This window comes from Cupressus sempervirens, chromosome 8 (assembly GCF_028749045.1).
Source record: "Cupressus sempervirens isolate cs-2001-9-10 chromosome 8, ASM2874904v1, whole genome shotgun sequence".
Classification (NCBI taxonomy): Eukaryota; Viridiplantae; Streptophyta; class Pinopsida; order Cupressales; family Cupressaceae; genus Cupressus; species Cupressus sempervirens.
Window position 1 is genome coordinate 297,440,662 of NC_143125.1, and position 72,089 is coordinate 297,512,750.

Sequence of the window (72,089 nt, forward strand, 5' to 3'; positions counted from 1 at the left end):
TTAAATTTATAGGTCACTTCACCTTATTTATCATTGGTCAATGCCCTACTTTCCCTTGCTATTCATCCTCAATATAGTGCTACAGTACAAGTTTAATATGTCCTTCTCATTCTACCATTCTTCCATCAACCTTTGCATCTAGCCATATCTTACAGACTTTCATCTTCTTCTTCTAAGTTTGTTGTTGCATCATATCTCTTCTCTTTTCTTGGTTTGCTTCTTGTGACATCTCAACAAATTTTCTTCACTACCTAGTCTTTTGGCATCTAGTTTATCCTCTTCAACCAATAAAAAGAAATACACAAACTTCCAAAAACTTACATTGCTCGAATCTCTAGGGTCTCAAACTTTTTTTCTCAGACCTTTTATTCCTTGATTCAAAAATGATGTAAACGAAGGACTTGTTAGGCTTGAAAAATCAAATGACAAAGGCTTCTTCTATTACAACATAAACTTGACTATTGGGGCTTCCCTCTAAATCCTTGGCTTGGGGCTCACTCTAAGACATTTTAACCTACAAGATTTTTTCAATGACATTGAATATGCCTTCTACTATGGTATAATGGCTAAAGTACAACTTCCAAATAAAGACTTTGAACTATACATCAATACTTAAATTTTGCATCTACTATCTTATTGAGACTTGGAATGACAATTGAAAGGAAACAAGGCCAAAAAAACAAATGGATTCAATCACAACCAATGACTTGAGAACCCTACACATCATATTCAAATGATTTCATGGAACATTTGGTGGTGATATAAAACAAAATGTGACACACAACAAAATGAGTATTAATTGTTCATTGGTTGATTATCATTATCCATCCAATCCATATAGAATAGTCGCAACAAAATGTGTATAGAACCCTTAAAGGTAAATCATGTTTGTATGACTTCTCTCCACGCCCTTTGACCACCTATTCCAAACAATCAAATTAGGCTTTAGTTTATACACTTTGGCCCCTTGTTATCCTAGTAGTTTGATCTTTGCATCATGATCAAGCCTCCAATCACCTCGAAACATGTACAAACCTTATCATTAGGCCTAGAAACTTTGATAACTTTTAAAATATGTTATCACAATCCTCTCCAAAAAAAATTCTGATTTTGTTCTTGGTGGAAAGTAGATTTATACATTTTTCTTTCTCTTTGCTTACCCTATGTAGGGTCCATAGTAGTATTTGAAAAAAAATGCTATAACTTCCTCCAACTTAACAAAAATTCATTAAACCAAATGGAAATGAAAAAAGAAACATAATACTATCTATTCCAAATAATTTTGGATCCATACATGACCATACCAATAATTTTTGCAAGTTATTTACAAGAAGTTAACAAGAAAGTATGCTCAAGTTTGTGCCAAATGATGTTTTCTTCATCCAAAAAGCACCTCAAACCTTGGGATTCAAGTTTGCAAGCCACACATATACATCATCATACATTCCAACTATTTCAATAGATTGCCTAAACTATATAATTAAAGATTATATTATATTTGACAACTTTGACAAAGTTCCTTGACAACTTTTTGGCAATATGACATCATGCAACTTTTGCTACTTTTAACCATTGACCTATAACTTTCCAAAATGAATCAATATGATCCCAAATGGCCTCAAAGGCCCTTATTAGACTCAAAAGCACTTCAACAATTTAGAAACTGAAAAGCGATAATAATTCTTGTGGTGAGGCGCCTAATGGCCTTGCATCAGATGCTTACACACACAATGAGTTGGTTGTTTCTAAGACTCTTTCTAAATAACCCTACATAGGGCAATCCACTCCCTCCATCTTATATGGCATTATCTTCTTAACATAGTGGTGGCCTTTTTGTTTCTAAATAATCTCTTATGTTTTCTTAAGTTTGGTACATAATACCCAATCATCTTTTCCTTTAAATCCTCGTAGTACTATATCTATTAAAAAAAAAAGTATACATAAGGTTATGACCCATTTCTAATGATATATTAATAACAAACTCTATGAAAATTTCATTCCTTCTTCATTTTCCAACACCCCTTAGAATCCTTTTGCAAGAGAGAAAAATGGCTCTCTTGATTACGATGCAAGAATGGACATGAAAGTGTACATAAGAGACACTTATTAAAAGCAAGGTGAGAGGTCAAATTAGACAACATGTTTACATGTGTCTAAAGAGACAACTAAAGTGATTAAATATCAAATGTCCATGTAACTTGAGTAGTTGTCAAAAGATAAAATAAGATAACCAATCAATCTTCTAAAAGGGACACCAAGGACCTTGTACACTTAAGCCTTATCAATGTGTCTTACTAGAAACTAGCAAGGCACACCTTACTAGGTACAAAGCCTTGTTCACACCAATATCCAAATCTTATTTGGTAATAAGAAGTCCCCTCTATCTAATAAACTATAACAATAAGAGAAAAATAACATGAACCTTATTCTTGTCTTAATTTCATTTGATGTAAATCTTCATGATATGTATCTTGTCCAAGTATTTATTATCCATGTATTTTTTCTTAATTACAAGATAAAACAATAATTTATTTAACATTGTCCATCTTGCTAAACAATAGATATGATACTACAATAGCATACACAATCGTTAAGAAAAAAACATTGAAGTCCATAACACGAAAAATCATTAATTTTAAAGTTAAATTTTCATACAAAATACAAATTGCTAGAAACCCATTTCACACATAAAGTAACATTCTAGAGTTGGAGATGGACAATGGAATTACACCCTCATCCCTCTTAAATCATCGGACCTCCATCTCTCAAGTCTATGGTTACTCCTCCACGTCATCACATATGATGCCAAATCAACATGTTTTATTGAAGTGTCATGAAGGGTCCCAAAAGAAAGGTCAACCTTATAGTTGTCCATTAGAATCATATTATAAATAAACCTCTATATGACATAATTTGTTCCTTTGGCAAGATAATTAACACAGTTCATCCAATTGTTGATAAGTCTACTAATATGGCTATACTATTATAAAGATTGATCTTTGATTCCTTCAGTGCCCCTCAAATGAACCCCAAAATAAGCAAACATCAATATCAAAGGAAATCTAACAAATAGAACCAAATGAGCCATGTTGCTTGTAAAGCAACTAAAATAATAAATAAAGAATAATAAATACATGATTAAACGCGGTGAAATCTTACTGTAGACATGTCCATTAGAATTGTTGGAAATTGAAAATCTAGAGGTACATCTCTGGATATCCATTTGGTTAGCGAGTTTTTGGGTGGCTCACAAGCCACAAACTTGTTACTTGCCGAACCTGAATGTCATCTCATATAGTGAGGAACCGACAAGGAGGTTTGACTATCTTGCCTTGCAGAATCATTAATTTGTAAAGATTCCTTCGAATACCTGCAACAGAATTCATACCACTTCTTTGAGACGCATATTAAATCATAGATACCAGTCTTTTGCAAGCCTTCAATTAGTATGACATTGAAATAACTTACCTAGAGAAACAAAAGTTTTGAGCTGATACTGCAGGAGATTGGTCACGGAGAGCATTTCCTTTCAATGTAAATGGTGCAGGTTCACAGTTATTTGTCTGCCAGTTTTAAACCCACAAAACAGACAATAACCGGAAAAGCAGTTAGTTGCCTGTCAGTTTTGAAGCCCTTCATGATGGTTTTTCAAATTTTCTTATTAAATGACCATGTTTTCCATATCAGTTTTCTTTATTCTAGTTCAACATGCTACCCACAGTGAATGAAAAAAAAAAATTAAACCAGAAAACATGCCTTCAAGCTAAATTGAGTTGGCTGAGGAGTAGATATCTCAGAAAGGGGTTTTCTTTTCTTCTCAGAAACATGTGCGCTCTCTCTGCATAATGAATCACAGAAATAAACATTAAAAAATTCTATGACAAGGATGACTGGTAAAAGAAAATTGAGTTGCATTTATAATTTCCATATTTATTAAAAGCAAACTGACCAAACAGAGTTAGAACCCTATTTGAAGCCACACAAATAACATACCTGGAAATTAGAGACATCAATTCAGATTTAATTATTCCTTTTGACAACTTTTTGAGGTCATGTGTTGAGTCTGGGACAATCTGTACAGGTCAGCACCCACATAATTGAACATTGAGCTAGTTCCACATAACACAATAACATAGTTAAAAAAAGATCACATTCTTCAAAAAATGGAACCCATCAAATAGTGATTACTTTTAAGAGGGTCTTTAATGAGGAGATGCAGGATGATAAGTCACATATCTTAAATTTCTATGTTTCTAAAGTTACCAGGACAGGAGTTTGCCAGGACACAGTTTCGGGGACTTAACCAAATTTTAGCGATGAACCAGCTGAATTTGCATTGAAAATCCTCCTCTTTTAGCTTATTAGTTATTAACTTTTTTCCTTGAAAGTTGGGCCCCCTCCTATTTTTATGAACCAAATGTTGCAGGCTATCTAGTTTTAACTTTTGAAAAGAGGGATGTCTCAAATTTAGTGGGATGATAGCAACATTAGGGATATCACCTAACCCACACATTAATGAAGTTGCAATGGATGGTGGGTTTTCTCCCCACTGATCTTGGGTTCAATTCTGGCGGATGGATCTAACCAATGCATGTTGGTTGTGAGGTCCAACTAACACCCCTAGGGGATTAGTCTCGCCCCAGCTCAACCTTCCTGAACCCCAACTTCACAATAAGTGAGACCAAGGCAAGGCAGGTTAAAAACACATTAGGGATAGCGACCAAACTCCAAGAGACTTGTCCTGATGGAACACTGAAATTTTGAGATTTTAGATACCAAAATTCAGTAAGTTGAGAATTATATATTCTAAGCAGGCAAACCACTAAGAGTAATTGACTACAAATATAAGCCTATGTGACCCCAAAGTCAACCTACAATATGGTAAAGGAAATATTTATAGGCATGACTTGAGGAATGTCTCAAACTTGTGCTATATGTAACATATGAAAACATGATTGCTTCTCTTGCTGAACAACAAATGCCTCAGCCCTGTCAGCTTCAGCATGACCACTATCATAATCATCTTCCTTTCCATTACATTCAATGTACCACTAAACAAACCCACATCATCAAGGAAACAACCCAATGTCCTCCATCTGTATCAGCAGTAAGTTCTTTTGGAAAACAATTGGCAACCTTGAATATCAATGCTATGCTAACAAATATCTAAAACTCAATCATCATGCATTCCCTCCAATATCCAATGGTTGGTCTTTTCTCTCTCATCGTATTTTGATTTAGTAATCCATCAAATACAGAAAAAATGAAAATAACTGCCACTAGATAACCCAACTCTTTCCCAATGATGGTGAAAATAAAGATTCTCTTCATGCCTCCTTTGTGAGGGCATCAATGCAATCTTTGGAGGAAAGTTTATCTGATGATCATAATTCATTAATTCCTACAAAAAACTTCAACCAAACCAATCAATGTCAAAGCATTGTGAGGAATTTGGCCTCTATTGCATCCAGAGCTGTGCTCCATTGTACTAATTATTCTCATTTATCATTAGCTCTGTGAGCTTAATAATTAACTTTTACACAATTCTAGTATTTGTTCCATTTTAAACATTATATTATTTATTTACAGATTATCACATAACACAAGGTATAAGGGCGACAAAAATTGACAATGACTCTAACTTCACCCATTATAATTGAGCATTGATTCTCTCCCAGATCTGCTTCAAAACTTTAATTGTCTTGTCCATCTTGGCCACACGTCTATCAAGTTTTGGCTTGGGCCCTCCCACCATAGAATTGTAGGGGAGTAGTACCATATACTTGTGGGTGAGAAACTCCCATACAAATAGTAGGGGCTAGCTAGAGTAACAAGTATAATTGGGGGAATGGAGTTAGTTGCAGGGGTGAGTGGCAATAGGGCCCAGCAGAGTAGGGGGGAATTATAGTTTTAGATTTTGGGGCTATAAATGGTAAAATTATCATGTGTCAACCTATGATGAACCTTCTCAATACATTTAGTTATGAATATAACTAATAGTTTCTTATCTCAAAATACATTGGCATGTCAAATTCAAAAGATTTTTGTTATCAAAATTTTTGATTGCATAAAGAGCATAAGTCTCTTAAGGTAGCAAAGAACTTTCTTGCTTGTATCTAAGTATGGAACTTGGTTTCTGCTCCATCCATAGTTGTGTTCCATCTTTTTCAGCATTTTTTGTTTAACATACAAGTACTCTCATGATTACTTTCATAAGCCTTTTGCCATGTCGGACGAAATAAGACCATAGTGGATAAGTAGCACTGGGATTTCTGAACAAGAAACAATGGATTGATAAATGCCCAGATTTGCTTCAGTTCTCAATCTTGTCCACCAAAATTACCCATTTTCTAGATTTCAAATATAATTCTTTAATCCTGTGGGTATTGATATCATTACAACTTGGAGGTTTATAAAGGAAAGAATGTTGGACAAAAGAACTGATCACCTTAATTCTCTAGGCTCTCATGGGAAGTTATGTACATTTTGCATGAGGCTACACTTTAAAATTCATTTGAATTTCATAGTTATGTAGAACTTTGAAAATTATCTATGACAAACAAACATACACTCAAACACCAACATTACATTACCAACCTTTCAATGTTTTGGTCACTATTTAATGAACGAATTAGTTTGGGCACACATTTTAGGATCAATTGTTTTAACTTCTATAAGTTGTGATGAAGATTGGTTTCTGTGCAACAAAGTTGTTAGTGCTTTGAGTCTCCAAACACTTTACTATTAAAATTTCTTTTGACGGCCAATAAAAATTAAAAGAGGAAAAGTGAAAATAAAATGCTGAAATATAAAAGAACAAAGGCAGAGGAAAGTTTTACATTATGAATTCATAAGAACCACAAAATCAAGCATAATAAATGCATTCCACATTTCAGAATCCTAGTTAATCAGTTTTGGAATATTCCAATTCTCAAGGAAAATATTGAGACAAATGGAAAATTTGAAACATGAACTATTTCAGGTTTTACATTACTAGTTTCTAGGCTGAATTATGTATGATACAATTTGACAGTGATTGCAATTAACAAGATAACCAATGAAAGTATTCCTATGCAAGACAACTTCTGGTAAAGGAGTCTTAACATTTGTATTTCATTAATTTCAGACCATCGTTGAACCATGTCATTTGTGTATCTGCTCCATAGAAGAGTTCTACATGTCTTGAGCACACATTTAAATGGTCTCAAACTTTACATTCATTGAGCATTTTTAAACCTGAAACTAATATATGTCCTCCTTAACTTGTTAAATCTCTTCCAATATTAGGTGTCTTCAATAGTGACAACATTATTATTTTGTGAAAAAAAAATTTGTTGATACCAGCAACTTATAAAATTTTTCTTGATGCTTGTTTAAAAAGAATCTAATCATTGATTTTAGGATTTCAAAATAGTATAGGAATTTTGGCAGCATGATCTGATGATCTCCATGACCAGATTCAGGCCTCACGGTTGCCAATAAACTTATCTGCAAATTCAATTTTTAACTCGTATTATATGCATGTGGAGACTTCCCCCCTGTCCCATAGTCCCCCAGACACACCCAAAGCATAGAACAACATCCACTGTACCCACATGTGTTGCCTGCATTCATGAGCTTCAGAGGCAATTTTGAAGTGACATTCCTAAGACTCGGGAAAGATAAGGAATATCTCAGAAAGGTCACTAACAGTTCACATTTAATTATTTAACATATTCTATCGCAACACTTCTTGTACAATAGGTTCCATTGTTATCAAGATAACATGAAAGTCATGGATCAAACCAACAAATGTTTAAGTTTTATAGATGTACTGACAGTTCCACAATACTGCATATATGTGTGCCATTTATAATATTAGACCTGAATAAACGAATACAGTTAGCCACTTGAATGTGGAACACTTGTGTTTCTGGGTTGAATCCTCTCAGGTATTACTGAAAATGAATCTCAAGAAGTTCATTGGTATTGCTCATGTTTAGGCATCTGACTAGAACCAATAAAAATAGTGAAACCTTTCTATTTTGTCCTTTCAGTATGATGTTTTTTCAACTTATCAATTTTGTATATATCTTACAATATCACTTTTATTCTTTATGACATCTTTCCAACTAATTATTTTTTCCTCCTGGAGGTCTTGTAGTCCTTTTCAGGCCTGATTGCATTGTTTCCAATATTAAAGGACGAAAAAATAAAAAAATGCCAATGCTTCCATTTAAACTGAAAAGATCACATTGGCAAACTTGTAGTAAAATTAACTTTTATTTCTTCTCTCTTCCTATGATTTATTATCTCTGCTGTATGGGTACATGTACCCATACCCCTGGGACAAATACTGAGTACTCAGTGGAGAGCATCATAGCTAAGGACCTTGATTAAAACTTCTGATTTTTGTTTCGGTTTTTTGTTTGTTTATCAGCTTGCTGTTTATCAAGTTTAATTTAATACACAATCAGTTTGGAACTTTGATACAATACAGATTAACAATAAACTTTAGCATTGTTCAAGTCAGAAGTTTATCATTTGCAATATGTCGTTATATGATTTATGACCTCCTTGTTCATGTTGAAAGTTTGCCTTCTTTATTATGCATCTAAACATTTAGCATATATTATTATTACCAACATATCTCAAATCTGAAAATAAAAACAATACATTACATCTGCAAAGTTTATCACTGTTCTTGTTTCGAAAACTCATTGTCATAACTCATATTTTCAGATTTTCTATAAAATATTAAATTAAATTAAAAAAAATGATGTACCCAAGTACCCTAGTCCTCTATTTTTAAAAATAGTCGTACCCATACCCTAAGTTCCCAAGTACCCTTGTTCCCATGCAACCTTGTTTATTTTCTTTTGGAAATTACTTAAAGTCAACCAGCTAAGATAAGATTTAAAATTGTTGATCAAAATATGAACAATCGGCAACATTCAACCAGGAGAAGAAAAATAATTAAAAAGAATTGTAGATAGGGGGCAAACCTGGGGAAAATGGGGGATGTTTTCCTTCAAAATGACATGTTGATCATTTTGCAGACTTGTTGAATCAAGCACATTCTCCACCACTTCATGTGTAAGTTGCCTAGTACTTGGGAGCAAATTCCTGGTAGAAGACTGCAATAATCTGGAGTTTTCTTGTTCTGACCTTCGAAGATGGCTTACTTCCTCGTGTCCAAAATCTGGCATTGACTGGCATTACAACACAACAATAAAGATGAGATAGAATTTAATCATTAAACAGATTTCTAACTCCTAATAAAAGAATGCTTACAAATTTAATTTGTAGTTTCTTCTTGAGTATTCTACAATTTAAACAAAGGCCATTACAATCTTCACCTTCATGTCTGAAGAACATTCCCAAAGTTTGAATCTCTTTTGGGGTTCTTTTGCTTCTTCTATCCTTTCTATTGTTCTATGTCTGAAGCATTATAAGACATTTGAAGTTAGATTGCAAGTTCCACATGTGAGAGAAAAATGCATAGATGTTAAATACTGAAGAAGCTTTAAACATCCAAAACACACAATGTTATTAGTTTGTTTATCATTCATATATGGTAGAAAGTCAATTTCCAAACAAAGACAAAGAAAATTGGATGCTTGGTCTTCGAACTGTAAATAAAAATTAAATAAACACCTAACACCAAATTTGAGGTTAGGGCACACCTTTTCTTGGATTCTTGTTTGACTCTACATAACAGATTTTTAAATATAAAAAGTTCTTACATGATAGTCCAGCCATATGATATGTTCACATGTAGTAGCCTAACAAATGAAATAGATCAGTAGTTGCATCGTGCTTCTAGGAACTAATGTTAGTTGAAAGTGTGATTCAATCAGACTCAAAGAAAGGACAAAATCAAATTATGTTGAACCAAAGTTGGACATTGGATACAATTACCCATGGCAGTGAAGTCAAACTAATCCATTTAGTTTCTACCTTTTGAGAGACATTTGAAACTAGTTTCTAGTGGGCTAAGATAGAGACAATTGCCATTGCCGATAAATTTGGTACTTCCAATCATTTCGGTGGAGATGATGAGGAAGAATCAAAAGAGGTACAACGACGAGTTTGGAGAATCTTGAAGACGAGGGCAATCAAGAATATGAAGAATAGCACAAGCAACTATTTTAAGGAGAGAACATGGTAGAATCAAATAATAAGTATGAGTTAGATAACTTAAAGCTCAAATCCTTCACCTACTTGATACCTCAAGGAACTGGTAATAGTCAAAGTTGAAGAGTCAAAATAAAGGAGGAAACTAAGCACTTTCCATATCACAATAAAAGGAAACAATCATATAAGCATAGCATGGAGCATAAAAAATAATTATTATAGTGTACATGAAATCAAACAAGAAACTACTATGGATATGCTTGGCACAATAAGAGTAGTGATTCAACAGATTATTGGGCCAAAAAAGAACAATTACAATCAGATAGAACATGAGGGAACGTCAACTGTGGAAAAGAGTGAACTTGTAGTAGCATCGAGGAATTATGACATAATCAAGGACCATCACATCTCAAGATTTCAAATGAATGAATTGGTGATCCAAGCATGATGCCAAATGCACTTAGATTTTTGTACATCTTTCTACTTGGCCTCTCCTAATGTTTTTATTGGAAGTGAAACATGTCAAACTAGTGGAGTTTTGGAATGTAAAGGTACTAGATAGTTACACATTAAGAGCTATGCTAATATGATGTATGAGGTTATGGTATAGCTGACTTTTGGTGCACTCCAATGTCCCCTTTCTGAAACATAATTTAATAAAAGATAATCATTAATATAAATATAAATATAAATTAATAAATATGTTTACAAGTTAATTAAGTTTAATGAAATGACAAATGGCATGTAATGAAGAGTTGCGACTCCCTCGACATAAGTTACAAAAGGGAGAAGAGTTCATTTGAAAGGGGTTATCAAGGAAGCAAGGGAATAGGGGAACAAACTCGGGTTGGACTTGGAAAAGGATTCAGAAATAAACCTGAATCACATATAAAAAACAATTGGTGACCTTCCACAAGTGAAGTATATGGTACAAGATTCAAGAATTTGCAGATTAACGGATTTTTGGATAATTGATTGATTAACAGAGGAACAAATGTGTTCCTTATAAAGAATTACAAGGACGTTGTTTCTAAAAGAAACAACATAGGCTGAAGACAAAATTAGAAACAAAACTGAAGACAAGATAGGAAACATTCCTATCTAGACTGAAAGACAAACTATAGACAAGTAGTTGACCATTATAGAAAGTATTTAACGAAGGAGATAATATCTTAATACCCTCCCTTAATGGTCAACGTATGGATGTTGGAACATTCTGGGATAACTAAGACCCTCCCTGGATCTACAAAATGCTGAAACCGAGAAGCTTTGCCAGAAGAGTGCTATGACTCAAAACATATTGCAATTACAAAACTTCGTTTTTGTGGAAAAAACGGTAAAACCCAGAATCTCACGCAACCTTTCCTATTACAGACAACATGAAATGATTTTTAAGAAAAAAATCAACAAACCCAAAAAAAACAAAAAAAGATTCAAAAGGCGAAAAATGCAGCTTTGCCTTGATCAAGAAGCTCAACAACTTGTGCTATTGGTTGGGAAGCATTTTGCCTTGCTTGGGCAGCCAAACGTTTCTGTCACTCGAACTTCATATGGCCAAACTTGTGACAGTAATTACACTGTACATTTTGCTTCATAGAGCCATCTAGGGATTGAGCAGAAGGTTGATACTAGAAAGGCCGAGAAGACTGATGGTTGCCGATGTTCTATTGAAAGGATTTTGCAGCAAATGCCTGCTCTGAGGAGGTTGTTGAAGCACTGTTGCCAAACTGTTGTTTCCAACGATCCTACTGCAGAAATTTGGTGCATAATTCTGGAAACTTCAGATCAACATTAGTTGACGTAATGTTGAGTGTTTCTATGAAGTGCTCATAGGACGATGGTAGACTTTTCAGAGTGATGACTACCATATCCTCTTCCTCCATTTTTCGACCAATAGCTTTGAGTTGATCGCGGATGCCCTTAATCTTTGTCACATGCTCTTGCAAGGATATACGTTCATCCATCATAATGGAGAACAGTTGATTCTTCAGAAAGAATGCTACACTCTTGTCAAATGTTTCATGCAGCTCCTTCAAATATTTTCAGATTTCTGTAGTTGACTTGTCAGAAGGAATCTGCGGTAGCTGATCATCGGTAACAGAGAGCTTAAGAAGCATAACAACCTCTTGATTGTGATCATCAAACTTGTCATGTTCTGCTTGGTTGGAGGTCAGACGAGTCTTTGTGCCTAGAACAAGCTCATCCAAACGACGATACTCGAAGATGGTTAACATGCGCTACTTCCAGTGGTTATAATTGCAGCCAGTGAATTGTAGATTGCCCTCCAACATCAGATTAGTCAAAGATGCCATTTCAAAGAATTCAGGTACAAACTTCAAGACTAAAATTCAACAGGCACAGATTTCAAGGCAAATTCCTAGCTGACCCAGAAAAATCAAAGTGACCCAAAAGAGAGCTTGAAAAACCCAGAAGGAATATGTTGTTTTCTAGATCCGTTGGCTTGAAAATTGAGGCACAAAAATCGAGGCACCCAGAAAAATGAACGACAACCCAGTTGAGCTCTTGAAAAACCCATCAAGAATCTGCAATCAAAAAAAAAAATTTGACCCCAAAAATTAGGGTTTCGAATAGAAAAACTAGTCGGCGGCTTAGGTCGAAGTTGCAGATAAAATGGTAGATTGTTGACAAAAATGGTCGGTTTTTGTTCCAGAAAGAGTCCCTCAACTAGAGGTGATTGTGTAAGAGGGAGTGTGAGCCAAAAAATACACTATTTCATTGTTGCAGGTGCGCGAAAGAGCCAAAACTCGTCTGCAAAAAAATGGCAGTAAAAAAAGCCAAAAAACTCACAACTTCAGGCCCTGTAGACTGCGCATGAGCAGGTGTTTTCTTTTGGTAAAATGCAGAGCCATGAACTGTGAGCCATGAGCCGACCAAAAAAAAAAATAGATGGTCCAGTTGGAGAGTTGCGATTTGTAGAGAAGTTTGGGATTTTCTCTAGGCCGAAAACCCTAGGCAAGTTTGAGAGAAACTCTATGGAAAAAATTTTGAAAAAATTTAAACAAATAATTTCATGAAGAAATAATAAAAAGAATTTCCGAAAAAATTCAAGTATTAGCTCTAATACCATGTTAAAAGATTCAAGAATTGGCAGATTAATGGATTTCCGGATGATTGATTGATTAACAGAGGAACAAATGTGTTCCTTACAAAGAATTACAAGGATAGGCTGAAGACGAAATTAGAAACAAAACTGAAGACAGGATAGGAAACATTCCTATCTAGACTAAAAGATGGACTACAGACAAGTAGTTGACCATTATAGAAAATATTTAACTAAGAAGATAATATCTTAATAGTATAAAGGAGGATTCATTCCAAGCATTGGAAGCAATGTATAAGATCAAACAGAAGAACAATCAGTGAGCAAGGAGCAGTAATCAAAATCAGAAATGTGTAAACAACAGACACATTTTCAGGAGAAGGCTCTCACTAACCTAATTCGGTCCCATTATAATTGGCATCTAGTAATCTGAATCAACATGTATCAATAATTTGTTTGTGAACTTCCATCATTATGAAACGAAGGTGTAAGGAGAAGAGGATTCATGAGGATTGCCATCTAGGTAGGGACCCTGGATGGATGTCCATGTTGCGTGGCATTGGGACCAAGAGGGCCAAAGATCCACTCTTGGGCTTAGATAGGAAAATCAAGGAACCTCCCTCCATTACAATCTTCCCTCCAAAATCTATAATGAAGATTACTACATCGTAGGAGATGTCCATAAGCACTCCACTAGGTAGGGACCTCGGGTGGATGTCCATTTTGCCTGCCACCGAGGCTAAGAGGGATAAAGTTACACTCTTGGGCTTCGTGTGGGATGGCTTCAGGCAGACCTATTGTGCTTCTCTAATGTGTTTGCAATGATGTTATAGATATTCTATAACCTTATGTGTTATGATTGCAAGATTCAAATCCACTACTCCATTACTTGAGGATATATTTTACTTGGTAAGATGCAACCCAAACCCTCATTCTAATTTGTTGCATTTGTGATTTTTAGGGAAAATTTGAGGACAAACTAAGATGGGACATGAAATGCACATAGTTGGATGTGATTTTAAGGTCTAAAATGTAGTTTGTGAATTGTGTTATATCGATTATGGATCGCTTTTATTAAATAGTAAGGATGAGAATGTAGAAATCTTGGGTCTCATAGCAAGAGATTTCAAGGACTCTCAAAATTATTATATAGTGTAACCCCACCTCAACAAATTTTTTTTTTTACTATATTAAAGATAATGGCACAATAACTCAATGTAGAAATAGTATAATTTGCTTTGATTGTACTTCAACATTATCCTAAATAGTAGATATGGTCCTTCGAATCTTTGACATTTTAGTTCAATATTATTGTTGGTGTAATTAAATATTCACTAATTACACTTACTTAAGATAATGCATTGCATAGTAGTTTGTCATTGAGACACTTAGCAGTTTGCACCTCAATTAAGCACATGGTGTAGGAGAATTCCACTCTAGGTGGTCATAGTTGTTATCTCAATCCACCTTTAGTGCACTTATCACATTATCATCCTCATCATCGAACATACTTCATTGCATAATGGAGGATGATCCACCTTTGGTGGACATGTGATTCCCCCTTGTGTAGGTGATAGCTTATCTTCTCCTTATCTTTGTCTCTTATCGCCTTTCCTATATAAGGAAGCTCATAATGTACATTTTTAATCAATCCTTTTGGATTTCAATCAAGTCCATTACCAATAATATCATTCTTGCATCTTCAAGCAATTGTCTTGCCAATCTCTTGTGGAAGTTATCTCGGTCTTTCATTTGATCCTGCGGGTGTTGTAGAGTCACCTAAAACTCTAACAGTTATCAAGGCATTCTCCAATGTCCACATGGGTCATATAACAAGACATAAACAAATGTGTTTATGTTGTATAGATATAGGACAACTAATGAATTATGAGGCTTGTCCTTAAGTAATAGTTGTTCTAAAATGATCCTAGCAAGTTACAAATATGGAGTGTGGGGTATTTAGGAGATATTAAATCTAATTTAGTGCAATAAAACCATACTGCCATTCCTTTTTTGATTCCACTAAAGTAATAGCATGCAACAACATGCCTCATTATTTGTCTTACAAAAAGAGAGAGTGGCATTGAGGATTTAAACCTAACATAAACTAAATTTGTTCACATTTCAACGTATTCTAAGAAATGGATAGCAATAACAAGAGTTGTTTGTGTACACGGCTGATCAATCCCTCACGGACTCTCACATAGACAAGCAAATCCAAGGTAAACTTTGTTTCTATTGATTTAATTTACTTGAAATATTTGGTCTCCAAACAGTGTAAGTCAAGAATTATGTTTTCTTTTATGATATACTTTACAAGTACTTAATCATTTCTAAGGTTGGGGATGTATGTGAGAGGGAATTTGGTGGGACTCACTATAGCCTAAGGTCTAGCATTTTAGTTTTTCGTGGTTTAACTATTTTCTAAGAAGTGAACTTTTTTGAACTTAGACGTGTTGGAGATTTAAATTAAACTGAAAAAAAAAAATGGTATTTTGTCGTTGATTTTCAAATGGATCCCTCTTTTGTTGTTGGATTTTGTGTATGCTCCATTTCACCCAAAGACTTCAAAATTTCCTAGAAGAAAAATAGGGAATTACCATGTTGACATTTGTTCTTTGGTTGCAATCCATGTCTACTTAGCAATCCAAATGGAATATGATGACCCTATCAAAAAACAAGTAATCTCTCTTTGTGGAAGTACTAGGAACACTTAACAGTTTAGGACCTTAGGAGGTTGATATTTGTTCTTTGGTCGCAATCCAGATCTCCTTAGCAGTCACTACATGGCAAGAGAAATTGAGTATGATAACCTTCTCAAAAACAAATAATCTCTCTTAGTATAAGCATCCATTCCTCTACATTCTCATTTTGTATACATTTGAATAGTGACTATTTTCCTTCAAATCTTACCTCTTTTTTTGTTATTACTTTCAATGTAGTAATAAGTTTTTATAGGGTTTCTACCATCTTGCATTTTTATGTTGAATGAAATATTCATATCGAATAGTTTCTTGTTACCAAAAAGATATGTAGAAAGCTCTAGTTAAGATTATAGCTAACATGCATGATAGTTTTGTGTTTCATAGAAGTTATTGCTCAGATGTCTTATATAGTTGGTTCCATAAAAGAAAAATATTCTATGCTGATTTGGAATATAATTTGAAGAAAAATCAAGAGGAATACATAGGGACTAATTGTGGAGATGTGTATTACTTATCAACTTCTTTACTCGTGCTACAGTATTAGGCTATTAGTTATTTCTTCAGTGAAAAATCCACGTACAGATTTTGCTCCAACTTATGTCCCAATCCATAGTGGCTTAAATGGAGAAACAAAAGTGTAAGAAAAATCTAAAGATGCACATCTAACAATCTACATGGTTCCCTAGGCAAGAGACTACAACACAACGGTAAATTGTGAGACTCTTCAATGGGAGGTCTTGGGTTCAAATCTACTCAAACTTAATAAATAATAATAATAATTAATCACAACACACAATAAGAATTAATCTTGGCTAGTTCCCATTTTTAAATCAATCTAAAAGCAACTTTTTTCATTAGATCAAAACAATGATGATAACCACTCTCAAAGCAATTTAATTAATCTTTGTCCCACATCTTACTTCTTTCCACATTCCAGCCCTTTCACAAATTACAATATGCTATGTCCGTAACATTAAAAATGAGAAAACGTACTTGATAGATGTTGGAACATAATGTCCATAGGAAGCATTGAATCTACTGTTTAAAAAGGAGCCACATTTATTTGAAGTAGATACCTGTTGTTCACAAAGAAACATTAATAATATCTAATCAATGCATCCATCAATTGCTTGTTATAGCCACAAAAAATCAAATTCAATGTTCCTTACAAATTTGATCTCAGGTCCAGAGGCATGTTTGACTAATGTATTGGGATGTAGATGTGCGCGTTCTTCAGTTCTCAAGTTGAATTCCTGCCATGCTAAATTTAGTATTGGGGCCTAAATCAAGGGAGGGCAACTAGAGAAACAAAGTGGTTATAGCCACAGGTATATTATTTCACTTGAGTTTATACCTGAAATTCAGGTAGTTGAGGTATACTCCTTGGCAAGGGAGGCAAAGTAGGCGCTTCAAGAATCTGCAAGTCATTAAATTTACATTGAAGTGTTATTGCCATTGATATAAAACAAAAGGGAAAGACATATTTACTGAATAAACTATAAACAGAAGTGATCCTTCAAGATAGGTAACATTTTATTCATCTTGAGATCTAGCCAAGATACCTTCTTGTTCAAAGGCCTTGCTTTAAACTTAGGTATGTTAGCAAGCATTTCTTCTTCAAGTTCGGTGGAACTTTTAACCCTGGTACAATCAAAGTCCTTTAAAACTCAATATGCAAATATCTTGATATAGATTCTATATGTCTCAAACAATTATGTTCAATGGTAATAAGTGAACATAAAACTAACAATATATTACAAAATTAGAAATATCACCAGACCTTGTTGGTCTAGCTCGCTGTGAGGTAACAAGGTCTGGTTCTTTTGGCCTTGTCAGCTTTAGAGGCTAGCAAAATCAAATATATAATTAGATTCATCTAATTTCTACATCTAATAAAAAGGTTTGACCAGATTTTTTATTGCTGATATATTGTCGACATACCATATACTAGTTGAAGGCAATCAAGCTTTACATATATGCAAGTATTGCTTACTTGATTCTCAGTCCGAGTAAGCAACCGATCCGCATCATTAAATTGAAATTTGAACACTCTTTCAGCTATAGGGACATATGGGGAAGCTGGATTTCCACTCTAATAAGATCAATGCAAACATTAATTTTCCCAACAGATTAATGAAACTGATATAGAATAAAGGTATAAATGATAAAACAGAATATAATCATATAACTAATTGTAAGATTTTTCTGAGACTAACATTAACATCACTAGAGCACATAAGAATGGCTTCTATGTGCTTTCTCAGTCAACTGTTTCACCAGGGAAGAGAATCTTCATGTAATCTTATATACAGTCATATCACTTGGCAAGGACCTCAACCCTCTTTGACTGATCAAATACTATATTAACATTACAAGGAAATCAGATGAACATCTGAAAGTCTGAAACTAACAAATTATTCTTTAGTCATTAATATAAAACACCAAAGTGTTCTAAGACCTCATTGAACCCTGACCAAATTCTTGGATAGTGCACATCAATCAAGGCTCCTCTGACCTCTTCTTATTTTGTAACATTTTTCAGAAAAAATCACAATAGCTGATACCACATTATATAAATTGAGTGTTCTCTACGCATTCATCCAAAAACTGGTATGCAGGCAGGAGGTGCAATATCTGATATGGCCATTGAGATTGAGATGAACAAAAGGAAAGGGTATAATATCATTAGATACAGATCAATTGCAATTAAGTAAAAAATAAAGTGTTATGTTTTAGATTACTTTTAGAAAAAGAAATTCCTCTAATCTTGTAGGTGCTGCTAGATATACCACAAGCACTACTGGTTAAATGGCATAGTTTGTGTCTACTATAAAAAAATGAAGCCTTTCTACATGCATTGGTGGCACTTTGAAATCTGATAACTTCACAATTTCAAATGGCAATGCTATTGTTGATATTAGAAAGTCAATGCAATCAAACTCCGGAAAATCTTTATTAACTGTGTGCATTTTGGGGTTAACTCCTAACATTATTCTTCAAATGGATCTTTAAAGTCATTAATTTATATTATGAAATTGTAAAAAGTACCTCCCATTATTTGTGGAAATTTTTTTAGAAGCATTTGGATTGCTTTTTATAAAAAATACTCATGGATCATTGCATGATAATACACTGCAATTCAGAAAACTGGATATCCATTCACAGGGGCTATGTTTGTTCATCATAAATAATATATGAAAACTAGTTAAGACAGCCATGCAAGAAAAGGCTCTTGAAATAAAGTGTCAAAGTAACATGAGAAATAAATTAATAATCAAAGAATGATTTTTTTGATAGTAATGCTATAGCCCATAAAATTGGGCTGCAGAGAGAAACTCTATGATTAAAGACAACAAATCTGTTCACAAAATTGGAAAATACAGTGTTGCCATCCAATATTGCCTCCCTGCCCCCTAACATCCATTGTGGATTATATACATCAAGACATACCGCTGATATGAAAAGTCACATGTTTCTTATAAAGACAGACAAAAGTCTCTCAATGAGAAACAAGCTGGAAGACAGAAACAAGAACACAGAACATGTGTGCAATGTCAGATTCTCTCAATGTGAAACAAGCCAAGAGACAGAAAAAAGAACATAGAACATGTGTACAATGCCAGATTCTTAAAATGTGCTTGACACAGAAATTCAGTCCATGGAAACCGACTCATCTACTCGTTATGTGGATGTTGGATTTTAAAGGGTGAAAAATTAACAGACTTCTTGTAACAGGACAAAATAAATAAATTTTCAATCAGAAACATACTAGGAAATAATACACATATGCATAAAACAGAGATGCAATATGAACTTGACAAAACCTGTTCAAATGCCTGACAATGTGCTCCTCGATGAGTCTGAAAGCGCTCCTCTGTACAAAAATGAAATTTCTGTGGAATTGTCAAAGTGGGGATTGCCTTGGTAGTAGGAATATACTCCCTCAAATTGCATATCTGCCAGACAAACCACAAAATAACCAAAAATTCAAAATGTTAATCAAACAACTAAATAAAGCAGGAGAATAAAAGAAACTCGATACTTGTTTTCAAGTTCCATGTGTCCGAGAATCGTAACATCATTGACAATTCAAATGTAATATTGACTGTAACAAGCAATATCAAAGAAGTTATACAGAAACAGTTTCAGCAAGACACTTGTGTCAATAACGTGAATGAATCACAAATGACTATTTGTATCACTGTCTAAACATTTAGTCACAAAACATTAAGTGTCCTATTGAAGACACGTGCATATAAATAATGCATATGAAATTTTGCCTATTATCCACCTAACAAAAGGCGCCTCTCCACTTCAATCTAATCCAAAAGCACAGATGGCATGCACAATTATTTTCAAAATAATAAGTCAAATTTTGATTATCAATGCAATGAATTAGAATTGTAATAAGTCAGATTTTGATTAAATTTTTTGCATAGCTGCAAACAAGCACTATATGTGCTCACAAGCTTTCATAGTAAACAAAGAATGGCAACAAACAACTGGGGCAGCGCAGGTTCATTACAAACAGTTTGGGCTCTAACTTTAAATTGACTAATCTAAATGAGAATTCAATTTTATCAATAAACTCATATTCCATAATAGCATCCTACACAAATGCAGTTAAAACAATGAATTAGTTTGTTGCAACTCAATACTGAGTGTGGTTTTTCTTGACCTGTCTTGCCTGTCCTCCCTCCAGCTTTTGCCTTTTATTAGCATACTGATTTCCTGCATAGGTTTGGCTCGCACCTGGAATTTTGACCTTAAGTATTTGGCTCCTAAAGTCAAATGCACCCAAAACAAAATAAGAAATTACTTTTCTTCTTGAGGACTTTATTTATTGTTCTTGTACAGAAAACATTAGACAGTTCAACATTCATAGTTTGCCAATAACAAACAGAAATAAAAGAATAACACTTCCACTTCTTCAATTATATTGACCTTGTCAGGGACCGTTTCAACATTTTCTTCTGTGCATGCCTTCTGACATTGGCTTCATGTTTCTCTACCACTTGACAGTCTCGATTTGTATTTGGGTTTCCAACTGCAACTTGCATTTCAAGTGATGCAACAGATTTCTTTGAGTCCTCATAAACGTTGTAGTTATCCTTCTGTTTGCTTTCACAAACAGTTGCTGCAATGAAAAGGATTATCATTACTCATCTCAGAACCTGCATTACATAAAACATTTATGCATGCTAACTAAGGTACAAAACAAATATCTTTGTTCATTTCCCTTTGAAGTGTTTCTCTGGCCTTTTTGTTTTTATATCATCCTTTTTTATCCGGCCAGGAAGTTACTCACATGCATTACTTGTGGTGTCCTTGGCAATCTGAGCAGCATTACTGTGTCCTATCAATCTTCCGACTTCAAAAGAGCTGCAAGAAGATCAATTGTTAAAAATTAATATAGAAATATGTGATTCACACTAAGAACTTAAAACAGTAGTGCCAAGAAATATAACAAGATAGTTCTAAATGTAAAATTTCCCCTTTTTCTCACAACTATTCTCATACAGTGCCGGAAACCTCTCTTTAAAAATAATATTTTTAGTCAGTTGCATGGGCAATTAAGAAATGAAATTCAGATTAAATCTGCCACCACATTCTGTTTCTAAACAGTGTCCTAAAGATATGATATCATATCAATTAACATGTTCAAATGTGTAAATTGTAATTTCTTCTTCATTCCAGTCTCTTTTTGCTCTTTCTTTCCCAAGTTATCATTACAGATTTGTCATTCTAGCAGTATTTTTTTTAGCTACTAGATTACCTTTCTTAGACCCAAAACGGTGGGCAAGGGTATAGGCATGAGTAAGAGTTCAATAAATGAGATCCAAGAATAGTTTTACTTCATTCTAAAACTGTGAAAAACTGAACTTATATAAAGTGAACATATACATGGTACAGCTTGGTTGAAATAGTTATCAAGATGTAAACCATTCTAAGAATATTAAAAAATCCATAAAATAGGTAGAACTCATTGTCATCAATGAGTTTATTAAGTGGTTGACAAAGAATCTGAAAAATTATGCCACTAGCCTACCCAATTAATAGGTATACCTGAGATACTGAAGCCATTGACTAAAGAGCACATGTATGTACTTCCAGATGACCTCACCGCACCAACATTGCCTGCTCATTGGCAACTGATGTATTACCACCCAGATAAATCTAGTCCCTAAGTAGAGAAACAGAATAGAACCTCAAAGGTTGAACGTTTTGTGAGTTACATTACTCGGATTACCAGAGCACCATTCTTATCAACATTTGATGCTCTAAACATGTTAACACTAGCGAAATACAGTTTTAACCCTTATTAGCAGGAAAAAGGGACTGAGGATGGAATTGGTACAGTGTATTTCTTTAATTACCATAAATTTTGTCAACCAGATATCGGCACTGAATTTAGATGATATATTTAAGAAACTTCTATTGTAAGAAATCCAAGGAAGAAATCCAAGAAATGCTAAGAAACTTTCTCTGAAGTCTTCTGTCATCTGAAGAGATAATGAATCAGACAGATACGAACATGTTTCTGAAATGAAAGAACAGTACCAGGATTGAGGGGTCTGGGTAGCCATGATTTGCAACTAATGCAGAAGTGCTAAACAGGTCAAAGCTTAATACTTGTTATAGAAGACAATAACCTCGAATTAAAATAGGCCAACATATGTGGAAACTTAGACTAAATTACGAACATGTTTCTGATATGAAAGAAAAGTACCAGGGTTCAGGGGTCTGGGTAGCCATGTTTGCAACTAACACAAAAGTGCTAGACAGGTTAAAAATTAATACCTGTCATGACAGCAATAACCTCAAATTAAAATAGGGTAGATATGTGGAACCTCATACTAAATTGGTGTCTACTTTGCAAATTGTTTCAAAGTTAGCTAAGGTGAAAAGGCTCTACAAGAAACAGCTTATTGGCGATGCATATAATGTTTGTCTTTTAGAGCTTATTCTTTATTGGTTGGCCACTACAAATACCAAAGCATAACAAAATTTCCTTAAACAAAGACCAGGTCCTAGTACAGGATAAACCAAGCCGAACCGGTAACCAACATTGCTTTTATGGTATTGAGAATGGGAACTCATTCTTTCAGATGCCTTTGTTAATTCATCGTCTAGTTTTTGGTTTAAGAATGCATGAGTTTTTGCCATTAGGAAACAAACTGAAATAAGAAATGCTCAATTCTGCACAAAAATAAATAATGCAATAACAAAAGTCTGCACACTCACCTAGAAAGAGACGCTTCAGTTCCAGTCTTTGGCATGGTAGGTAGCTCATGCTCTTGAGATGTAAATGCACTTTCATCTATCTTTCTATTTGAAGAGTCATGGGTAAATACAGGCAATGAATTCAATTGTTTCTTCTCAGATGAAAATAAACAAGCTGTCACATAACTTCCTGTTTCTAACTCAGATGAAACTGATTGATAATCACTATCAGGAACCTCGGGAACTTTTTGAGCATCTGAAGAACTGTTCACAACCTTTGCAGTGGCCTCTCCTAATTCGTCAGACATCTTTGCATCCTCTTCTGCAGATGCCTTGTTGGAGGCCTTTGAGACCTTGGAAGAATTTGAAGGACCTATATTAGTTGTACTTGTACCAAAGGCTTCTCCGGATTCAGAGTCTAGATTGATACCTCCTGATGCATCATTTCCACTAGGAGTATCATTAGAGCCTGAACATGATACTTTAGGTTCTCCATGTTCCAAAGAAATCCGTGCTGTTAACTGCAAAGCACATTTCAAATTTGACACAATTATAATCAATTGAATTCAAGAGTTTAATGCATCAAAATGATAAAAACTTCATGAAATTTGCATTGGCAACAAGTGTAACAAAGACATGTAGCAGATTTTATAAAAGAAGACACCTAATGATTATTTTAATGGAATAGCATATTGAAATTTCTGCACATACACACAAAAGCATCTCCTTAAATTTTTGATACCTATTTAAATCTCATCGAAAAGAAATATAATGAGCTATGTACATATAACACAAAGTAACGAGAATCAGAATCGAATCGAAATCAGCAAGGCCGAATCGGCCATGAATTGGCTATGAATCGGCAAATTTTAAAAAAACCTTGAAATTTAGAGATTTGAACAATTTAAAACTTATTTTATGCACCCTTTATTGAATATAACTTAAACACACTATAACATCATCAAATAGAATCTAACATACATAAACAAGGAACATAAATGATAAATCCATCACATATATAAAATATAAATTTTAGCTTATATAAATAGAAATCATAGGATCATAATGAGTCACGACATAGATATATAGAATTATAAATGTTGTCAAATCATAAATGTATGTAAGATGAAGATCCATAAGATCAATGACAGCAAATCTCGCTCAAGTCTATCTCTCACTTTTTTTCTCCTTTTGTTGTACTCAACAAATAGAAGGCCTTTAGAGTTATAAGAAAGAGAAATGTGAAAAAAAATCATTAGAAAAGTTGTATTTATTTATGTCTATAAGTTGGGCTGCCCAATTTTTCCAGCAGATTCATGGCGATTCATGCCAAGAAATCGTTGATTCGATTCACCAATTCACAAAAAATCGCCTAGCTTGAATTGAACCGCCGAATCACGTGAATCACTGCAATTACTATGATATAGCATGAACTGCAAAGGTCAGACTAAAAAATAGTAAAACACATAAAATAATGCAGGAATGTACATTAAACCATCTATAGTTATTAGAAATGGAATATTTCAATTGAATAGTTCACATTAAACCAAGATGAATAAATGACTCGTCAACTCTTTTGACTAATCAAAGAACTAGAAAAGGGATTCTAATGTCAACAGATTAACAAAGCCAAGATAATAAATAATGGAAGAAAGCATGAGAGGTCAGGAATCCCAAATATCTAATCTATTTCAGAGCTAAGTTTGTATGGAAACAAATCTCATGACTATTTTTGATCCATCAGATTTACAGTTGATATTGTCTCCTTATTTTGTATAATGTGTTGAGACATTTACAAGATTGATGAACTACATAGAAACCGAAAAAGAGTATACCAAGACTAGACTTTCTCAATTACAGCCTGTTGCAGCTGTAATTTTTCTTGAAAAAAACTGTACGAAGGTCTCATATTTTTTAGTTTTCTAGACTCTATAAACATACACCTGGTTCAGACTGTCCAAATAAATTATTTTGGTACAAACAAGTAAAATAAGAAATCTTAAATTGTTTCTTTCCCATACTGATAGGATATAAATTATAATAATATAGAAGCTGAAATAGAAAAACATTTAATTTGTGTTCCTCATTATGTGTAGGTTTTTCTTATACTAGAAAGAACTAAAGAAATTGCACGATTAAGATTTTTTTAAATTAAGTTTAGGAAGATTTGGATGAAATAAAAATAAATAAATAAATCAAATCAAATCACGCAGTATCCGGCATGGTTGGAAAGTTGGGCACATGGAGATATGATATCCAACACGTATCCATGTCGTATCAGATACAGATACAGGGATACACACACCCAGAGAAGGGCAGAGTTGTATCCAGCTACCCAGACAAAAACTGACAGGGACTGAACCTTAAAAATTGTATGTCCCATGGCAAATGCACCCAAATCAGGAATGCAACCTCAATTTGCCTGATTTGGAAATAAAGCATCTTGGGAATGGATGCATACCAGGTACAATGGGAATTTTGCAAGGAACACGTACCTATGTAAACCCTGCCTCAAATAAGAGGCTCATATTCTTAACAGGCAGCCTGCCACTGGACCCGAGAATGAAAACAACCCCTTATCACTAGGCCGATGAATACTGACTAAGATAATATTGAGGACAATTATAGATGTAATGGATCCATGTGTTAGGGCGTATATTGATTAAGAAGAAGGCATTCAAAGTAAAATTTACACCATAACAGCTACACAGAAAACAAATATAATTCCCAAGCATTTCAACATTAAATGTACCTTCTGGATGGCTTTGTAGGTGCTGCTATTGCTGGAGATTTCCTTGGATTCCAACAAAGATTGAGTTTTTAACACCAAAGCTGTGAGCCAAATCCAGCATAAACATAAGAAAATTAGTTGACCAAATCAACAAAAAAAAATCACAACTTTGTGCAACAAATAGCAGTAAATCAACTGAAACTCCCATTAAAAGAGCTATGAATACTTGCCGGATCCATTAAAACATGCCAACGAAACATCAAAAGCAAAAACAAAAAATCTTTATTTCCTCCATATAACATTACTAAAAGCAATTCTCTTCATCGATCTCCATTAACATAGTATTTCCTTAGGGACATTTATATTTCAATCTAATCTCTGAAACAGCAATAAAAATTAACCAAACAGAGAGCTGCTATCGAATGGCAAATCAGTGGAAGTTTACCATGTTGGCTAGGGTCCAAGTCTCAGGCATGCACAGTCTGGGAGTCTCAAAGTGGCATCGCAACTTTGGAACTAAATCTAAGGGACTTTGGAGCTTCCTGCCCTCCTTCAAAAAAGAAGATTGCCCTAATGACAACTGACAAGGATAGAGTAATGTCACTAGGAAGATAAGAGTGAACTCTGTACTATTGGGTCTCGGTGTAGACTCACCAAGTCTTTTAACTTCGACTCAGACTCAGCAAAATCTTTATTGGTACAAAACTATCATGACTCAACAAATTATGAAAGTTTTTTAATTTATGATTGAGTAAAAAAAACAATTAATCCTACTTATCTTTTGCAGTGCAAAAACAAGCTAAATTGCTTAGGTTTTACATAGTATGTCTCCTGCACCTGTAGATGGACCTTCAATGCAGACTCGTGTAGATTTATTGAAGAATAAAATTTCTTTTCAAATTTAATCAGCAGATCAAGAGCTATGTATTTACTAAATCTAATGAATTTTGCACTACAAGTACATCACAGAGTGATGGCAAAAGCTTTGAACAATATTTCCTATTTTCCATCAATATGGTTTACTGCTAAAAATTAAATCTCTAAGAGGATGAAGCTATGACCCTGATAAGAAGCATGGTATTTTCCAAATGGAAATGGGAAAAGCAATCACTAAAATAATTTGAAAAGTTATTGTAGGTAGCAACAAGAGAATCAGTAAAGGAAGCATCCACGGTGAAACTAACATACTTGTCTAGCATCAGTGTTAACCAATCTCACCCCCACACCAAACATAATAATAAGTCTGTTAGTAATGCTACTATAATAAAAAGGACAAGCTATTGTGTCTAACAGACGGATGCAAAGAGATACATATAACATATTGTAAGTCAGTTGTATTTAAAAAAAAGGCTCAATCTGGACATTGATGAAGACACATATACATTTAGCCGGGGCTAAAAATGCACAGGATTGCAAGTTCTACTAGCTAAGTTGACAAAAATTCACTTCAGTCTTTTGTATTATAATATCTTCTGTTAATTGAGTTTTGGATAAAAAGAACTTCTAAGAAAAACATAAAGGGTTGAATAATGAAAGCCAATACAACTGTAGAGACTTAGCCGAGTCAAGCGAGTAAAACTCGTTGCGTGTAGCTCGGAATGCTACAAGTCTCTTTTAGGCTCACATAGTCTCAATACTATGGTTTAACCCCTACCCGCCTTACTGGCAAAGGCAGAGTGAAAAATATTCCTAGAACCGAATTAGTGCAACAGGCTGAGTGATTTCCACTAAGAAGTTATGAGAGCCCTGCCAAGGGTACATCCCCGGAATTCTAATGGATCCAGTTTAAATTTCAGTAATAATGGTAGCTTCCCAACATTTAAGCAGGACCAGTGTTACTTCCTAAAGTCATTTTAACTATCTGGATTGTCTTTCATCCATGATAATACATTATGTTATACGGAGATCCAACTGCTTGGATCATCTTTCATAAATTTCATGGTATAACAATTGGAGAGCTGTATATGTTGGGAGTCCAGTTGGCTTTCTCTATCTCCCTCTCTCTCTTACACGCCAAAAATAGAAAGTGGAGAATGATAAGCACTTGTCACAAAACATTTGGACTGATACACCCGAGGAGATCGCTCGGATTTATTTCCTTCAATCAAACCCAAAAACAGAAATTGTCGAAAGCAAAACCAAGAGCTTGAAATTAACTTACGAGAAGCCAAATATCCTTTAGGGGTTTGGAGCCAGCGCTCGGCCTGTGCAGCTTCCTCCGGTGTCTCTCCCCTGGAGAAGTCGAAGTACATAGGCGCACAAAACTCATATTTTTCGTCTATGTAATTAAGGTTCATATTGTTGCTGTTTGACATTGTGGAAACCAATCGCGGAAAACAAACAAATGAAATTGCAGAACGAAGGTGCTGCGTCCGCGTTAAAAAGATCTAATTCTTTGTGCGCGGCATTCACGGACCAGGGTAGAAAAAAAATATATCTTGCTTGCTGTTTGCAGAGGGGAAAATCAGAAACCCTTGGAGAGGCTGGCCCACTGATTTTCAAATTTTGAATTGCTACTCCCAACGGTTAAATTCCATTTGTACTTGTTTATTTATTTATAGTTTTAATGGGAATCGGGACTTGGAAAGAGATATGGACTGACCACGCGTTATATACTCGTTAAATTTAATGGCCGTACGGTCTCACCCCAAATACAATTTATCTATTTTTAATGTTTTTAAAATTTTATTTTCATAATTTGCATATTTTGTAGTGGAAAACAATTAAATATTTGAGAAAGTTCGTTTGGCATCACCCTTGTGTCCTATTCATAAGGATTAAATAGGTTTATTAATCCTCCAAAGAATGAGTCATAGGGACACTTGCCCTCACATGACTGGATTTTGGGGGCACTTGCCTCTTTGTAATAAAGTCTTTGCTACCTCCCCTATATGTTAGTGGTTGGTCAAGACACCTCACTTAGTCGAGGGTGACTCATAGGATACTAGTACAAAGAGTTCTCAATGAGAGTAGGGTCTCAACACCTTTCCCTCAATGATCTTTGTGAGATTAATGACGTGTGTCTTCCATTTATATGTATATGTATATGTATATGTATATACATATATGTATACATATACATATACATATATATATACATACATATGTGTGTGTGTGTGCGTATACATGTATATACATGTACATGTACATGTATGTACATATATATATATATATATATATATATAGATATACATGTACATGTACATGTATATACATGTACATGTACATGTACATGTATATACATATACATGTATATATATATATATATATATATGTATGTATGTATGTATGTATGTAATGTCCCATTTTTTTGGAAGAATTAATTATAAAGTTATCAATTAAAATATATATATATTACAAGGTAACTTTATAAATTAAATATAAAAAAATCTTCTAGAGGTTGCTGAAAGAAGCGAAAAAAAATTAAAAAGGGAGGCCGACCTATCAAGGAAAAAAGAATAAATAGGCATTGAGGGCTCATTGGCTATCATTGAGATTTATTATTTCTTTTTGCTGAGGTGCGTTGTGGAGCCTAGGGTTTCTGCAAGTAGTCACAATTGGCCATTGAGAACGAAAACTCTCAATTGGTACGCAATTTTGAGGGTGTGAAAGATCACCTAAATTATTGCAACTGTGGGAAGGATATTTCAGTCTTTTCACTTGTGCTTAATTGCTGGTTTGGAGTTTCTAGTGGAGTTGCACTTTCACCATATCATCTTCAGCATTTAGTCTCCACCATTTGATCAATCCAAGTTCTTCATTTCAATCTGTAGTTGCAACAAGTTCTCAATTGTATACAGCCAGTTAGGGTTTCTCTGTAATGTGTTATGTCATAATGTTTTAGTGCTGAAATTTGCCATATTATTTGTAAAAACATTTGGTTTTCATTGAATGAATACATTGGCACTATTATTTCTTTTATTTCAGCAATATATTTTAGCAGTGTATTAAATTTAGGGTTTTGTTTAGTGGCATGTTGGTACAGGTCATTACAGTGGTATCAAAGCGGTTTCCTACCAGCCTAATAGGGTTACCGAGCCACCATTTAATTTAGTTTACAAAAAAACCAACATAACTGAGAATATGGCTGAGAGACATTCTCAAAGCCCATCCAGAAGTGTGCGAGATGATGAGACTTTACAGCAACAAGAGAGGCTTCTACAGTCAATAGAGGCAAGTACATAGGCAATGATGGTTATGATGCAACATTTGATTGGGAAAAATAGGAGGAATAATCATAATAATGACTAGGATGATAGGAGCATAGCAGGATCACAACATAGGACACAGTTTGGAATAGCTGACAGACCCACACATCCTACATTTAGAGAAGAAACTCCAGCACACACACCTAATGCTATGGTAACGGATATTGTAGATGAACTCTGACAAGCGAGGAATAAGTGGGATTCATTACCAGAATATGTACAAGATGGATGGACATTTGATAGGTACCTGAACTATAGAGCTGCTAGGCAGAAGCAAGTAGATAAACATAGTGAGTTGCAACAGGTCACCAAGTTGGTATTACCCACATTTGATGGCAGTAGAAAAATGACTGCTCATTTTTGGATTCATAAGGTGGATACTTTCCTATCTTTCAAGATGATTACAGAATTTGAAGCACTCAAGTATACCACTTTACACTTAGATGGGGCAACACATGATTGGTGGACACACAGCATGATCGCATTGCAACACAATCAGGTAACCACTTATCAGGAGTTTGTGGATAGATTGATAGAAAGGTTTGACAAAAAAAAAATTTGAAGTTTATTTTCGAGAGTTAGCCCAGTTGAGATAGTCAGGAGGCTTAGAACAATTTATCAATGACTTCCAGAAGCTTGCAGTGATGGTGCCTGACATTTCAGAAAGGAGGCTAGTCATTTTATTCACAGAGGGATTAACTGAACCACTCAAGGGGTGGGTAAAGGCCTTTGATCCTCCTACATTACAGGAAGCCATGAAGAAAGCCCGCAGTATGGAACTTGCAGCTCCAGCAAACCGGTTTAGTTCAAAGAGTTCTTCATCATTTAGAGATAACAAAGGGGAATTCAGCAAGGGTAAAGAGAAGGCTAGTGACTCAAAAGACAAGCTAGTTGCACCTTGGGATAAGGAAACACTTAATGACCTGCGTAGGAAGAAGCTATGCTTCTTTTGCAAAGATCCCTATGAGTTTGGTCATGATTGTCCTATGAAGCCTAAGGGGAAGGCTAATCGAGTGATGTGGGCTTATTACAAAGGTTCAGATTCAGACATCTCAGAGCACCATGATGAGGATCCTGATGAGGCGGAGGGTGAACAAGAGGTAGATAGTGCTGAGAAAAAAGAGGCTCCAGAGATACATTTACAGGAGGCACGTCTATCTAGTATTCAAAGAGAGAGATCTTTCAGATTTCGGGGAGTCTTGGTAGGACAAAAGATTATTACTCTATTGGATATAGGTGCCACGCATAATTTCATTGATGCACGATTTGTGGAGAGGCATGGACTCATTACTGAGGAGTTCGAGGGACTGAGAGTTAAGGTAGTTGATGGATATACTCTTCATTGTGATAGGATGGTGCGAGATCTACCTTTGCACTTAAACAACTATGAGTTTAAGGCGGACTATCATGTGGTCAACATGGGTAACATGGACATAGTACTTGGGATGCAATGGCTACATTCTTTGAAGGAGGTTACCCTGAGATTGGAGGATATGGAGATACGATTCGTGGTGGATGGCAGGACTCATGTGCTGAAGGCTATCCGTAATGGTGATGTCAGGACTATCTCATTTAGGCGGTTGGAGAGATTAGCCAAACATAATAATATAGAGTGGGCGGCAATATGCGCTTTGATGCCTACCTAGGAGGGGCAACATAAGACTGAATATCATCCAGATATTCAGAAATTGAGAATCAAGTATGGGAAGGTATTCAGTGAGATTCCACCAGGCAGGCCACCAAACAAAGGTATTGAGAACATTATCGAGTTGGAGGAAGGTGCTAAGCCTGTCATGATCACACCATACCGGCACCCAAAATGACTCAAAGATGAGATCGAGAGGACCATCAACGAGTTGCTAGCAATGGGACACATCAGACCAAGTAAGTCACCCTTTGCATCTCCTGTTGTTTTGGTAAAAAAGAAGGATGGTATTTTATGAATGTGTATTGATTAGAGGGTGTTGAATAAGAGAACTATAAAGAACAAGTATCCCATCCCACACATCGATGAGCTGATAGACGAATTGCATGGGGCTTGTTATTTCACAAAAATTGATTTGAGATCAGGCTATCACCAGATCAGAGTTCGAGAGTAGGATATTGAAAAAATTGCTTTTAGATGTCATTACGAGCATTTCGAGTTTGTAGTCATGTCTTTTGGTTTGACTAATGCACCTACCACTTTTCAGTCCACTATGAACAAGGTCTTCCACCATTAGTTGAGGAAATTTGTGCTAGTGTTTTTTGATGATATTTTGATCTATAGCAGGACATGGCAGGAACATTTAGAGCACTTGGAGACAGTGTTAAGCATTTTATAGAGTGAGTCCTTGTATGCCAAGGAGTCCAAATGTGATCTGGGGATGACAGAATTGTTGTATCTTGGACACATCATTAGTACGGAAGGAGTGTGAATGGATCCTGAAAAGATCTGTGCTATTGTTGATTGGCCACCACCAGAGAACCTTACATTGTTAAGAGGGTTCCTTGGTCTATGTGGATTCTATCGTAGGTTTGTTAGTGACTACTCAAGACATGCAGCGCCCATGACATATTTACTGAAGAAAGGGGCATTTGTGTGGACTCAGGAGGCACAGGAGTGTTTTATGTGATTCAAGAAAATAATGACTGCATGCCCAGTATTAGCATTACCTAATTTCACAAAGCCATTTGAGCTTCAATGTGATGCTTCTGGAGAGGGAGTTGGTGTTGTACTCATGCAGGACAAACATCCTATAGCTTATGAGAGTAGGAAACTTAGAGGGGCTGAGAGATCATTCAGCATATATGATAAGGAGATGTTGGCCATCATGCATTCCTTGGCCAAATTCAGACAGTATCTTGTGGGTAGCAAATTTTGTATTAAAACTGATCATAATAGTTTGAAGCACTTTTTGGGATAGCAGGACCCAAATGATCGTCAACAGAAGTGGGTGAGTAAGTTACAGGCATATGATTTTGATATCACATATGTTAAGGGGACATAAAATATTGTTGCAGATGCTTTATCCCGTAGGCCACACCTCACTTCTATGATTAAGATATCAGAGGATTGGCGACACTTGATTGTAGCAAAATATGCCAAAGACACATGAGCCTCTGCTATAGTGGAGGGGACAACAATCGACATCAGATACACTCTCATAGATGATTTGATCATTTACAAGAATAGGATTTACTTAGTCCCAGGATCAAAAGTGAAGCAGTTGATTTTGAGAGCATTCCATAATTCAGCTATAGCAGGCCATCTTGGGTATTTCAAGACTTACAGGTTAGTATGAGAATGGTTCACTTGGAAGGGACTTAAGGCTGATGTTTTGCAGTATGTGCGTGAGTGTCATGTTTTCTAGCAGAACAAACAAGAGCACACTTATCCAACAAGGCTCCTACAACCACTTCCTATTCCTGACAGGAAGTGGGAGTGCATCTCTATGGATTTCATTACAGGCTTTCCCAGGGCCCAAGGGCGCGATTGTATCTATGTGGTGGTGGATAGGCTAACAAAATATGCTCACTTCTTCCCTATCGCTACTACATAGTCAGCAACTCATGTGGCAGAGGTCTTCTTCAGGGAGATTTTTAGATTACGCGGTTTGCCTCAAAGCATTGTGAGTGACAGGGACAACCACTTCATGAGTCACTTTTGGCAGGAGATATTTTGGTTGTGTGGCACTAAGCTTACACCTAGTACCAGTTATCACCCATAGACTAATGGTCAAACAGAGATTGTAAACAAATGGGTGGAAGGGTATTTGAGGAATTATGTGGCAGATCAACAGCGAGCTTGGATCAGATGGATATATCTCTGTGAGTATTGTTACAATACTACATATCATATGACTATACAAATGACACCCTTCATGGCACTTTATGGTTATAAGGCACCTAGTTTCTTAGATTTGTTGTTGGGAGACAATCGAGTACCCCGTGTAGGTGAACTATTACAAGAAAGTAAGGATATAGTTGCTACTCTTAGAGACAACATTGCTAGAGCTCAGAACCAACAAAAACAATAAGCAGACAAGAAGAGGATTGAGCGTAGTTTTGAGGTAAATGATATGGTTTACCTCATGTTGCAGCCATATAAGCAGTCCACTCTCAAGAAGAGTGGTACAGAGAAACTCAAAACATGCTATTATGGACCATTCAAGATCATCAAACGAGTTGGTGAGGTGGCTTATGAGTTGGAGCTTCCCATAGATAGTAGAGTGCACAATGTGTTTCATGTATCATGCCTCAAAAAGGCATTGGGTCAGAATGTGATGCCTTCTGCAGTATTACCTCCCTTGGATGATGAGAGGAAATTAATCTTAGTGCCAGAATCCATTCTAGATAGTAAAGAAGCAGCTTCGCAGGAGAGTAATCAGAGAGTATCTAGTTAAGTGGAAAGATTTACCTATTGAAGATGCTACTTGGGAGGGAGAAGTGATTTTGTAGCATCCAGCATTAAGATTGCTTGAGGCCAAGCAATTTTAGGAGGGGCAGACCTGTAATGTCCCATTTTTTTGGATGAATTAATTATAAAGTTATCAATTAAAAAATATATATATTACAAGGTAACTTTATAAATTAAATTAAAAAAATCTTCTAGAGGTTGCTGGAAGAAGCGGAGAAAAATTAAAAAGGGAGGCCGACCTATCAAGGAAAAAAGAATAAATAGGCATTGAGGGCTTATTGCCTATCATTGAGATTTATTATTTCTTTTTGCTGAGGTGCATTGTGGAGCCTAGGGTTTCTGCAAGTAGTCACAATTGGCCATTGAGAACGAAAACTCTCAATTGGTACGCAATTTTGAGGGTGTGAAAGATCACCTGAATTATTGCAACTGTGGGAAGGATATTTTAGTCCTTTCACTTTGCTTAATTGCTAGTTTGGAGTTTCCAGTGGAGTTGCACTTTCACCATATCATCTTTAGCATTCAGTCTCCACCATTTGATTAATCCAGGTTCTTCATTTCAATCTGTAGTTACAACAAGTTCTCAATTGTATACAGCCACTTAGGGTTTCTCTGTAATGTGTTATGTCATAATGTTTTGGTGCTGAAATTTGCCATATCATTTGTAAAAAACATTTGATTTTCATTGAATGAATAAATTGGCACTATTATTTCTTTTATTTCAGCAGTGTATTAAATTTAGAATTTTGTTTAGTGGCCTATTGGTACGGGTCATTACTATATATATATATATATATATATATATATATATATATATATACACACACACATGTACATGTATATGTATATATGTACATATATATACACATATATACATATACATATACATGTACATATATACATATACATATACATGTATACATATATACAATATATGTATACATGTATATGTATATATACATATATATGTATACATATATATATATATACACACATATACATATATACATTGTATATGTATACATATACATATACATATAAATATTATATATGTATACATGTATATTTGTATATGTATATGTATATATCTACATATATACATATATACATATACATGTACATGTACATACATACATACATATATATAGATATACATATACATATATACATATACATGTACATGTACATATATATATACATATACATGTATATGTTATACATATACATACATATACATATATATACATACACATATACATGTACATACATACATACATATATCTACATATATATATATGTAGATATATGTATGTTATATATATGTACATATACATATACATATACATATACATATATATATGTAGATATATGTATGTATGTATGTACATGTATATGTATATGTGTATATGTATATATGTACATATATATACATACATATATATACATATACATATAACATATACATATACATGTACATATATATATATACATATATACAATATATGTATACATGTATATGTATATGTATATATGTGTGTGTGTGTGTGTGTGTGTGTGTGTGTGTGTGTGTGTGTGTGTGTGTGTGTGTGTGTGTGTGAATTTATACTCACTTAGTCAAGTATGACTCATAAGACACTAGTACAAAGAGTTCTCAATGAGAGTAGGGTCTCAACACCCTTCCCTCAATGGTCTTTGTGAGATTAATGACGCGTGTCTTCCCTTTCCATTTCAAACACCTTTATGCAAGGTGAGAGGAACATGTCCCCTATTCTTCCTCTTACATCACACCCAATTCCTCCTTTTTCTCAACTCTCTCAACCAAGTCATTCATAGCCATACACTTGTCCCACTTTCACTCTCAACCATTGGTTTATGCCACCTAGGCTAGTGTCTCCCAAAAATCTATAAAAGGAGCCTTAATCCCCATTTGCAAGATAATTAGCAATCATAAGGAACTTTGAGCAATAAGCATTCTAGCATCCTTTAAAAAAATATCAAGCAATTCAAGAGCATCCATTAGCATTTCAACTTCATTTTCATAGTCTTGTTATCATGGCATCATTAGGATCATAGTTCTATCATACCATATCTCATCATTTCCTTTAGTTTTTATAGCATTCTAGGATTACTTCATACAATTGCATTGAATTCATAATTCTCCATAACTTTGAAGCATATCTTGAAGAAGGGGAAGATTTCAAGAATTTGGAAGCTCAATTACTCAATCACTCAAAGTAAGGAGGATAGTGGAGTCTAGTTGCATTTAGTAAGTAGAGGTAAAAGTCTTACATTTAGTCGATTTCATTTGCATTTCTTCATTGGGTTTTCTTAATTAGATCAAATTCACTTATTTGATAGTTTATTATGAATTTACACATAATTTTGTATTAGTGTATATATAATATATGTCATATATATACACATATATTTATGACACACACGCATGTATACACACACACACATACATATAGACATACATACATATATACATATATATACATCTATGTATATACATATATATAATGCCCTGCCTGGAGATCCTTCAAAACTAGGATAAACATAGACTAACATATATTTTGTGTTAAAAGATACACAATTACATGCATTCAACATTCATAAGATTGTAACAGAGGACATAAATCGACCAACCAAGTATCCCCAAGCGTTCACTGCTTACCAATGCATACTATCCATCTAGGTTAATTAACCATACAATGTCCATTCCATTAATCATACTAAACTTTGATACGATATCCATTTTAAAGCCAAACACAAGTTTCTAAGTGCTTAAGGAATATAAGTTCATTTTTCAATTTAAATCATAAAGGAGTAAGAGAAGCCATAATGAAAAAATCACAAGAAAGATTAGATAGCCAATTTGTTATGGAATGGGAAGGTGCAACACCAAAAAGGTTATTCAAAACACTAAATTTTACCTTCTAGGGTTGAGAAAAAGTACTCACTATTTCCCATATGATAATCTTCACAATCGGGGTCCCATAAAACAACTTACAAAACAAGGTATTTTATTGTACGAAATTTCTCATTTAGCTTAAAATTGCTTTCATTCCATAGGCCATAACTTTCATGTTCAAACTTTGATTGACTCCATTCAACATGTGTTGGAAAAATCAAAATGGGCTCTATGACATGAAAGATAAAACTGTCTTAGGCCATAACCATTTTTAACACCATACAAAAGGAATCCAACATAGTCTAAATAGGTGACCATGGTTGCTAAAACATGCAATTAATGATGATCTAAACAACAAAAGAAAGGGACATGCCAACACCAACATACAATATAAAATAAAATAAAATTCTACATTGGGGATTACCGAATACTTAATATCAAGGCATCATTCATTTGATTACAAAGAAAATACATCAAATTAATACAACAAATACATCTAGCATGTCATTCTACCAAATACAATCCTAAACCATTACAATGTCAATAATACAATATATGTTAGCATGAATGATAATGATACTCCTATGGGGGAGTATCCTAGCATTGCAAGAGCATATGGGAGATTTCTAGTATGATTGTGTGTTGCATTCATGATTGTGTTTGTCATTTGATGAGGCATATTAATGTCTCAAAGTTGATATAGTTTTTATATAGTCTGAACTTACTCTTTGAACCATGAGAAAAACATTTCCAAAATACTTGTTTTAAATGTCTTGTGAAATTATGCTAAATGCAGCTAGAACCTATTAAACCTGTGGATAGTGGATATGACGTACCTTGCTTAATATTATATATAAAGTGAAATATTTCATATAAATGTTTTAAGCTATGTTTTAATAGTTGAATGAGAGTAGAAATGTTGTTGTATGTTCTCGAATGTTTCTAATTTTCAAGAAATGAAGAAGTGGCAAGCACCGCATTAAAGAAGTAGTAATGAAGACTACTTATAGCGTGAGAAGCGCAGGTTAGTTCCAAGTGATAAGTTGTGTCTGCGAAAGGAGTTATTTCAAAAAGCCAACTTATTACATTATCTGTGGACCATTATTCTATTACTCAATCAATGCTCCAAAAGTCATGGTTGACATCTCGCCCTTTTTCTACTAATGATGTTTGCTCACGAGTTTTTATGTTATGTTTTGTAATAAGTTCCAATCCTCTATATATATGAAAATTTAGAGTTAGTAAGGGGATTCGAAGATTCCGAAGTTATTTTCTTTGTTCTTTATGAATTGTTCAGTCATGTAACAAAAGAAGAATTCTAATGAGAAAGTGATTTTGGATTACCTGTTGTGTTCTTAGTTAGTTGAAGCCAACCAAGGGGGCCCACTTGGGAGGTGGAATAGATCTAGGTAGAGTAGATCTATGAAAGTTTATGTAGCACTTATAGAAAACTATCACAGTGAATGTTTGAACTATTAACTAGTTTAGAATTCCCTTTTCTATAGTTTCTCCAGTTCTTTGTTGATAATCTAAATATGTTTACTATTCTATATCAGTAGTATAGATTCCTTTCATGCATTTTACTTTTCTACAACATAGGTGTTAAGAATCTTAAAGGAACTTGGTGCACATAGTGTGCTGACCCATTTCAAGTACTACATCCCTGGGTTGACAATTCAAATGTATTTTCATAGTGGAATAGATAGTCCTCAAAATGGATAGAATACCCTTGTTAGAGGAATACTAGTGTGATTATCTTGATCTATTATAGAAACCTACATTTTTGGCACCGTTTTCGGGGATGGTGTCAAACTAGGAACCTTCACGAGTCCTCTATTTTTAGATTAGTGTGTTAATTAGAAACCACAAGATTGAGTGCTTGGTTTACAAGTCACCAATTCAATTGCATGCATCGAAGAGGAAGACCACGAGATGAATATGGGAGATTTCTTCCACGAGAGCATGTTAATCTAAACAAAGAAATTAAAGAAGAAGTTGAGTTTCTTTTTTCAGACGCAAGCCCTATTTTTCCTACAGAATCATCCTCAAGGGCATAACCTTTGGATACAAGTGGCCTTAAACCTTTTGCTAAAATTTTGGCCAGTTTTCTTGATAGTACTGCTCCAAATCCACCAGTTATTAACAATCCAGTACCCAATATCACTTTTTAGCAACAACCTCATAATCAAATACCTCTAGTAATGGCACAACCTACTTTTCCATTTACTCTCCCAAGCCTTGTAACCAATGCTAATCTCAAAAATATACCTCCAAATGCTCTTCCAAAGTTTTATGGCCTCACAACTAAAGATCTTGATACTTTCTTGTTTGAGTTTGGCATACTCTATCGTAGTTTTGACTACAAAATTGATGCCCATAAGCTCAAATTATTTCCAACAACACTAAAAGAGTCAACTTTACAATGTTTCATGGGTTTAGGAGCCAATGCAGCAAATACTTGGGATGAAATGCAAACTTTGTTTCTAGACAAATACAAAGAGTATTTGAAAAAAAATGATTCAAGAGGAGATGATATTTTTAGAATATCACAAAAGGAGGAAGAAACATTGGAAGATTATGTTTCATGTTTCTTGTATACACTACAAAAGAACCCTCAACATGTGTTGTTTGAGGATTCACAAAAGCTAGTCTTTTTGAGAGGTGTGAATGATAGTTGTCTAGAAGCATTAAACTTGATGGCTGGAGGGGATATGTATCAATGTTCTTGGGATGACCTCAAGAAAATTTGTCTTAATTACTCAAGATCAACCATGAAGAAAGGAAAAGGACACCAGACTACAACTATTAAAGGAATCAATCAAGGTATTTCAAAGCTCGAGATATCTAACCTGCTCTCAAATTTTAAGTAGGATATTATAAAATGATGCCACTACACATCTCAACACAATGCCTACAAAGAGGAAACACATAAAATTTGAAGTATAACTAGTTAAGTACTGCCCCCATTGCCGGAAGTAGAAGAAAGATTGCCAATGCAAACTAGTCGCTAGCATGGAAAACCAACATCTTCCAACTGAGTACATCAAGATAGATGGAGATGATGAGCAAGTATTCTTTGTTTCTCAACACTGTCCATGGGCCCAACATTAAGGTATGCCTTAGGACCCTTTGCAAAATTCAAATCTATATGGTAATCAATGGCAAAACCATAATACCCAAGGTCCTCCACAATATAGTCAACCTAATTGGAATAATGCTTGGCAAAATAATCCACAACAACCCCAATGGCCTCATAATTCCCAACCTTCCTAGCCAAACCAACAGAATAATCAATGGTAGAACCTGTAGAACCAATGGCAACTACCCAAGGGAATTGACAGTCTACAAATCAATGGAGAGGACCTCAACAATGGCCTAACCAAAATTCTGGTACTCCACAATTACCACCCCTAGTCCAACAACTTGCACTAATGCCACCACCTGCAAGTCTTGGACCTCAAAAGTAGACCTAGTTACCTGCACAACCTCAACCAAATCCAAATAACCAATAGTCACAACAACCCATGTACTCTGCTGATGCTTAACAATATCATACTTATGCTCTGAATGTTGCAAATATACATTTGAGATCTGGTACAACCATATCAGCACCTAAACCGCCTCTTATAACCAAAATACTAGATACTCCTACAACATCAAAACCCCTAGTTTCTAAAGAGGTTGACCCAACTAATGTCACTATTTCAGCTCAAGCCTAGTTAGTGGTTGAACCTCCTTTTCTAGAGAAGCTCATACAAAGTAAACCTGTCCAAACAAGGAATAGTCTTTTGATGTTGTTAATCAGTTAAAGACCATGCATGTCCAAATACTCTTTAAAGATGTTCCCATCTATGGAAAAGCCATTAGAGAAGCCTGCCTGAAGAAGCTTGGGAGGAAGAAAAAGGACCCAACTGCAATCCATGTTGTAGGAAAATTGGTTGACATTATGTTAGGAAAATTGATTACTCCTAAATATTCTGATCCAGGTAGTCCAATTGTGAATGTGATTATAAATGGTATGAAGAAGTTGAAAATAGAAGGGTTAAGGGCTACTCCAACACTTTTGCAACTTGTAAATAGTTCTACTATCACTCCTGATGAGATGATAGAAAACATAGTTGTAACCCTAGACTCTCTAGAGTACCTTGTAGATTTCATGATTCTATCTCCCAAAGTGAATTTATTTGGTTACTCTATCATTCTAGGATGACCATGGTTAGCTACAACTAATGCAAATATAAGTTTTAGGTTAGGGAATAAGACCATATCTAATGGTCAAACAATAAAGAAACTTGATTTGTATCCTCCAGCACAACCACAACTAGATTTAAGCACATCTGTCTGGCTAGATTTAGGGGATGAAGAAGAAGAGTTAAACTCTATAGCATAGCTTATGATGTTACATAGACAATTTTTCCTAAAGCTATAGGAAGAGGATTTAGTAATTCAAAGTATCCTTACTAACACTTGTGTGGTAGAAAAAGATGTATCTAACAACTTTGTGTTAGAGTTAACCACATATGAGGAATGTAATGAGAATTGTATTCTGCTCAAAGAACCAAACATAATTTAAAAACTCTTACCATGTGAATTAGATACAAGTCCAATCTCTAAAGCTGCTATAATTGATTCTACCACTACTATTGAGCTATCAAAAGGTCATAATCTTCACGTCAATCCCAAATTATCTTCCACATAAATGAAATAGTTAATAGAGCCGCTTCAAAAACATGAAAAGGCTTTTGCATGAAACTATGGGGATATGAAAGGGTTGAGTCCTACATTATGTACTCATAGAATATACATCAATGAAGGGTGTCTGCTACTCTGTCAACCACAGAGAAGGATTAATCGAACTCTTAGAGAAATAGTTAAAACTAAATTTTAAAAATTGCTTGATGTTGGTTTTATTTATCCTATATCTGATAGTAGATGAGTGTCACCCCTAGTCATAGTGCCTAAAAAGGGAGGGAAATGGTGGATTTTTGTAGATTACAAAGAATTAAATAAGTCAACCAAAAAGGATCACTTTCTTTTACCATTCATAGATCAAGTTCTGGACACTCTGGTTGGAAAGAAGTATTTCTCTTTTTTAGATGGGTACAGTGGTTATAATCAAATAAGTATTGCTCCTGAAGACCAAGACAAAACCACATTTACGTGCCCATGGGATACTTTCGCATATTTTGTTTTGTCATTTGACCTATGTAATGCTCCTGCAACATTCCAACGAGCTATGATCAACATTTTTGCTAATATATCACATGATTGTATGGAAATATATATGGATGATTTCACAACAGTTGGAGTAACCTTTGAAGAAACCATGATAAATCTTGACAAGGTTCTTACTCGATGTAAAGAACATAATCTGGCACTTAATAGTGAAAAATATTTCATGCTCATGCAGGAAGGAGTGGTACTTGGTCATTTATTATCAGTTGCAGGAATACAAGTGGATCTAGCTAGGATAGAGGTAATTCTAACACTGCCCATACCTACAAAACTAAAAGATGTAAGATTTTTTTTAGGTCATGCTAGATATTATAGGCATTTCATAAAAGATTTCAGCAAAATAGCTAGTCCTTTGTATATTTTGTTGACTAAGGAAGTTGAATTTATTTGGACACTCGAATGTAATGAAGCCTTCCTATAGCTTAAGAAACTTCTCACCATGACATCGGTTTTACAAGGACCAAATTGGTCAATTCCATTTCATATTCATACTGATGCATTAGACTATGTTGTAGGAGCTGTATTAGGATAAAAGATTGCTAATCTTGAGAATGCCATCTACTATATTAGTAAAAGCCTTCATGGACCTAAGGTGAATTACACAGTAACAAAAAAAGAACTTTTAGCCATAGTCTATGCATTGAACAAATTCAGACACTATGTGACTGGATATCCTATTTTTGTTCATACTGATCACTCAACTAAAAGGTATTTAATGAACAAACCAGCTGTCACCAATAGATTGGCAAGATGGCTCTTATTGTTACAAGAATTTGATATTACCATTATTGATAAGACAAGAAGATCCAACATAGTTGTAGATTATTTGTCTAGATTGATCATTGCAAATGAAGATCCAATTCTAATTGAAGACACCTTCTAGATGAGCACTGGTTCCATATAGCAACCCATACACCATGGTATGTAGACATTGCAAATTATCTTGCTATAAATAGACTGCCCCCACACTTCTCTTATAAAGAAAAGAGAAAGTTAGTAGAGAAAAGTTTTCAATATTCTTGGATAGATAACAATCTCTTCTATGTAGGGCCAGATCAAGTCATGACAAGGGGTGTCAGGGAAGATGAAACATATGATATATTGCATGCTTGCCATGATGAACCATGTAGAGGCCATTTTGTAGGGAAAAGAACAACACTAAAGATACTTACAACAGGATACTATTCACCAACCCTATATAAGAATGCAATGACATATACAACTAATTATGACAAATGCCAAAGGATGGGCTGACCAACCAAAACTGATGAGATGCCACTCACTCCATAGGTTGTAGTCACACCTTCTGACAAGTGGCACATGGATTTCATTGGTCCAATTGACCCACCATCAAGTGACAAATCCTACATCTTAGAATGTATGGATTATGTAACTAAATGGGGGGAAGTTAGAGCAATGAAAAATGCCAAAGATGAGAAAGTAACTAAGTTCCTATATGAAGAAATATGCACCCATTATAGAGTGCCCAGAGAAATTGTCACAGATCAAGGAGCTCAGTTTATATCAAATTTGATCACTGAGGTTATGGAGGAGTACAACATAAGGCACCATAAATTCAGTCCCTATCACCCTCAAGAAAATAGGCAAGTAGAGGTTACTAACAGAGAACTTGGAGCCTTTCTAACAAAAATAGTACACATACACAAGAAGGATTGGACAAGTAGATTAATTGAAGTTGTTTGGGCATACTAGACCACATGGAAGACAACAACTAGATTCACTCCATTTGAGCTTGTCTATGGTAAAGAAGCAATGTTACCCATTTAATTTGAATACAAGACACTGTGCACTACTTTAGAGTTGAACATCAATCTTCCTATAGCACAACAAGAGAGACTCCTCCACTTGAATTTGCTGGATGAAATACAAAAGAGAGCTTTAGAAAGAACAAAAATTATTCAATAGTAGTGAAAGCAGTGGCATGATGCACATATCAGGAATAAAAGATTTCAAGCAGGAGATTGGCCCCTCCTCTATGATTCTTGTTTCAAAGAGAATCCAGGGAAATTGTAGACTCGATGGTTAGGACCTTAAGAAATTCAACATGTATTTGACAATGACATAGTGCAACTCACAGCCATTGATCCTGTTTAGTTTAAGTTACTTGTAAATGGCCATAGGTTGCGTCTCTATCATAAGCCACATAGTAAAGCATAGTTCCTACAACAATTTCAACCAACCAGTGCACCAACTCTTCTAAACACAATTCCTGCAACAGAAGATGAAAATCTTCTTCTTACATCCATGCAATGATAGAATTTTAGGAACCTTCATAATAAAACCTCATTTAAATATGAGGCCCCATTCTTCCATTCACTTTTCTCTTTCTTCATATCAACCCATCTCATTTCTTTATCTACCATCCACCCACATTCCACATCACCCACACTCTATTTTTCTTGCTTTCAATAAACAAAATCATTAGCACTTTCTATGATCATCAGCCTTTGCCACCTCATCAACTTGCATGTAGATCTACAATATCAAATTTGTAGTTATGACAATTTCTTTTCCTCTTTATTCATTTTTAAATATAGGTTTGAATATTTATATGTAATACTGCATTAAATATATCATATAAGACTTAAGCCAGTTTCTCCTTCCCATGCCAAATTTTTTAAAGTGAGGACACTTATCAAATTTTAGTGGAGGGGCGGGAAAGTGTAGTAATTTCCAAATGTCACCTCCACATTATCATAGTCATGTCTACATTAAAGAATGTACTTTGGCAGTAGTCTGATAGTTTTCATTTCATTAATTTTTAAAATCTTTCTGTATCCATCATACCTTTTATTGCAATTTTTGGGAAAAGATCTCTTGTACTTGGCATGATTGAAAGGACTAAGATCTATTATGGGAACATTTTTAGTTAAAGCCTCAATGTACTCCATCATTAATGCATCATTATTCTACATGCTAGAAACAAAGGGGTCTTGATTATGAGAAGTGGTGACAACATATGACATTTTCAAAATTAGTTTTGAAGCTCAGAGCAAAAGAAAATTTGTAGAGGTAAGAGGGAAAAAAAAATTTCGCTGTAGCAAGAGTGGAAACCAAACATTTTGAAGATGGGAGGATAGCTAAAGAGGTATGAGCCAGTCATTCATAATATTTTACTCGTAGATATTGAAGCAGTTCGATGATTCCATGCTTGTGGATGGCTCAGTTATTTCTTACAATTAACAGAATTCAATGAAGAAGTGGCAATGGAGTTCATGACAACATTTGATGAAGGAGAAGCCTTAGTTTTGGGATTAAGAGTGGTTGCTATTGAGGAAAGGATAGCAAAGGTCATCAGGTTACTAGCAATTGGGGAACATTATCCAAATGAGCATGATGCTAGATCTTCAAGGGCACAGTTCACTTAGCAAGGTGACCCCCAACTAAACATTGCAAAGCAAGGATGTAAGAGACTTTCTCTTCCACCTCCATATCCAAAGCTAGCAACCCACATTATTAGATATTTAACCTATGAAGGCAGCTTTTCAAACTTACATGCTCATCATTTTAAATTACTTAGTTGCATAAGGCATAACATGCAAGTTAAGATTCTCAACTTTCTTTACAATATGTTATGTATTAGTGCTGAGGAAACTCAAAAAGGAAAGCCAAATCCTATTTCCTTTCATGCCCTCATTAAACTTCTAGTTGAAAGATCTCTTAGGGATTCTTCCCCTATATCATGGGTAGAATTTGTTGAATCCAAAACCTTATAGCCACAAGTTAACCCTATTCCTTAAAACTTAGAAAATGAGGAAGAAACCACAAAGCCAATTCAAAATCTAGCTAAGAAGGAAAAAGAACCCTCTCCTTATAAGTCTATTTAGCCTAATTTAGAGGATGATATGCCGAGCTCTTCTAGGGGTAAAGACAAGAGTAAGGTTAGCCCTAACCTTGAAAAGGAAGTGCAAAATCCCTTTGCTAAGGTAATAAAAAGAAAGAGGTATGTTCCTACAGTAACTATTCCTATAATACCTACTCCAAACATGCCTAAACCAAAATAGATCCGTAAAGTGGTCAAAGTTGAAGAAGTTCCTATACGTAGAAGCCCTACTATGCAAGGTTAAGTATCTCCAGCTTCTATTGAAAAATAAAAGCAGTTCCTCTGCATGCATCGTGCCCAATTTCAAAATCTCAAACAATGTCAATAGTTGAAAATGTCCCAGATGATTCTCCTATGCAAGTAGAGCCCCAAAATGTAGAAACACATGAAATTGCATCTATCAAAGAGGCACTACAAGAGAATCCAAAAATGTGGAAATCAAATCCTACTATTGTTCCAAAAAAAGCACCCAATGATGAGCCACCTATCGTGCCATTAGTCTCTGAATATTCCAATGTCTCCCTTATACCTTATAAATCTTCTTGGTACACCCAATATTTTTAACAAGTTGTGAGAGAACAAAAGATGAAATCTGAAACTCAAGAATGCTTGTCATCAACAATTCAGTCAATATTGTTTGGTCTATACAATCATTTTATTTTTCGGAAAGCCTTGTGGAAGTAAGAGAGAGACCAGATGCAAAAGGCAATATTTGATAGAGATGAAGAAATTGAATCATTAAAGGAACAACTAGAAAAGAAGAAGTAAAAAATGAACAAGGCTTTGAAGCTAGTTGATTAGGCTATAGCCTATACACCACCTCCAAGGGTGTATGCTATGTGTTTGAAAGAACAATTTCTATTGTTCTAGTTGATGATGACAATGAGAAATATTGATTGTGAATTTAAGAATGCTCAAGATTTTTATAATATGTATCAAACTTTACCCTCATGGAAAAAAAACTTGTTGTGTGAGCTCTATTTACATAATTTCATAATTCCACAAGAAACAAAGTGGAATCCCTTGCTCTACATAGGGGATGTTCACTTAAGAGCACTAATGTCATGGATACACAATGAGAATAATTATGATAGACAATTGGATACTTATAGAGAACTCAAAAAATCTGAGCCACTGCCACTTTGGGCTGAATCCCATAAGCCTTATGACTTCCTAAGGGATTGGTTCAAATTAACTTGTGGAAGGCCAAAATTAGAAATCAGAGAGAAAGTGTTTGAAGAAAGGGAAAAAGTTTACAGAGAGTATCAAATACTTCCTAATTTTACACAATAGAGAGAAATTGTAGGGCTTAGAAATAGGTGGAGTCGACTGCCAGAATCTTTTAGGAAGGCTGAACCACACAACCCTATTAATTTTGAGGCAACAATGAATAGAGTGCCTAAATATATGCAATTGGGAAGGAAAATAAGGAAATAATTATGGATGCCACTAACCTTCCAACCTCCTACCCTTCTTTGGCCGCTATATGAAAGCAATGTTACTAGGTTAGATCCATTAGTTGAAGAACACTTGGGTGAGCATTGGAGATGATCTAGAGGGTACTTCTACACCTTCAGAAGTGGGAAACAGGGGAAGACAATAGTAGGAGATTTTAGAGAAATGGCAAAGAAGTACAATTCTTAAGGACAAGCATTTGCATAGTGGAGGGTAGATGATGAGGCATATTAATGTCTCAAATTTGATATAGTTTTTATATAGTTTAAACTTACTCTTTGAGCCATGAGAAAAACATTTCCAAAATACTAGTTTTAAATTACTTGTGAACTTATGCTAAATGCGGCTAGAACCCATTAAACCTATGGATAGTGGATATGACGTACCTTGCTTAATAATATATATAAAGTGTAGTATTTCATATAATTTTTTAAAGCTATGTTTTAATATTTGAATTAGAGTAGAAATGTTGTTGTATGTGCTTGAATGTTTCTAATTTTAAGGAAATGAAGAAGTGGCACAAAGAGTGGCAAGCACCGCATTAAAGGAGTAATGAAGACTGATCATAGCATGAGAAGCGCAGGTCAATTTCGAGTGATAAGCCACGTCTATGAAGGGAGTTATTTCAAAAAGCTGACTTGTTACATTAGTTGTGAACCATTATTCTGTTACTCAATCAATGTTCCAAAAGTCATGGTTGACATCCCACCCTTTTTCTACTAATTATGTTTCCTCACGAGTTTTTATGATATGTTTTGTAACAAGTTCCAACCCTCTATATATATGGAAAGTTAGAGTTAGTGAGGGGATTCAAAGATTCTAAAGTTGTTTTCTTTGTTCTTTATGAATTGTTCAGTCATGTAACAAAAGAAAAATTCTAATGAGAAAGTGAATTTGGATTACCTGTTGTGTTCTTAGTTAGTTGAAGCCAACTAAGGGGGCCCACTTGGGAGGTGGAGTAGATTTAGGTAGAGTAGATTCATTTCTTGCAATTTCTTGTTTAAGATAGATTTATTGTATTAGTCCTGCGACATAGTTACTATGAAAGTTCCTCCAACACTTGTGGAAAACTATCATAGTGAATGTTTGAACTATTAACTAGTTTAGAATCCCTTTTCTATAGTTTCTATAGTTTTTTGTTGATAATCTAAGTATGTTTACTATTCTATATAAGTAGTATAGATTCCTTTCATGCATTTTACTTTCCTACAACATAGGTGTTAAGACTCTTAAAGGAACTTGGTGCACATACTGTGCTGACCCATTTCAAGTCCTACATCCTTGGGTTGACAATTCAAATGTATTTTCATAGTGGAATAGATAGTTCTAAAAATGGATAGAGTACCCTTGTTAGAGGAATAGTAGTGTGATTATCTTGATCTATTATTGATAGAGTAGCAAACAAAGATCGATATTGTGAGGATCGAGGATTGAAGATGAGGTCAAGCACAATTGAAGACATAGTCTACAGATTTACCTAATGATGAGGTTAAGTGTGCATGGAAAAAGTAAATGATTGGTGACACTTATCAAGATTCTGAAGATAATATATAAAAAGAGTTCCTGAGAAGCAGTTTTTGGTAATTGGATTATATCTCCTAACAGAGATAGAATCTAGTGAAGCATAGTTAGACAGAGGAGGAAGACATGACAATGATGATTTGATTGATTGTGCAAAGTTTGAGGTTGCATGTGTGAAGATTTGTATAGACTATGGGTTGACAGAGTTATCTAATTATGAAATGACATAATGTAACATGTAATTATATATTGAGAAAGCCTCAAGGTTGACACAATAATTGTTTTAAAGATTTTGTATAAAGGAAATATGTTTTCCTTGGATGTAATGATGACATAGAGGTAAATTTGTAAGTGACAAGTGAAGTTAGTATATGTGATTAAATGATCTAAGGGATTCTATCTAATGTGAGTATGTGAACTTGGATATGAGATCCATTAAACCTAATATTGAGAACAAATAAGTGTTTGGTGCAACAGAGGCATAGTGAGCAAGAAAAGTGATTATATTTGGTAGAAAGTACTAGTGGAAGATTGATCATTTGGTATTATTCTAAAAGGAATACACCTAAGGCCAGTTGGATAGTTAGTTATGTGGTCTTTCCCTTGAAGTTGTTGGGATAGTGGGTCCTTCTACCTTCCACAACTCCTAATAGGGACTGATGTATACTGAATGTATTTCATTGACTCCTAACAAGGTCCATCATCTTAAAAGGAACTTATATATTAGTACATCATTTTGTGGGTACCATCCCCACCAGGATTTTCCCTCTAATTAAGGGTTTCCCTAGTTCTGGTGTTACTATGTATGGTTATCTTCTTGTGGTTATTGCATTTGTTGATTACATGTTTCAGATTTAATAAGGTTACAAAGAGTTTTTTTAGTTGGATAACTGATTCACCCCCCTATTAATTATCTTGGTGGACTTTACTTTATAACAATTGGTAACAGAGCATCTAGTCCTTGAAGGAAAAGCTTAACATCTTAAGGATATATATGGAAAATCATTTTAGAAAGGATAGTATGAAGTTTGATGGAACTAACTATGATAATTGGAAGGGGAAGATGAAGACACATTTGATATGCATGGCTCTAGGATACTAGTTGATTACTATTGTGGTCTCACAATGCATGCCCCATTTCTCTTAGAAATGGGGACCCCCTAGTAAATTTTTGTCTCCCAAACCCCTAGTTTGTAGCCTAGGTCATTTTTGGATTCCCCTAGGAGTCTAGATCAAGCCTCAGTCTCTGACTGGAAGGTCCAAAGGGCTTCAATCTCTAGAAAAATTGATTTTTTTAATGTTTTCACATGCAAAATGTACAGTAGTGCACATGCACACCTACTCAAGGTGCATAGGTGCACTCAGTGTGTAAGTGCACACCCATCTCCTTCTAAAGATGTGTACATGCACACATGTGCATGTGTGCACCTATGAAGGTGCACACCCTTGGAGATGTGCACTGTGGAGGGCCCAAGGTCTATATAAGACACCAGACCCCCCCTTTCTTCATATCATTTTCTCTTTGACTCCATACCTAAGCACACTTTTGTACCCTCCAATGTGTGCTCCCAACCTGCACTCACAAAAACCCAAGTTTAGCAATACCAAGAAGGTGTGCACATGTACACCTTCTCTCAAACCTAAAATACAAAAAGAAAAAAGAAAAAACCTTAACCAATAGAACCTAACTCTTAACACCATGAAGGTGTGCACATGCACATCTCCACAATGTGTGCATGTGCACACCTTCCCTAACAAGCACAAACCTGAAAACTAAATAAACACCTAAGGCATGCAATGGTGTGCACATGCACATCTCCTCAAGGTGCGCATGTGCACACCTTTGTGCCTCCCAAAACTAAGTTAAACATAATGAAACTAAGTTCCCCCCTCCCAAAAATCTTGCACTTCTAGTGTGCATGTGCATAGTTGTGTACCTTACCAAGGTGTGCATGTGTGTATCTATGTAGAAAAGGCCAATTAGGGGCTATTTCAGCTCACTAGCACACCTGTAAGGGCACACTAGGTGTGCTAAACTACATATCAGGGTATTTGGGGGGATTGACTAGATTTTGACTATGCTGCTTGATTTTTGCTTGGTTTTTTATCTGTTTGGGGTCAATTAGGGTTTGTTTTAGGTCAAATTTTAGCTTCTTGAACTAATGTCTCCTCTCTTGTGTAGATAAGATGGCATCATCATCATCTTCAATGGTAGAAAAGATAGCTCCAAAACCCATTGTATTCAAGTACCAAGGTGTATTGAGGAAATCCTAGTTTCAAGACAAGCATCCAGAGATCAAAGATACCAAGCTTGCTCATATAGATTGGAATGCATTCCTTACCATCTACAACAAACCAAAATAGTAATCTGTGATGGTTTCATCTTTTATCAGATTAGGACTTGTTAACGCAGCATGACATCCTACATCTCCTCAGTCCTCAGAACTTAAAATGACTCTTGCAAAGAACTATGTGACCAAAGAGAAGGTCATCAAGAGTGTCATACGAGAGAGAGTCTTGGACCTTTGACCAAGAAATATTGAGAAGGTATTCCATCTTCCCAGAGTCAATCAATATTTAAAGATAACTTATGACCAAGTAGAGAGATGGTATTGGGAGAATGAAAAGGAAGATAAATAAACAATTCAATCTTCCTTCCTAATAGATAGAACACCAATAGGTCGTAGAGTTGACAAAGTGGACATGAATTGGGGTTATATGAAGGATGATATTGGGTATGAAATCATGCTTTTGAGCAAGGTCATGGGATTACCAATAGCAAGACACCTTCACACCTAGATGGTCCATTTTACTAATACCATCAAGACAACAAAGAGGCCAATAGACTGGGCTATGATCATCAATGATAATCTACATGAGCAACTTACAGTCATGAGAGCTGATCCAAGATTCTATATGACATCATACATGGTTTACTTACTAGTAGCAAGGACCATAGACTACCCTAGACTTTATAAAAAGGGGAGCATGCATGATGCTAATACTTGGCCCTATGTGGTGTATCCACAATTGGTGAAGAAGAAACTCTCAGAGAAGAGTGGGTCGTGAATGATAGCTTCATATTTTCAATCATTAGATTCATTGAAGGTGATTATACAAAAAGAATGTCAATAGAAGCAACAACCAAGATCACAAAAGTCAACACATACTACATCCAGTTCAAAACATTCACCTACCAAAAACCTAGAGAAGCTTTCAAGATATCCATCAAATAGGCTAATCTTTTTTGAGATTGCATGCCAACTCATGTCTGCATATGATAGAATGAGAAGATATCACAAGAAGACATGGGTCTGGCCCATCACAATTGGTGCTTTTGAAGTCAAGCAAAAGCAAAATATTGTCACTTTTGATTATGAATGGGACCAAAATCCACTTGAAGAGTACAACTCCCCTCGTCCATATTTTGACAACATTGGAATAGTGCAACATTTGGTAGGGAAGAAGTATGTGCATGAGGATGGGTTGGAGGATCACTAGATGGATGCAATAGATGACTATGATATCCAAATAAGGGATTGTTGTAGGATGACTTTATATCTGGTAGAGAAGGTGCTCAAAATAAAGATCCTGCTAAAGGCTATGGAGAAGGATATGTAAGAGATCTTGGATCCATTGTATAATAGGGATAAGATCTATGACCGATTGATAATAAATGTGAAGATCAGAAGAGATGAGAATACTGACATCAATTATAGGGCTAGACATATAGTCCACTTGATAAAGGAATGGATAAATAAGCCATTTAGAATGGATTTAATACCTCGAGATATCCCCCTACAAGCCATTGCACGACCAATCAAAGGAAAAGGTGTGTTAATTACAGTGCCAACCTCCATTCTCAATCCTTAATGAAGCTAAAAATAGTACATCAACACGAGAGGGAGGTTGAATACTTCAGGGCAGACAATGGCACAAATAAGAGGAAAGGAGCACCTACAAAGGCAAAGAAGCAAATGGCTTAGAAATAAGAGACATAATAAGAACAGACATAGCTGGAACTAGTAGAGCCTCAAGCTAAGCCTGCAGCTCAAGTCCTAGCTCAAGAACCTAAGCAAGTTCCTCAAGCACCTCTATAGAAAGAGAAGGTATAGGAAGAACATGTACAACAAGAGGAGGATGAAGAACAGAGGGTGCCACTAGTGGCCACACAAGAGGAAGAAACTTCCCCCTCAGCTCCTAAAAGGGCAAGGATTGAGCCAACTATGACAATGCTACCATGGAGAAGGAAATTGAAAAATAAAAGCACTTTGTCACCACAGGTGCTTGAGACAATCCCAAAAGTTGATGCAAAAGAGGAAGAGGAATGAGTTGAATATGTCCCCTTGAGTCAAAGGACTCTCTCAATATGGGTAACAAAAGATGAGAGAAGAAGAAGTTCAACATTGATGCATCCATATGCTTCTAAAGAACCTATTCCTCTATCAACATTAGATGATGATCAACAACAATGGATAAATGGCATGGAGGTTTAATAAACTAATGTCTTCGATCTCTCTGATTTTGATTTCATGCCAATAGGTATTGAGATGGTGGGAGAAAAGATAAGAGATACTCCCACAAGTGAATACCTAGGAGAGGAATGAAATTAAATATTGCCTCTACCTTAAGGAACTCTGGGCATTCCACCACCACCATCTCAGGACTTAACTTGTCTAGATAAAGGATTAGTGACTCCACTTCCTCATGCCACATAAACTGAAGAACATGCGACAAAAGAAAGAAGCCCCAAAAATTGCATGCTGATGAAGTATCAAAGTAAGGGAAAATAATTGAAAAGCCTCAAAAAATTCCTCATGATACAAAGGCTATGACCTTAACCAAACCAAATACAGAGACTCAAACTATAGATCTTTCTCAATGAGAAAAGACTCCAAAGAGGACTAATAAGGGGAAGGGACCTGTAGTGGAAATGATTTCTACAATAAAATACATATCCCCTATGGGCACCACACTGACATGGTTGAAGAGAGAAGTCATGTTTTGCTAGAAAAGGTAGTTGGACCTGACAGTTGAGGAGAAAATGAAAGAATTAGTGAAAGCACTTAACAAGCCTAAGCCACCTACGAATGATGCATGAATATTGACCTTCATAATGAAGAACCAAGATTAGGACTTACTTGTACATATTTCCATTCCTCCTCCATCTTTTGACACTAAAAAATTTACTCCTAAGGATTAATAGATCAAGGAGATCATGTTAGGAAGGCCTATAATAGACACCACAAAAGTAATGATCACTACAAGCACAAAGGAGGTGTTCAGACATATGGATTGGAATGAGTCTAAGATGATAGCACTTAGGAAGCAAAACAAAATATTAAGAGGCTATCTACATGAGATTGTGGCCCCTATAGACCTGGATAATCCAAAGATTACTTTTGTTGTGGCATTAGAGAGGAAAGGAACAAGAATGACACAGTTGGACCCATTTTTGGAGGCATGCCAACAATGGTGTGATAATTTTGAAGAGAAAGGTATATAGATAATACAATGGAATTTGAACCTATTGCACCATATTCAGTTGAGTGTAGATAAGTTGGTATCTATAGTGAACCAAGATTTTGGGTTAATGGATGAGGTACATACCTAGGAAAAAGACCTACATGCCTTGACATAAATAAAAGGTCAAAGGTATCATATGCTCATAAAAGTATATACAACTGAGGATCTTGATAATCTCAATGATTGGATTGAAAAGATATCTATCGGCAATAAAGTCATGGAAGGACTACATGTAAATATTTAGAAATTAAGAGATCAAACTCAAGAGAAAATTTTGGAAGAAGAAAAGTACTACAATGCTACTTGCCTTGAGATATTTGAAGATGAATGTAAATCCAAGCTCATTGTGACACAAGTAGTAGTCCAAAATTTTTAAGGAACACTCAAAAATTATTTGTTGGATGAAGATATAAGGAACACATTCAAAATTGAAGAGGTATTATTGGAGCTAGATACAAAGCTTGAAGATTTTGTAGATACTCTGATCAAAGTAAGTAATTACTGATAGTTAGTAAAGGAAAAATATAGAGATCTAGATTTTCTAGAAGTTTCCCAAATAATGAAGATAATAGAGAAATTCAAGAGAAAACATCCAAACATCATTTTGGTCTAAGTGGGAAGAAAACCCAGATGTTGAAAATGTAGTTTTGACACTTCAAAAAAATTTAGATTTTTCGAACTTGTCATCAAGGTGCACATGAATAAGAAATAGTGCACCAACAATTAACTATAAATTCCTAATTTAGAGCATTCCATGCATCGAAAATACATTTTGACGATAGTTTAACTCCCAAAAATGCCTAGAGAAAGTTGAGCTTCCATTTTTAGAGCTTCCAGAGACTCCTAGATCATCTTATGGCTATATTCTTCTTATCTTCTCATTATTTTGTGTCATGTAAAGGTTTGTGCACCCATTGATTGATATAAAAAAGGGTGGATACCTACTTAGCACAATTTAGAGAGTCGGTTTGTATATAATTAAATTTATTTTATTAGTTTTTAGGATGAGTTGCATTTTGAGAACTCTCTTTTCTAACACAAAGGGAGGAGGTGATTTCTTATAAATACATGGATGTAATATGTACTCCATGCCATTATTTTGATGCCATAATATATGCTATTGGTGCTCTCATTCCGAGTGTAGTTATTCTTGTTGGACTGTGTTATATTTGTGAATACATGTTCATGAATAATAATGGAGCCAATGGTTTTATTGTGTTGTTATGATTGTGTGACCTTTTAGTTATGGTTTTTGCCTCGTGTTAAATTTTTTTACTGATGTACTAAGTTGGAGAAAAGATCACCTATTGTTCCTATATAGCTTCTTGCCTTGCTCAGCACACTTTCCATGGCCTTATGATTTGATGAGAAGTGAAACATCTTTCAATTATTATTGAGTTACCATCGATAATTGCATCAGTGGAATTGAGGAAGTGCTGCTCCTATTTTCATTGGTTTCCTACCTAATCTTTTCAATGATTTAACTCGCAGATGTGTTGTTACTATGGTTTATGTTGGTTAGGAATTTCCCTTTCAAGTTATTTTATTTAATCTATCATTACCTTATCTTTTTTATTTTCTTTGCTAACACTTGGTTAAAATAGGAATTCATATAGTTGCATAGATAAATTGCATTCATCATAAAATAGAAAATACCAAAAATATATCTCTTTGGTGGTTACTTTTCAAACAATAGATCAAATGTCTTATCTAAAATTGTTTGAACCAAAAAAGTCCTCCTTATGAACATACACATTTATCTTCAATTGAGTAGATTCTAGTAGGTTGCAAGATCATCCAAAACCTTGGAGTTAATCCTAGAGTAGCTTTTCAAGAGAGGAGTTTGAAAGACTTCCTATCATTAAGAATCATGCAAAATGATAGCTCAATTATTACTAAAAATGAAAAAGATTTAATTGAAGAAGAAAAGCTTAAAGATTGTACTAAAAGTCAGAGAGAATTATTCATGTGCAATAGGGAAGCACTTTTGATAACCCTTCCTAAAAATGAGTACAGTCAGGTAAAATCTTTAAGATTGTCATATGAAATTTAGAAAGCTTTGGAATCTACTTATGAAGGTGATAAGAATGCTAAAAAGGTTATTACAAAATTTTATTTGTTTATTTCAAGAAGCTAAGATGATAGAAGATGAATTTGTAAGAAGTTATTTTGGTAGAATATCAGAGATTGTTGTAGGACTTAAGGCTTGTGATGGAAAGAAGGATGAAGATGAAATTGTATGGAAGATCTTGAAAACTTTGACACATGTATATAAAAAAATTATACAAATGATTGAGAAATTTATACCCTACACATAAAAGTTCACAAGAGAAACTCTTCTTGGAAGATTAAAACCATAAGAGATAAGCCTGAGATAGAGTGGAGATTTTCCTAGGATTGAGACTACATTCAATGCATTAAGTGTATGACCTACATTGACAAGAAGTGTGAGTACTATTGGAGATCATGCTAGAAGAAATAGAGGAGAAACAAAAGAAGACATGAAGATTGAAGAAGGAATTGTTTTACTTGTGAAAAGAGAACCTAAGTATAAGAAAATCTTTAAATTTTGGACTTGTAATGAATATGATCATTTTGCTTCTCAATACCCTAAGAGATTAAAGAGGTATAAAAAAAAATTTCAAGCCTAGGAGGCCTAGATAATGTCTTTATGCAAATGATGAAGATCTAGAATCTAGTGTGGAAAAATTCTTGAGTGAAAGTGGTATTGAGAGTGATGGAATAGGATTTGTTAAAATTAAAGAAGACAATATTGGAAAAGAATAAGTTAGAGAAGAAAAGGCATTAGTGTCACAAGTTGAAAAGAATAAATTGTATTGGATCATAGACAGTGGTTTTTCACATCATAATGCATTAAGTGTATGACCTACATTGACAAGAAGTGTGAGTACTAGTGGAGATCATGCTAGAAGCAACAGAAGAGAAACAAAAGAAGACATGAAGATTGAAGAAGGAATTGTTTTACTTGTGAAAAGAGAACCTAAGTATAAGAAAATCTTTAAATTTTGGACTTGTAATGAATATGATCATTTTGCTTCTCAATACCCTAAGAGAGTAAAGAGGTATAAAAAAAATTTCAAGCCTAGGAGGCCTAGATAATGTCTTTATGCAAATGATGAAGATCTAGAATCTAGTGTGGAAAAATTCTTGAGTGAAAGTGGTATTGAGAGTGATGAAATAGGATTTGTTAAAATTAAAGAAGACAATATTGGAAAAGAATAAGTTAGAGAAGAAAAGGCATTAGTGTCACAAGTTGAAAAGAATAAATTGTATTGGATCATAGACAGTGGTTTTTCACATCATATAACTAGTGATGTGAATAAATTTGTTGAGTTCAACAGTTGTGATGGAGAAATTGTTAGAGTTGGAAACAATGCATCATGTCATATAAAGGGAATATGATCTATTACTCTTGATGGAAAGCTAAAACTAATGATGTTTATTTTTGATGGTTTGAAACTTAATCTTCTAAGTGTTAGACAACTAGCTGACAAGGGATATCAATTGTAGTTCACAGGGAAGACATGCATTATCAAGGATAAAAATGGTAAGATGATTAATATTGGCACAAGATGAAGAGCTAATATTTTTTCGTTGAATCCTAATGAGATGACATGCTTGGTTGCTAAAGTTGATTACATTTGGCTATGGCATAAAAGGTTTTTTCACATAAACTTTGATAACATTGTGAAAGTGAGAACTACACTTGCTAGTAGGGATTTTCCTAAAATTATAAAGCCTACAAACATGGTTTGCAAGGAATGTGTTATGAAAAAGTAGAAGAAAGGTTCATTTCCAAGCAAGAAGTCTGCTACACCAGTGAAGTTCAAGATAATACACACATACTTGAGTGGTCCTACAAAGACAAGAGCATTCTATGGTGAAAGGTATTTCATGATTCTTTTTGATGATTTTACTAGGATGATGTGGGTAGCATTTCTTAGAGAGAAATATGAAGCATTTGAAGAGTTCAAGCTTTTTAAGAATAGAGTTGAGAATGAATCTTGATTAAAGATTAAGTGTTTGAGATTTGATAGAGATGGAGAATTTACTTCGAAAGAGTTTAATATTTTTTGTGAAGTAAATGGCATTAAAAGATAGATTTCAACCCCTACGAAACCTAAGCATAATGGTATAGGAAAAAAGAGAAATAGAGGCAACAAGAGCTATGATGTTTAAGAACAATATTTGAAAGACATTTTGGAGAGAATTAGTTAACAAAAAAATTTATACAATTAATATAGTACATATCAGACAAGGTACTAGTAAGACCCCTTATGAGCTTTGGTTTTGACATGCACCCTCAGTTAAGTATTTTAGAATTTTTGGAAGTAAGTGTTACATTAAGAGAGAATATGACATTGGTAAGTTTGATGTGAGAAGTGATGAAGGTATGTTTCTTGGTTATTCATTGAAAAGTAAATCATACATATGTTTTAATCATAGAATAAAGACTATTGTTGAGAGTACAAATGTTAGACTTGATGAGAGGTTTGGAGTTTAGGAAAGGATACTTGATTATGACACTGATGAAGAGGCTAATCCAAACACTAACCAAGAGAATGTTGAGTTATTTTATGAGACTAAAATAGATTTGTAGAATGGCTTATAGATTATGGAATAGAGAGAAGAACCAAGGAGTGAACCTAGAGTTGAAGTTAGAGTTGAGACAATGACTCCTAATAGGAATTTGATAAAGAATCATGTTGATTAGATTATTGGTAGCAATGCCAAAGGTATGATGACAAGGAACAAGGTAAAAATAGAAGAACTATGTTTGATTTCTCAAGTAGAGCCTAAAAGTGCAAATGAAGCTAGTAAATATGACTTTTGGATTCAAGCTATGAGAGAAGAATTAGATCAAATTGAGAATAATGGTACATGGAAATTGGTTCCTAGACCTAAGGAAAATAATGTTATTAGAACTAAATGGGTTTTTAGAAATAAGATGAACAAACAAGGTGAGGTTGTGAGAAATCAAGTAAGACCAGTATGTAAAGGTTTTCCACAACAAGAAGATATTGATTATGAGGAAACATTTGCACCTCTTACAAGAATAGAAGTAGTTAGAATATTTTTGGCATATGCAGCTAACAAGAAACTCAAAGTGTATCAGATGGATGCGAAATTAACTTTTATGAATGGAGAGCTAGAAAAAGAAGTTTACATTGAGTAGCCTAAAGGATTTCCTTTGAAAAAAGAAGGAGCTATGGTTTCAAATTGAAGAAAGCACTATATGGGTTGAAATAAGCACTTATAGCTTGGTGTGCAAGGTTCGATTGGTAAAATTGGGATTTTCTAAAGCAATTGCATTTAAAAACATGTATTTGAAGGAAATTCAGAATGGTCTACTGATTATTGAAGTCTTTGTGGATGACATAATCTTTGGAGGTGAAATGAAGAAGGAATTTGAGATGAGCATGATTGGTGAGATGAAATATTTCTTGGGATTGCAGATTGTTCTGAACAATGATGGTACTTTCTTATCACAAACTAAGTACTTGAAAGATTTCTTGAAAATATTTGGTTTGGAAAGTTGTAAAACTGTTGGTATACCTATGGTAACTATTCATAAGTTATCTAGCATAGATGAGACACCTACTATTTACAAGAAGAAGTAAAAGTCTATGATTGGAGGTTTACAATATTTGAGTCATACAATACCAAATATAGAAAATGTAGTTGCCATTTTTGCGAGATTTCAAGTTGATCCTAAAGAATCACATTATACAACAATAAAAAAGATTTTTAGATATTTGAAAAGTACACCTAATTTTTGGTTATGGTATGACAGATCAAATGACTTTACTTTATGTGCATATATTGATGCAGATTGGGAAGACAAAATGGATGATAAAAAAAGTACAAGTGGTGGAGCATTTTTCCTAGGAGGAAGATTGGTTTCTTGGCTAAGAAAGAAACAAGATTGTATCTCACAAAGTACAACTGAAGCAAAGTATGTAATAATAGAACATAATTGCAATTAGATCATTTGGATGAAGCATATGTTGAAGGACATTGGAGTTAAGTTTTCAAAGCCTATTATAATACATTTTCATAACACAAGTACAATGAGTATTTCTAAGAATCTTGTGTTACATTCTAAGACAAAACAAATATCCATTAAGTATCATGTTTTGAGAGAGAAATTTATAGAGAAAGATATCACATTAGCGTATATTAGTACAAAGGAGCATATATTAAACATATTTACAACACCTTTTTTGAAGGATACATTTGAGTATTTGAGAGGTATACTTTGGGTTATGCTCTTGCCTACTTCTAAGTAAATGATCTAGAGATGGCATCAATCTAGTGATATAGAGCACTTTTATTTATTTTTGGATTGGATGCCTGATACTTCCTCTATGGGGGAGTAGCTATGTTTGAGCTAAGTCATGAAGGACTCTTGGTAGCTAGTTTATAATAGTGTCTTTGGACACTTGAGCATGTTGAAGATATTTTTGTAGCAAAATTGACATAACAATGTCTTTTTCATTGATGTCAATAAGGGAGAAGATGTACATGAAAATAATCTCATGGTATATTGAAATGGGGGAGAATATGTGTACATGAAAAATTGGGAAGTATAACTATGGATGAGTAGTAGAGATATAAAGTTATTTCTAAGATTCAAATTTGATTAATGAAGAGGATTTGAAAACAAAGAGTACATCAGTTTGATATTCATGGAGCTTAGATATTTTTAACTTATATTTCAATCAATACCAAAGGGGGAGATTCTTAGCATTAATGTTGATGATATTCCTACGGGGCACTATCTTAGCATTGTTGGAGAATTTGGGAGATTGCTAGTATGATTATGTGTTGCATTCATGACTGTGTTTGTCATTAATGTCAACATACTAGTTATACTATGAAGATTGAAAAAGAAATAGATAGAGATTGAGATTGTGAGGTTTGAGGATTGAAAATGAGGTCGAGTGTAGTTGAAGATATGTTCTAAAAAGTTTCTTGATGATGACATTAAGTGCACATGAAGAAAGTCAATGATTAGTGACAATTATTCAAGAGTTACTGAAGATATTGTACAAATAGAGTTCCTATGAAGAAGTTTCTGGTAATTGGATTATATCTTCTAATAGAGATAGAATTTGGTGAAGCACAATTAGAGAGAGAAAGAAAACATGAAAATTATGGCATGGTTGATCGCATAAAGTCTGATGTTGCATGTGTGAATATTTTTAAAGACTATGAGCTGACAGAGTTATGTTATTATGAAAAGATGCAATGTAACATATAATTATAAATTGAGAAATCTTTAAGGATGACTCAATATTTAGTTTAAAATTTTGGTATAAAGGAAAGATGTTTTCCTTGGATGTAATGATGACATAGAGGTGGATTTGTAAGTGATATGTAAATTTAGTAAATACGAGTAAGTGATCTAAGGGATTATATGTAATGTGAGTATGTGAACTTGAATGTGAGATCTAGCGAACCTGATATTGAGAACATAGAGGTGTTTGGTGCAATAAAGGCATAGTGGGCAAGCAAATTGATAGTATTTGGAAGAAAACACAAGTGGATAGTTGACCATTTTGTATTATTCTAAAAGGAATACTACTGAGGCTAGTTGAATAGTGAGTTCAGTGGCCTTGCCCTTGAAGCTATTTGGACAATGGGTCCTTCTACCTTCCACAAACCCTAACATGGTTGGTAAAACTCCTAACATGGTTCAAATATCCTCATAGGGATTCAAAGTCTCCTAATAGAGGCTGATGTGTACTGAATGTATTTCATTTACTCCTAACAAGGTTTATCCTCTTGCAAGGAACTTCTATATTAGTACATCATTTTTTGGGTACCATCTATTAGAATGTTTAGAACAAGTGAGAGGGGGGTGAATTAGTTATCCAAGGTCTAGATGTACCAATTTAAAAAATAAACACTTCAAATATTTTAAATCTTAACATCCATTAATTGGTCTCTACTCTAAAATTTTAGTAACATAAACTAGCAATCAATTGTCCTAAATATAATAGACTTAAAGAATGTAAAATATTAACTATAAAACATCACAAATAACCTCCACACAAGTTTGACACTAGGATTTAACGTGAAAAATAATTTTAGAAAAACCACCAATAACATGTCATCAATATTTTAACTCTTTTGAAGTGGGCTCCATTAGTAGCCAACCTTATCAAAGGTTACAAAACACACTATTAAATGTGACCTTGTTAAAGGATTTAATTACACTTTTAGGAGTGGCCTTTTTAGAGGACTTTAGAACATTCCATTAGAATTCTACCTTGATTAAAGGATTTACATATGACTATTAGGTCAACCTTGATTAAAGGATTTCAATACCAATACAATGGTTAGAAAGTAATAGTAGGTTTTGATTTGTCAAATACAACTCACTTTGTAAATATAGATCACAGTTTGGCTCACATGTCACTCCACTGACTGGCCTTCATTTTCATCTATGTCTCTAATTTTCTTGGCAACCCTTTATGAAATCACTCTTCACCTCTTCACAACCCTTCTCAACCTCCTACTTAAGTTCTCCAATCAATATCATCAACAACTGCTCCAACCTTGTTAGCTCTTCACTAGCTTTGATAACCTCAAAAACTTTTAAATTTATCCCTTACACCTCCTTAAATAGGTGATTCTTATCTCTTGTTTCTTAAATACCATCGTAACATTATGTTAGATTCATTTAATCCTTCCAACATTTTGTCTCCTCTTTTCTGTTCTAGAAACTTCTCCTTGAATCCTTGCATAGAAACATGCAAACATAGTTTCCCTTGATCATCCAAGTCATCCATCCTTATCTTCAACATGTTTTACATATTCCAAAAAATCAACTTTGTTGGCTGGAAATCATGATTTTTGCATAAATTGTCAAAATGTTGTCCCTCAACCAATACTTTGTTCTAACGCTTGGTCATCACTAGGTTATTTGATCACTACTAACATTCTTGTTCGACATATATACTAACACTCAATCAATACTACTTATTCTTGACACATACTTGAACTTGGTTGACACTAGCATCACTTGACAATCATTGGAAGTTCCTTTTTCTTCTACTCTTTTGCTTGGTCAAGTCTATGCATTTGGTCAAATTTTTATCACTTCTTCAAGGATTTAGTATAACTATCATCTTTACTTGTAGCATGATTTAAACAATCAATTTATCTTTTCAAAGTCTAACTAATCAAGTGTCCATTGTAGTTTCTTCTCCATATCTCAACTTTTCCTCTACGTGCTATTGTTATGTCCAACTTCTCAAATCCTCTTCATCTATCATCTAGATATAACACTTAAATTAGATAGAAAATTATCTTACCAATAAGGTTTGACATCAATGACAACATAAAAATTGTTCCAATTGTAGTTTCCAACAATATCCCTCTTTGGCATTGATGGAAACACCTCTAGTACTATGCAATCCAAAATATGTACTGCACTGAGAAAATTACCTCTATGTTTAGTATTAGATCTTCAAATATCCTTAGTTTCATTTTGATTCTCATCTTTGTGTCCAACAAACTCTCTCTTTCTACATAGGTAACTGAATAAACAATATATCTCCCTATTTGACAATAATGCCAAAGACACTTTACCTTTCTCATGCATCTTGACTATATAAATATCCTTATGTCAGTATGAAACTTACCTCTATCATCTATGTATGGCTAATACAACAATATGTTCTTCTTCCTTGACTCTCTATTTCTTCCTTGACTACTTTAGGTAAGATGTTCTGATCAACATATTTGATGCAAAGATCCATCTCAATTTAAGTAATTGTCTAGGGGAATAACCCCTAATTTACCTCTTAGATATTCACGAGCATCCTTAGGTAAAGATTTAGTGAAAATATTAACAATTTTCTCCTTACTGTTTATATACTCCAGTCTCACTTCTTTTTCTTGAACTAGCTATCTCAAGTAATGATACTTGATAGAAATATGCTTACTCTTTATGTGCATCACATGATTCTTTGATATGTTTATAGCACTAGTGTTATCACAATAGATAACAACTAGATTAGTGATCTCTTCCTTTGTCCCTTTCAATAATTGCTTGATCCATATGATATTTGAACAATTTACTGCTGCTACCACATACTCAGCTTCAACTATTGATTGAGAAATATAATTTTTCTTTTTTCTTGTCAATGAAACTAACCTCTTTCCTAGAAAGAAAGCTCCTCCACATGTACTTTTTCTATCATCAATATTTTCTTCCCAATCTGAATCAGTGTACACTTGTAGTTCAAGCTTGTCATTCTTCTTGTAATATAGCCCATAGTCTTCTATTCCTTTCAAATATCTTAGTATCCTTTTCACTTCCATCATACAATTATCCTTAGGACTTGCAAAAAATATTGCAACTATCCCAAATGCTAATGCAATTCCAGGTCTATTGTGAACAACATATTGTACCTTTCCAATCATTAATCTATATAATGTCTAGTTCACATCAATAGAATCATCATTCTTAGATAACTTATTTCCTGTGGTCATGGGTGTACTAACTAGTCTTGAATCTTCCATTCCAAAAATTTTTAGTATCTCCTTGATGTATTTTGATTGAGTAATAAAGACACCTGCTTCATTTGATATAATTGTAAAACAACAATGAATTTGATCTCACCAAACATAGACATTTTAAATTTCATCTTCATCTCTTCATCAAATGATTTTCATAATTCTTCCTTTTCTCCAAATATGATATCATTAAAAAATAATTTAGATAATAATATCTCAATTTTATTACTAGTCTTCAAGTATAGATTGATGTAATCATTAGTTCTAGCAAATCCAATCTTCACCAAATAATTATGCAATCTTTCATACCATACATGAGGGGCTTGTTTCAAACCATATAGAGTCTTATGCAACTTACATACCATCTTCTTCTTGTTGGGATCTACAAATCCTTTAGGCCACTCAATATAAACTTCTTCTTCAAGTGTTCCATTTAGAAATGCAGATTTGACATCCATTTGCTATACCTTAAATCCTTTATAAGAATAATAGGAAAGTGGAGTTCTGACTCCTAATCTTACAAAAAGGGAAAATATTTCTCCATAGTCAATTCCTTCTACTTATGCATATCCTTTGCATACCAATCTAGTCTTGTTAATTGTCACTTAACCTTTTTAATTTATCTTGTTCATGAAGACCCACTTTGTTCCAATAACATTCTTGTCCTTTGGTCTAGTGATGTAATAAGGATCATTGATGTTCTCTCATTCCTCATTCATCACTACTAAACATAACCAGAGACACCCCATATCAACACTAGACCCTAAATCTTCCCATTACACTCTCTTTTTGCATTTTCCACACTCACCAAGATGAGACATTGAATTCCATTCCTTCTCAACAGCCACCTCCCATACTTCCATATTAGGCACCTTCAAACTACTTACTCTTCCAATGAGTACTCATCAAACCATTTTAAATACACCCAATAAACTATCTTAACATACACAATAACATGAAATTATGATGATAATTCCTTTGGCTTACTCCATGCTATGCTTAGCTTGTTGCATGTTGGATTCCAAACCAAGCTTCCTTCATATTATGATTGGGTTCAGGTTCTATCAAAACATTTTTTTTTCCCAAAATGATCTCTTCTTCTTCTCATTGATTCCTTTTCCTATTTTAAATGACCAATACAATTATTTTATAGTGGTTGTGGTGGTTTACAACTTCCCAACCACCTTTTAAACCAACCCATTACATTCTTTTAACCCTTGTACATTTTTCAATGCTTCTTTAAGCACTTCCATTACAATGCAAAGTTAAGCATTTTAACAATTTATTCAACATGGTTATAGGAAATTCTAAATGACTTAAATATTACAATATTATGAAATTCATCATAATGTAAGAAGGGTCAAGATACTCCCGCATCATACTCCTAGGTTTAAAAGATTTCCATGTCCCATGGAAATGTGCAATGGAGAGTTCTGTGAATAATTTTTTTGCTTCCTTGTATTTATCACTAGGTCCATCCTTCTACTACATACCCTATCTTTGTCAAACGACTCCCATCAATGGAGTAAAGACTAGTTGCTAGCCATCACACTTCATGCTACTTCTTCATACCACCACCCCACTACCATCTTATCCATACAAGATTCTAGAAGATGCTTCCCACCCTTATCTCAGTGGTTGCTCTTGTACACCTTCTACCCAGCGACAACTTGATGTAGATAGTATCAAGATATCGGCTTGAGATCTTCACATACAAAATTGCAACTACATCCTTCTTGTAGCAATGATGGATCCGCATACCACTAGTTATATACATAGTATCAAGATGCCCATAGAGTATTTACAGCAGTAGATCACCTTTAGCAAGATCATCAAGGAACAGTGGTTGAGACCACAGGTACTATTCGAGGTATATCTCTTTCAGTATTGTTTGATTTAGGAGCTACAGATTCATTTATTTCACCATCTATAGTTTCTAAGTGTAAGTTGGATGCGGTGAAGCAAGATCATGGTTGGCAAGTGGAACTAGCCTCAGGCATTAAGGTATCCACAGACTCTATAGTTCACAAGTGTGAGCATAGCTTAGGAAGCTTTGTCACTATAGTGGATCTTCGAATCATACCCCTTGGTTCCTATGATGTTGTTTTGGGCATGGACTAGCTTGGATCTCATAGAGCCAGTATAGATTGTAGGAAGAAGATTATTATGTGCCAAGATGACCAAGGGAATGATGTGAAGATAGTTGGGATACCAAGGCCTATATCTCTATGGATGATTTTTGCTATGCAATTGAAGCAAAGTTTCTGTAAGGGATGTCATATATTTGCTGTTATGGTAAATGATCCTAATCAGGAAGATCCTATGAGAAAGACTTTAGATCACTCAATTTTATAGGAGTATGCAGATATCTTTCCAAGTGAGGTTCGAAGCATGCCTCCAAAGAGGGATATTGATTTTAGTATTGATTTGATTCCTGGAGCAAAGCCTATCTCTAAAGCTCCTTATCGCATGACTACATAGGAATTGGGTGAGCTACGTCTTCAACTTGAGGAAATTTTGGCCAAAGGGAACATTCAACCTAGTGTATCACCATGGAAAGCTCCATTGCTCTTTGTGAAGAAGAAAGATAGATCTTTGCACCTTTGTATTGATTATAGACAGTTGAATAAGGTGACTATTAAGAATAGGTATCCTTTACCCAGGATTGATGACTTATTTGATCAGATCAAGGGAGCTACAGTATTCTCCAAGATTGACCTTAAGTCAGGATACCACCAGCTTCGCATTAAGGAAGCCGATATTTACAAGACCGCTTTTCGAATGCGCTATGGGCATTATGAGTTCATAGTGGTACCTTTTGGCTTGACTAATGCTCCATCGATTTTCATGAGTTTGATGAATGGTGTGTTTCGATCTTATCTGGATATGTTTGTACTTGTGTTTCTTGATGACATATTGATATATTCTAAGACTCAGAAGGAGCATGAGGAAAACTTGTGGTTGGTATTGCAGTGTTTGAGAGACAATCAACTTTATGCCAATGCAGCTAAGTGCGAATTCTTCAAATCAAAGATTCAGTATTTAGGGCATGTCATTTTAGGTGATTGTATTTCAGTGGATCGTGCAAAGGTTCAAGTGATAATAGATTGGCCTACATCGACTAATGCATCAGAGATTCATAGTTTCATGGTCCTAGCTGGATATTATCGTAGATTTGTAAAGAACTTCTCTAGGATAACACATCCTATCACTTGTCTTCAAAGGAAAGGAAAGAAGTTTGTATGGATAGAGAAATGTGAGGAAGCTTTCCAAAAGCTCAAGGGGCTTTTGACCAGTGCACTAATTTTAGCCATACCTAATCCAAAAGGAGATTTCATGGTGTGTATAGATGCTTCTCTTGAAGGGATTGGGGCAGTGTTGATGCAGAATGGACGAGTGATTGCGTATGAATCACACAAGCTCAAGGATCATGAGTTAAACTATCCTACACATGATCTTGAGTTAGCAGTAGTAGTTCATGCTTTGACAAGGTGGAGACATTTCTTGTTGGGGCACAGATTCGAGCTACATAGCGATCATCATAGTCTTTAGTACATTTTCACCCAGCCTAATTTGAATGCTCTCTAGAGACGATGGATGTAATTTCTTTGTGAGTATGATTTGAGGTTAAGTACATTCAGGGTAAGGAGAATGTGGTGGTGGATGCTTTGAGTTGCAGGAGACATGTGGTATCATCTATGACTCTTAGTGTGGATTTGAGGAGTCAAATTATTCAGGCACTTCCTACAAAGTCTTGGTATCAGGAGGTGTGTAGAGAGATGGATTTAGGAAGACCTTTGGAAGGTAAGTTTGCAGGTTACGTTCAAGAATCAAATGGTCTTTTGAGACATTTGGGGAGGATTTATGTGCCATTACTGGATGAGCTTGGCACCTTGATTCTAGTAGAAGCCCATCGTACACCTTACTCAACACATCTAGGTGTCAAGAAGATGCATGCTGATTTGAGACATTTGTTCTTTTGGTCGGGGATGAAGTGAGCTATTGCTGATTTTGTGGCTAGGTGCCTTGAGTGTCAGAGAGTTAAGGAAGAAACACCAACACCCAGCTAGACTTTTGTAGCCAAATCTCATTCCTTCTTGGAAGTGGGATATCATCTCCATGGACTTCATTGTAGGATTACCTATGACTGTTCGACGTCATGATGCTATCATGGTCACCATAGATCGGTTGACTAAGGTGGCACATTTCTCACCAATCAGGTCTTCCTACATAGCAGCTTTTGTAGCTAATATCTTCATGCGTGACATTGTGAGATTACATGGTATTCCCCAAAAGATCATTTCTAACAAGGATCCTGTATTCACATCCGCATTCTGGACATCATTGTAGCATGAACTTGGAGCACAGTTAAACTGTAGTTCAACATATCATCCAGAGACTGATGGTCAGACAGAGAGGGTGAATAAGATTTTGGAGGATATGCTACAGATGTATGTGATGGAGAGGCAGATGCATTGGGAGGATTATCTCTACCTAGTGGAGTTTTCTTACAACAACGGGTATCATAGTTCTATTGGCATGGCACCATTTCAGGTATTATATGGACATCCTTGTCATACACCCTTGAGTTGGGATAGCCTTGAGGATCGCATCCTGTTGGGTCTTGAGATGCTTCATGATATGGAGCAACAGGTAGTGCGTATCTATGAGCACTTGACTACAACACAAGATAGGCAGAAGAAGTATGCCAATGCTCATAGGATTGATAAGCAGTTTGCTGTGGGTGGTAAGGTTTTCTTGAGAGTGCGTCTGCGAAAGAGTCTGATCCAATATGGAAAGGGTTCTAAGCTAGCACCTCGCTTTGTGGGACCATTCCAGATTCTAGAGAGGATTGGCCCAGTTGCTTAACCACCCAACCTAGCTCGCATTCATGATGTTTTTCACATTTCAGTGCTTTGGCAGTATATTCCTGATATTGTATATGTTCTTGATTGGAATGCATTGTAGGTAGAGGACGGGCAGAGAGCTTTGGAGCTAGTTCGTATTCTGGAGGAGTGGGAGTTGACCGTTAAGGGTCGAACCATCGAGCATGTAAGGATCCAATGGGACCCTATTGATGATTCTTTAGCTACTTGGGAGGATGCAACTAGATTACAAGAGTTATATCCCTACCTATTTGTAGGCTTCCAGGAGTAAGCCTTATCCAAGGGGGGGTGGATGTAGTGCCTACCCTCGTTCACATCTTTTCTGGACATTGTTATTGTTATTATCAGACTATGATAGACTAGTTTTATGCTGATGGATTAGTGGTATTATTTTGAGACTATCAGACATTATGTTATGGATTCAATGGTTACATGATGAGATCATTTAGACTTTACATTTCATGTATGCATGATGATCATTATATTGCTTTCAGTTATTGTTGATGATTAGTTAGATGGTTTATTATCTCATGTGTTTTATTATGGATACTTACCCCATACTTGCATGTGTATGGTGTGTGTGTGTTTTCATATTGTATGGCATTTTTGATATGGTTAAGGAAGGGAGTCGTAGTCACCTGCTTAGTCCAGATCTATAGGATGCACCACTTCCTGCCATTGCCTTTTTAGCTTAGCATTATATATATTGTATGTACATGCATGGTTTTTTTGTAGGTTGAAGGTATTGGGTATCGACTTCCCTGAATTGCTAGGATGAGCATACCCTATTATACTATCTCAATGATAAGAGAAGGGAGATAAATTCTCAAGTCCAAATCCCAAACCCTTAAACCAATTGTCCTAGTGAGGTAGGACAAGTATTTGGATATTTTACCCACCGAATGTGTCAGATGACATATTTTGTGATTTTTAACCCTTTAGACTGATTTTGTGTGAATTGCTCTATGATGGGTTTTTATATTTTATCTTGGAGGTCTATGGTGAATTTTCTATTAATTAAGTCTTAATAAATGGATTTAATTAATAAATTAATTATTTGAGAAGATTAATATAAAATATCATAGTCTTTGATATTTTGATTATAAATAATTAAATGTGAATTAATTGAAGAAAAAGGATTAAATAAAAAAAAAATTAGAAATTAAAATTAATTATAATTATAAATAATAATCAAAGTAATAAATAAATAATAATAATAAAAGTTATAAAAATTAAAATGAAAGTTATAAAAATTTAAATAGAAATTATATAAAAAGTAAATTGGAGTTATAAGCTTGCCTAGGAGTTAGCGCACCTTTCTATTTCTCTTATGTCAACAACACGGAGGTTAGTGCATCAATTAAGCACATGGTGTCTACAACCTTATGATTCATCTAGAAGGTTGGAAAAGATACATGCTTAGTTGGTGACACCTTCTAGCTGTTTCTAGAAGCATTCTAGGTGTTTCCTGAGAGCTCTTTATATTCAGGCATTCCTAGAAGCTTAGACATAGCATTTGGAGAGCATTTGGAGCATTGGAGGACTCAGGAGTTCTGAAGAAGGGAGGATCTTGCTCTGTGGGTTTTCTGAGGAAGAGCGAATTAGCATCAGAATTCGAGTAGATTCTTGTGATTTTACTTATGCTATTTCCGCATCTTGCATTCCCTGTCTTCTTCGTGTCTTCCATATGTCTTCTGAGGATTTTCCTATTTT

At 34.8% G+C, this 72,089-nt stretch overlaps 1 protein-coding gene across 2 annotated transcripts; it reads right to left on the minus strand.

Moving 5' to 3' along the window:
• Window positions 1-3,070: 3,070 nt before the first annotated feature.
• LOC149542597 (uncharacterized) lies at window positions 3,071-28,361 on the minus strand. Of its 2 annotated transcripts, XM_089797491.1 has the most exons (20): window positions 27,999-28,276; window positions 25,859-25,938; window positions 23,128-23,627; window positions 21,949-22,020; window positions 21,191-21,264; window positions 20,827-21,019; window positions 20,561-20,663; window positions 19,707-19,838; window positions 17,876-17,974; window positions 17,663-17,727; window positions 17,445-17,523; window positions 17,237-17,299; window positions 17,052-17,135; window positions 16,876-16,958; window positions 9,339-9,420; window positions 8,985-9,191; window positions 3,994-4,073; window positions 3,757-3,838; window positions 3,469-3,563; window positions 3,071-3,370 (listed from the first exon to the last, which is right to left on the minus strand). In XM_089797491.1, exons 1-20 carry the CDS (start codon window positions 28,150-28,152, stop codon window positions 3,286-3,288), a joined length of 2,412 nt encoding a protein of 803 aa, XP_089653617.1. In that variant the 5' UTR covers window positions 28,153-28,276; the 3' UTR covers window positions 3,071-3,285. The 2 variants fall into 2 exon arrangements, with proteins under 2 accessions (XP_089653617.1, XP_089653618.1); XM_089797492.1 differs by lacking the exon at window positions 21,949-22,020 and having other exon boundaries at window positions 27,999-28,361.
• Window positions 28,362-72,089: the final 43,728 nt, after the last annotated feature.

What these genes read in the sequence shown, in the direction of transcription:
- LOC149542597 (XM_089797491.1), bottom strand. Translation starts at nt 28,152, where the DNA reads ATGTCAAACAGCAACAATATGAACCTTAATTACATAGACGAAAAATAT. An exon ending in ACTGAAGCGTCTCTTTCTAG is followed by an intron (nt 22,021 to 23,127) that starts GTGAGTGTGCAG and finishes GCCAATGAGCAG; the next exon opens with GCAATGTTGGTGCGGTGAGG. An exon ending in TTGAAACGGTCCCTGACAAG is followed by an intron (nt 20,664 to 20,826) that starts GTCAATATAATT and finishes ATTTGACTTTAG; the next exon opens with GAGCCAAATACTTAAGGTCA.